This window comes from Monodon monoceros, unplaced genomic scaffold (genome assembly GCF_005190385.1).
Source record: "Monodon monoceros isolate NGI ecotype Baffin Bay Population unplaced genomic scaffold, NGI_Narwhal_1 Super_Scaffold_6, whole genome shotgun sequence".
Classification (NCBI taxonomy): Eukaryota; Metazoa; Chordata; class Mammalia; order Artiodactyla; family Monodontidae; genus Monodon; species Monodon monoceros.
In genome coordinates, this window is record NW_021703783.1 from 7,972,397 (window position 1) to 8,044,485 (window position 72,089).

The window sequence follows — 72,089 nt, forward strand, 5'->3', positions numbered from 1 at the left end:
AATCTGGAGATCAGGTGACTTTCCATGGCAAACCCGAAGAGGATGGCCACGCATTTTAATGCAATGCAAAGGACCAGAAGCACTCCAAGGTAAACAAGCTTCCAAGCCATGCTCTAGAGCTACACTGTCCAAAGGGCAGCCACAAACCTCATCTGGCTATCTAAATTTAATAAAAATTAAATAGCACTTAAAAAAAGTCTATTGGGGACTTGCCTGGTGGCACGGTGGTTAAGAATCCGCCTGCCAGTGCAGGGGACACGGGTTTGAGCCCCGGTCCAGGAAGATCTCACATGCCATGGAGCAACTAAGCCCGTGCGCCACAACTCCTGAGCCTGCACTCCAGAGCCTGCAAGCCACAACAATGAGTAGCCCCCGCTCACCGCAACCAGAGAAAGCTCGCATGCAGAAAAGACCCAAGGCAGCCAAAAATAATAAATAAATAAATTTATAAAAAAATAAAAATAAGTTTATTGACACCAATTATACTAGTTATTCCACCCATAAGTGAGAAATCAACGATATGACTTATAACAGACTTATTACAGTAAATGAAAAATGTTAATTATAGAATCTAGATTGGCATATGGGTGTACATTTTACAATTCTTTCAAGTTTTCTACGTTGGAAATTTTTCATAATAAAATGGTGGAAAATATTTTTAATTAAACAGGACTATAAATTCAGTTATATTAGCCACATCTCAAGTACTCAGTAGCCACATGTAGTATCCAGTGGCTACCCTATTGGACTGCTCAGATACAGAACATCTCTATTATCGCACAGTTTACTGGCCATAGCTGCTCAGGAGCCCCGTGAGCCTTCAGACACCAATTCTTCCACCCTAAGGCCCCTGGGCAAAGCGGATGATGACTAACAGGCCTGCATACTTTTAGAGTGAAGGTTCAGATGGAAAAGTAACAGAAATCAGGGCATTAGCTACTAACAGGAGAAGTAATCAGGTCTATCAGAAAGAGGTTGAAGGGAACTGAGAAATATGACTGGGATGTGTTCATTAGGAGTTAGGATATAAATACATACACACACACATATACACATAAGTCTAAATTTTAAATAATTTTTAGAGCTGAGAACTCATTTACTTCCCACAGATATACAAAATATATACATTGTGAAATAATGGAAACAGGGGCATAATAAAAGATGTGCCTAATTTGGGGTACCGACTTTACCTTCGTAACCTTGAGGAAATCACAGCTTATACAAAAACATTTAAATGTGAATGACCCCTGAGGGGTTTGTGACAAATGTAAAAAATCCAAAACCTTCTACAAACAACTTCTATAAGCACCAAAAAATTAAATCCCATCAGGTATGGTAGAAACAAGGGAAGATCTACAATTGCCTTTAAATGGATGGGAATCTGGCTACATGTTTCTACGTGAAAGACCCTCTGCCATAGAATGCACCTACTAGAACAATTTTTATCTTTAAAATGAATCAGAGATACAGCCTCCTGAAGGAAAAAATGCACTCTCCATCCAGGCTTTGATATGTTTTATTGGAGCAAAATTTCAATAAAGGTGGCTTTTATTTACAGAATTTAATGTGTGTGGGGACTGTCCAATCCACTTGGACCCAGGTGAAGATAATCATTAAGCCTGTTTATGTATTCTCTTATTTTCAGTTTGCATACAAAAAAAGCTGGCTTCACATTCATAAAAACCCCAATATCATAAATGGCAAACCCTCCCTCACCCATCCCTTAATTAAATATAAACACAGTTTCAAAAAACAATTTAGATTGGTTTAATCTTGAAATGTAATCCAATAAGACTAAAAACTAAACATTTCAGGTCCTGTACCAAATAGTAAAATACTCGAAGGCCTTCAGGATCCCTAAAATTTAAAAAGATAAAAGTTACTTTTTTCTTCCTAAAATGAAACAACATAATAGTACAAATTAATTCCTAAAACAAAACAAAGACCAAAAACCTATAACAATTACGTTAAAGGAATTCTGAGGAGAAAGAAAGCATTTTCTGATAACTAAAATGGATAACCTGAACAATTCCCATCTCTACCTTTTCTGTAAGAAAAAAATACATAAATTTCTTCATCAGTATTCATTTCATATTTAAAGTGTTTATTTCCTTATAAAAAATAACATTTATGCATCACAAAAATGTTTAAGCAAATAAAATTATAAAGATAGAAAAAAGAAACTCAATACTATATAATGTCATTCCTCATGGAATAATTATAAATATTTTGGTATTTCTCTAAGAATATTTTTCATAATTAAAATCATTTACTGTGGCCTTTTAAACATTACTTTTTCCATTACATTAAAAAAAGGTCACAAATAATTTTTAATTAATTTAGCAAATCTCTCCTTGTTAGCATTTGGATTTTTTTTCCAATTATCACTAAGGTTTTAATGAACATCTTTATGAATAATAAAGTTTTTTCATTATTTCAGAGTATTTCCCAGGATAGATGGATGCTCAGAAATGAAATCAGTTGGACAAAGATAAATGAAAAATATTAACAGCTTTTGATGCATATTATCAAATTGCTTTCCAAAAAACACTGTAACAATTTACAATCCCAGTAGGATACAAATGCCACATCCTCACCAACTATGGGAAAATAGATGTGATAGTTTAAAAGTATCTCGCCAGTCTTCATACATGAACATAGCCTTTTGCATCCAGTAGTTATGCATTAATTCCTTTCTCCTTTCCTCTATAGATTATAAAGCACCTATGGTGTGCCAGGCATGGCACTAACTTTGAGATATGGCAAGGTTCTCAGAGAGCTTACACTGAAGCCAGTTAAGCAAACAAATAAGTTATTACAATTTAGGGGGACAGGAAAAAGACACTATAAGAACATTTTGAGGGGAAAGAGTGGAAAGAAATAATTGGAGGCAGAGAGATTTTTCAGACAATGGTTATGTGGTACCGCACTTACAAAGCTTGGGAAGACACAGGTAGCTAAAGCCATACTTAAGCTATACTGGGGCTTTTTCCATTTCTTTCAAGTATTAAATCCAAGGAGGAGAATTATGTTATATGGGACTAATAAGGCTGATAAATCCAATAAGGACTTCTTTTAAATTTTGTGATGCTGTGTCCAGATTATTTTTGGCAATCAGTAAAATATAACGCTAACTTCTTTGATAGCAAGTCTCCACTACTATAAAAATGAGGATTACATATACATAATGAACTGATACAGGTTGCAATTAAAATAATCTTACCAAACTGGCTATAGTTCTAAAATGAGCCCCTCTAATAAATTATGTCAATTTAGTCAAAATGCTTTAACATACTCACTTTGACTGATTGACATCAATAAGAGAACCTATTTTTGATGTGGTAAAAGAAATGTGTTCATCTCCAATTACAATTTCAAGCTCCTGAAAAAAATAAAACAGAGAAATGTAGTTAATATAAAAATCCATCCCACAAGATATATGTATTCTTGCTACCAAGAAGTCCTAATTTTAGCTGCAAGTTTTCTAGCCATCATAGAGGAGGGAAAAAAAACCAAAAATGAAACGACCTGTTAGCTATAAACTATGTAAAAAACAAAACAAACAAAACAAACTATGTAAACAAAACAAAACAAACAAACAAAAAAAAAAACCTCATCAGCTCCTCAGGTGTTCCCAATATTACGATGAATCAAGAATTGCTTTCCAGGGACTTCTCTGGTGGCACGGTGGTTAAGAATCCGCCTGCCAATGCAGGGGACACAGGTTCGGGCCCTGGTCCGGGAAGAACCCACATGCCGTGGAGCAACTAAGCCCATGCACCACAACTACTGAAGCCCGCGCACCCAGAGCCCCTGCTCCGCAACAAGAGAAGCCACAGCAATGTGAAGCCCGTGAACCACAATGAAAAGTAGCCCCTGCTCGCCGCAACTAGAGAAAGCCCATGTGCAGCAATGAAGACCCAGCGCAGCCATAAATAAATAAATAGAAATAAATGCAGATGTTAAAAAAAAAGAGAAATAACGAAAAAAAAGAGAAAAAAAAAAAAGAATTGCTTTCCAGAGATCTCAAAAAGATGATGCTATCAAAGGAATGATATACTTACGAGTGACAGAGAAATGTTTCTTATGTGAGTAAAACTAGTAATATGGGTATAAGCCCATTTTTAATATAGTAAATACAAACACATTTACCCTTTCTACCAGGCTCTACAAATAAACTGCACATTAATAACAGTACTACTCAGCACCCACTGTGTGTCGGGCCTGGCCAGGGACTTTACAAACATTCTCTGTAAGCCCTAAAATTGGACTAATAAAGCCTACCCTTCTCAGGTCAGCTTTATTTGCCTAATTTTACAAATGTGAAATCCAAGACTCATAAAACAGAGGAAAAAAACTGTTGACGTAGAACCACTAGTAAGTGATGGTACTAATATTTGAATCCCGGACTTTAAGACTGAGAGATTCATACTCTTTTGACTTCACAAAACAATTAAAATTAAGAACTAGAAAAACAAATATAACATAATATAGATATTTCTAGTGTGCCAAAATTAAGTATAAATTTTTCTCCATATTTTATCTGCAAATCTAAAATGAAAAAGTAAGAGGCTATGTCTGTAGTGATTTTTCAGTTTAAATTAACAGATGACCTTAAAGACACTCCTAGCTATGTATTTGAGCAGAAAATCTAATTATGTACAGTTTATGGCACACACATAATGGAGAATTAAATAAGACTCTCAAACAATCGTAAAATCTTTGACTTAAAGATCCAATAGACAATTTCTGGAGCATGAGTAATCCTCCCCACTAACCAAAACACATGAACACATCATCAAGTGGGTAGATGAAAACACTGTTCTCTCCCTGAGTCTAAAAGAGATAATAAAAGGTTTGTTGCTATTTTTAATGCAAACGTATATATGTATAAAACAAACAGATCTAAATTTACTTCTTAAAAGTGTTTGCAGTGCATAAAATAAAACTGTTAACTATTACCTTTGCTTTCCTAAATAATATTTCTTTAAAGAGAAGTGTTAAGTTACTGCTACAGAGAGTCAGCATCTATTAGATTTCGCCACATTTTCTTCTAGTCAAAGAAGTTGTTATACAGTATAATCCTCGGGAATATACAAAAGCGAAATTAAATGTTTCTTCCTCCTGGGGTCATATCTCATTTCTCCAACAGGTGAAAAGACCCAATTCAGAAATCAAACTGGCTTTCTACAGAGTGAAATTAGGCCTTCAGAGCTCTTCAGCAGCCCATCGATTTTTCTGAAGGGAATATGAGAGGCAAAGGCAACGGTCAGTTGGAACAAAGAAACCAATCAAATCACTCTCTGGGGCATAAAGATGCAAGTAAGAACTTTCAAAGTTATAAATCTGGCGAAAGTGAATTTTACGTAGTCAATGAAAATTCTAATTCTCAAATTTAACAAACACTTGTGTTTTTTCCTACCTATTTTTATGTCCTAATAAAAGTAATTAACCAATAATAGCAATCATTCATAACACTGTGAAACATCTTAACTTTAGCTGGGGTGGCTGCAGAGAAGACTGTTCAGAAAGATGTCTAAAGTGACTCCTTTACTACTAGGCGGTAGCACAGAAAATGACGCAAAGTGAAATAAAATTATAAAGTATTTACCAGGTGCCTACTAAATGGAAAACCCAAGACTCAACGAGGAGCTATTCTAAATAAACAAGGAGAAACATAACAATTATATTAACAATTTTTAGTATTTATGCATTTAAAGAATTATTAAATACAAACCTGCCGGCCAACCCTGTCAGGGGGAGGCCACAAAGCATCATCTTCTTTTGTAATTTCACTGTCATCAATAATTCTCTTCAGTTCTTCCATTACACTCTTGTGTACATAAGCCTGAAAACAAGTTATAAAAATTTCAGTGTCTCTCTATTTCTCAACACAACTCAGAAGGCAATAATAAAAGAGTTACAAACCCTGAGTATTCAAATAGAATATTAAAGAAAAATTTAATTCTGATTCTAAAAGTACAACATGGGAAAGAATCATTCTTCCCTACGATTTTTCTTCACTCTCTTGCCCTTTCCTTTAAAACATATTTTTCCCTCTTCTCAACACCAGCCCCATCTTAAAACCATGTATTCTGCCTTTGTAACACAGGACTCAAATACCTCTGAGTGGTCAACACAAAATCTATGAGGTGAACAGTGACAAATACAAATACACATCACAGTTAGTGCTTTGAACTTTTTCTTATACCTAACTTTTGAGACTTTCATTTAAAATTCATACTGTGTTTAAAACATAATTATCAATTAGTTTTAAATAATGAATAGAGTAAAAAGACAAAGTTAATTATAAAATGAATTAAATGATACACTCGAATGTGAGACTACAACTTAATATATTCAGATTGCTTCTTTTGTTGTTATCGATGCTACAATTAGAAACCTTTTTCAATCTATACATCGGCTTCTTCTTTACAGCCTTAGATGTACTTTAAATATGTAAATAAAAACATAGACATGAGGGAAACAGGCTTAATATAAAAAATTACACATCTGTAAAAAACTTACCTCCTTTCTGATCATGACATCATTTTTATAATTGCTGTTGTTAGCATATCTAAGTTTTCCTGTGGGAAGTGGAAAAAAATTCAATCTATAACAGCAAAAACTGCTAAAATATAAAGAAATGACATCGTAAGCAATTTTGAAGGTAAAAATCATTCTATACTACTACTTTTATTAATATTTCCTCCCTCCTGGCATAAGATCAATGCTGAACATGTATTTGCTGTTAAGTTGGCTGAAGTTGAAGCCAGTCAACTTTTTAAACTCCATGCCTTCAATACAATTCCATATAATGGGAGGGTTATTTTCAAGGCCCATTTTTCTTAAGTTATGTCATGATCTAGACAGGGAATCTAAAAAACGAACTAACACTTCTTCTAAAGTTTACATTACATGTCTTATTGGTGCTGAGTTACCCAGAACATTTAATCTAATCTGTAAAACAACCCTAAAAAGTATGTTTTATTCTCTCACCTATTCATAGTTGAGAAAACAGAGTTAAGTAACTTGCCCGGGGTCACACAAGATTTAGACCTAGATCTACCTTCTTCCAATACACATGCTTTCCCCACTACTCCAAAATGTTCTTTTAATTATTTGCCTTCAAATTAATGTATTATGGCAATGATACTGTTTTAGAATTGTAATTAAGAAGCACACAAACTATAACTTCTGAATAAAAATTGACCAGTTTGTTACCTGATCTACATTTAATTTTGATGTATTCCCTAATGTCTGCTTCTCCTCATGGCTGGTCAGTTGCCCAGATACAGATATAATGTGATAATGTAACCCTGATCCTCTAAAATGACAGGTTATCCTAAGGAGGAGAAGCCCTTAGGAATCACTGTCTTTGGGACTCATCATTACTTATGGAAAGGTTGTGGAATGGTGTGCTGGCAGATGAGAACCAGTGTTCTGGAATGAAATTTCCCTGATAATCTTAGACTACTTAATTTAAGTGACTGGCTAAAAGTGATACAGACAAGCTAAAAGTTGTTCACAGGCAAAGGCCCTGAAAACAGTATCACACAAAGAAAGAACAGATGGAGAATTCAGGTAAACTTGGCTCCTTAGCTAAATTTAGAAAAGACTTGGGGAGAACCAGGGAGGGTAAGGTGATTAAGGTTTCTAAATAATTGCAGAGCCGAAGTTACCCTGACTTCTACATGAAATGTGCGACGTTCCTCCCCTTTCCTAATATGTCATCCTCCCCTAATTTTTCTTTCATGCCTTCACAGAACTTTGTCCAAAGCATGAACGACAGCCCTTAATATCTATACTGCCTTACGGTTAGTTTCATGTCTATGTCACCCACCAAGGTATAACTCCTGGAGGGGAAGTAAAGAGTCTTATGCGTTACTGTCCCTTCAATTTTTGTTTTTACATGTTGCCCAGCACATAATATGCATTCAAAAAAGAAAAGTCTATGCAGTGGGACTGTCGTTGTTACAATAAGAATTCAATATACAGTACAACCATCTAAGGAGAATCAGAGCTGTTCAAAAATGAAAAGTCTATGCAGTGGAACTGTCGTTGTTACAATAAGAATTCAATATACAGTGCAACCATCTAAGGAGAATCAGAGCTGTCCAAAGACAGAATTTGCTGCACTTTGCTTGGGCAGTAGGCAGTTTCACCTCATACGGCTCTCTGCAGTCTGACTCTTTTTTTCCCCTCAGAGACCAAGAGAAAAATCTACTCTCGTTTCAAGACTCACCTCAACTGTCACCTTCTCTAAAAAGACTGCCGACTCTTTCATGTAGAACTAACCACGCCCCTTCTTTATAGTCTTAATGCATCCTATAGGGAACAACTGTATTTAGGCACCCCAAACACGTCATTACACTCATTTTTCTACACGTGGGGCTCCCCGCTTCAGAGCAGGCCTCATTCGTTTTTCTCGACATTTTGCCTTCCATACAGCGCCTGAATGAATAAAAAAGATGAATGGGCAGTCCGAAATTTACTGCTCACCGGAAGATTTTAAGCATCCATGCGTCCACCGCGTGGTGGAGATGTTCTCACAAACGTTCAGGTGTTAGGCAGATAAACTAGAGGGCCTTTAAGGTCCCTTCCGGTGAACTGATGCTAGGATTCTGAACTTTACTATCTGGCAGTATCGGCTTTTCTTAATTAACTGACACCAATTTACTCTTTTATTCACAAAGCCAATGTACGCTTCCTATTCTCCTTAAGCTCCTCGGCCCTACTGCACACTCGCGAGCCCGCGGAGGCGCGCCCACCCACCCCAACTCCTCCGTGGCCTCTCCACGTCGCTTCCCCTTCGTTGCCGCGGCCGCTTTTCTGCTTACCGTCCGGCCGAAACTCAAATTCCAGAAACTCGTGTCCAAACTTGCCCTTGTGCCCTACATAGTAGCGCAGGTAGAAATCGCTGGCCATGGCCATCCTTGTCACCGAAAAGCCCGCCGAAGGCCCAGCCAACGCGCCGCCGGACGCCTGGCAGTGACGTCAGTCGCCCAGGATAAACGCGTCACTGCGGCATTTCCGCCTCCTGCGACCCCAGAGGAAAGCGGGCGGGCGGAGACTCGAGTGAGAGTCTTGGAGGCGCGCGGGAAGGGGCGGGCGGCAACGACCTGAACTTTCCTTTACTAGGTTGGAAGCATATTATTTTCAAAATTCAGTAGATCATATTCTATTAGGAAAGCACAGAAGTGTGAAAATATGAAAGCATTTGTTACGGGCTTGGAGCTAAGGTTTCGCAGTCGATCTGACTTGTCGGGTCTCTAATTCTCGCGGCATCCGTGAGGTGGGTGTGGCCTTATTCCCCTGATTCGTGGAGTGAGTAAAGAGAAATCCCAGGATCAGAATGGCACATCGGGAATACAAACCCTTCTCCTGCTAGATTCCTAACACGGGCCTTCCCCTTCGGACAATGATGGCTAGTTATCCGACACCTAGAAGCCAGTAGTAGAGACAAAGTAAAAAGAATTCATCAGACAGGAGGTCTGAAATTTTGAAAGGCACGTTGAAACTGAAAAATCTCTGGCAGTCATGATATAAAAGAATTCCTTTTAATAATAAAACTTATTCAGTAAGGGTTACTCTCTGGTGGCCTCTGGAGTTTTGGCACCTTGACTTAAGATCAAATGGTTCAGCCCGCGTTTCTTACCAGATAGAATTACACGGGGAAAGGGAAGGAGTGCTCATCTAGGATAGGTTTTGAAGGATGGGGAAAGGCACGGTGAGCTTTACACAAAGCCTATTGTTCAGATATTATTCATTACCTTTCTTTTACCAACACACAGAATAATCCTGCCTGTTGGATGATTTTAACCTTCAGTGGGATTTGGTAGAAAGAGTGGCGGTCAGAAGACCTGGGATTCGTTCCCATCACGTATCTCTACCTAACCGTGGTTAAGACGCTATCTCTAAGCCTGTTTATTCGTCAGCCAAACGAATAGACTACAATAAACTTTGCCAAGCTCAAAGAATTGTTGAAAAGATCAGATGAGATAATGCATGTCAAATAAGATTTAGAATTTATAAAACATTATATAATGAGTTATAACGGGCATTTCCTACATGCCAGAAATTGTTGGGCACTGGTAATTAAAAAAGAGCCCTTTGCACTTGTAGTCTAGGAAACAAACATGTAGACACATATTAGCCCAAGGAAGCAAATGCTATAAGGAAAAAAAAATTTTTTTTAATGCTGGTAATACAGCAGAGGACACAAGTCACTTTACTGGGGAAGTTGAAGAAAGGGGAAGTACCAGGGAAGGCTTGTGACAAGATGTGCTATTTGAGTTGGACCTTGTTGGGTAACTTCAGTATATGTTCAGAGGGATGGAAAAGCAAATAGCCTGAGCAAAGGTGCAGTCGTGTTACAATGCATGCCTTGGGAAAGCCAAGCATTTCAGTATAATTAGAACACAAAGTTCATGGAAGTGGAATAACCAGAAAAGCAGACTGAGCAGGTTATGTTGAGTCTGTATTAGCAATTGTATAACTGTCAATATAGAAAACTATATTAACCATTGTATAAATGTTAATATAGAAAAATTATTCAGTTCCAATATAGGCTGCCATTATGGAAAATATACAAGAAACATAAAGCACCATCCCTCATCACTAGGGTGATGAACCATTCCAGTCTGCCCAGGACCAAGGAGTTTCCTAGGATGTGGGACTTTCCGTCTTAAAACCTGGAACTTCCCAGGCAAACTGGAATACGTCAGTCACTGTACTTACCACAAAAATAATACACAGAAACTTGATCATAATATTCCATAATATCTCTGAAAATATAGGCAGTAATCCATTTGTTTTTTGTAGGGAGCCTCATGCAATCTTTGGATTTCCTAATGCATTTCCTTCCCATTTTTGGCAAATGTGCCAAGTGTTCACGCTTACCTAAGTAGAGCTACAGGTACCAGGTCTGTGACTGTGTAAATACAGCTTATGGAATGCACAGGGTTAAGATTTTTATCTGTAACCAATTACTGTCTTTATCCCCTAAAAAGACATCTGAGCTCAAGACTAATCCTCTCTAACCCTATCTGTTTTTAAGATGAAATGTGAAAATATACTTACTCAATCCTTCCTATAATTAACAAAAAAAATAAGAAAAAAAAAAGCCAAACTGTACGTCTCTTGTGTCACCGTAAAGATTGGAAAGTGATAAAGCATTTGTGTATTTTGGTCTTCTTGGATGTTATACACCAGAGCTATGGAAACTTTCTGAATGGCTATTGAGCACTTGAAATGTGGCTGGTGAGACTGAGGAACTGAATTTTTATTTTTAAATATTATTTAATTTGTGTGAACTTAATATTTAAATAGCCAGACATGTCTAGTGGCTATCATTTTGGACAATAAAGTTATATAAGAACCATTTTATATGCTTTTACATGGGCTGGAAACAGAGAAAATATTTTTGGAACATTGAGAAATCTCAATCTCAATGGCTGTAGGCTTCAAATTAGGACATACTTACTGGTAACAGCATAGTTTATTTATAAAAATAAATGTTTGGGCTGCTTAAATGAAGCCAAATGAAGAACTATTTCTGCCTTTGCTAATGCAATCTCTCTGTGGTTAGCTTCAAAAACCCTTGTGAAGTAATTAAGAAATAAACATTTCATTTTCAAACTCCAGCTGAAATGAAGGCTTAATGATTTAATCAAATACACATTATTCATTGATAAAATAATGATTTCCCATTAAAGTTTTTAAGTTTATTGCTTTCAACTTCATGATGACGAATCAAGTCAGTGGCTAGGGTCAGAGATGATTATTTCTTCTAAGTGTTAATTTCATCTTTTAAATATTCTGATGTTTCCTATGTCTAAAATTCTCTCTTCCTTTGATCTCTCATGTCTGCTCTGTCCTCACACCTCTTTTGCCTTTTGCCCCACTATTTAAAATTATCGAATCATTCCTACTTACAATTTCCGGAAATATGTTCTGGTTTTCTTGTGATAATTAGAGAAGATAGTTTTGTTCTGTTTTTTAATTTTTATTTATTTATTTGGCTGCATTGGGTCTTCGTTGCTGTGCGCAGGCTTTCTCTAGTTGCGGCGAGCAGGGGCTACTCTTCGTTGCAGTGAGCGGGCTTCTCATTGTGGTGACTTCTCTTGTTGCAGAGCACAGGCTCCAGGCGCACGGGCTTCAGTTGTTGTGGCACGTAGGCTCAGTAGTTGGGGCTCGCGGGCTTTAGAGCGCAGCCTCAGTAGTTGTGGCGCACGGGCTTAGTTGTTCCGCGGCATGTGGGATCTTCCCAGACCAGGGCTCGAACCCGTGTCCCCTGCACTGGCAGGCGGATTCTTAACCACTGCGCCACCAAGCAAGCCCAAAGATAGTTGTTGTTTTCATTTGTTTTCTTTATTTTATCAGTAGCTTTTGAATAGTTTTGATTTTGTATTTACAGACCAAAACTGTTAGGGACAGCTCATTACATTAAATGGATCAGAGTAGTAAATCAAGAATATTATATGGTCTAAAAAATTATTCTAAGGTAATTGAAATGTTTTTAAATGTCAGAATGACTATGGTCTATTTCAGTCTTCATTCCATCCACCCACCTTTCTCTCTTCCCTTCTGTAGCAGACTTCTCTGTTTTAACCATATATGTCTTTTAAACCAGTGGTCCCCAACCTTTTTGGCACCAGGGACCGGTTTTTTGGAAGACAGCTTTTGCACGGATGCGGGGTTAGGGGGATGGTCAGGCGGTAATGCGAGCAGTGCGGAGCGAGGGGGAGCGGCAGATGAAGCTTCGCTGGCTCACCTCCTGCTGTGCGGCCTGGTTCTTAACAGGAACCGCGCCCCCACTCCCCCACCCCCGCAGGGGTTGGGGACCGCTGTTTTAAACCACTCAGTGGAGTTACTTTTTTTAATGAGAAAACCACCATCATGCAGAAACACCAAAACTTCCACACCATTGTTTCTCAAATATGTTCATATATGGTGAGTGAGCACTTGAAGCTATTGCTAGATTATTACGACATGATATATTCAATTCCATTATTCAAACTAATAATTTATCGAGCATATGACAATATTATATGCTTCTAACACATAACATAACCACTGATTCTTATTTCCAATACAAGTAAAACCAGTCTGCTAAATTGAGCATAATAGGTGATTCTCCCAGTCTTCTACTGTATTTGATACACATTTATTTGTTTAAATGAGTCATGGTAGAGCAAAAATTTAACAACAGTTGTTACAGCAAGGTTAAGATTTAGAAGATTCTATTCACTAACTTTTTCTTTAGCATGGTGAAAAATATTATTATTCAATTTTAATAGAAAATACCTAAAACTAGTGTTGTGCACGAACATGATTTGAGAACTACTGGTTCAGACTATTCTAAGTTGAATTACATTGTCAAGTTTCAATGAGACGTGGTTTCCAGGTGGGCATTTGCTCAGTTCCTAGCTATTTTGCAATTTTTTTTTAACCATAAAGCATAAATTGGAAAAGCAAGACTGGGAGAGGAGGGAATCAAAACAATAAAACAAACCCTAACCTGGATTCAACTTGATTAAATGGTAAATATTTTCATTCTTTTTTCCGTTCATTAGCTTGGGAATACCTGGTATGGCTGATAAGTCAAAAATGCCAGAAATATAATTCTCCTTTGGAAAAAGCCTGGCCAAGTGAGGGAAAGACCCAGTTTCCTCTGAATAAACAATTACTGTATCCAATGTTCCAGACCTATATCCAGAAAAACAAAGTTTAAAATGGCAATTGTCTGCTTCTTTGCCTCCTACCAAAACAAACATTAACATACAATGTGAGACAACTAGCAAAATATTTTAAAAATTAGATTTATTTCAAGCAACTATACTCCAATAAAATTAAAAAATATTTCTTTATTTTACCAATTTTAATTTATATTGCATTTATTTTATACTGTGTATATTTTACATCTATATATAAATTATATAATTTTAGTAGGGTTGAGTGCTCAAAATATTTTTCCTAATAAAGATATGTAATTAAAAAACTGAGGGGAACCAATTTACTACCAAATAAGTGACTTGAAGGCTTGAGTCATTCAGGATTTGTCTTTATTTCTTCCATAGAAGCTAACTTTGAGCTTTGTGTGTGGTATACAATGAATAACTATTTGTAGAATTAACATTTTTTTCCTCTTACATATTTTAAAAGCTGCTCTTTTCCATTGAGTCTATTTTTGTACATGGTGGGGATTTTGAGAAGTATTCCCTCTTGGATCATCTGATCTATTCCCAGACTGTTGGTAGAGTTGATTTTTATTATTCCTAATTTACCCCTGATGGATGAGTGTCAAGTGCTACTTTGAATATCATTGGTAAAGGTGAATTCATTATTTCCCTTGCAAAAAAAAAAAAAATACAGCGTGAAAGAGCAATGCTCAGTTTCATCATGCACCACTCTCCTCCCACTTCACTATACCTCCCTCCCACTAGCCTCCTTGCAGTTCCTCAAACTGAGTTTTTTCTTGCCTCAGAGTTTTCACATACATAATCCTTCAACTGGAAGTCTCTTCTCCTCACTGTCAGGCTTACTCACCCATCCCTAAGGTCTCAGTCTAAATGCCATTTTTTCAGGGAGGTCCCCATTTTATACTCCCTTCTACTACCCTATACTTTTTCTTCACAGCACTTATCACAGTTGTAATTAACAAATACCCACATAAATGTGTATATAGTGTCTCTTGCTTTCTAGACTGTAAGCCAAAGCTCTCCGTTTCTTTTTATCCAACACCTAGCACAGTGTCTGGCACAGTTGTCCTTAACACTCCATTCTTTGAAAATAGTTGAATAAATAAATAAATATTTTGTAAATTTGACTTAAATGAACAGCTGAGAACAATGAGATTCCATAGGACTTCATCATTTTGTGCTGAGCCATTCTTCCTCCCTTCTCTCTATTGCTGCTTACCATGCATTTAAATTCTGTCTAGTCATTGTGGTATTCCTAGAGGTGCAAGAATCATTATTCAGTTGGGCGACTCATCATGACTCCATCAGGATTCTAACTTCTGCAAGTTTTTCAACTGCCAGTCATTTTCCTAGCAGCCTTGGATGTCCCTTCTAGAGTATCCAAGGTATTGTTTAAAATCACAGACCACGTGTTCAACTGAACTGTCATTATCATGATATTTCCAGTATTTTGAACTAGCAGGAGATGACTGTTATCATCCACACACTCACACAAAAATTACGACTTCCTCATTTTAGTCAAGTGGTATTTGTACCATCCCATCATCTTTAAGCATGTCCTCCCTTGCAGTGTGACTGACAGACCGAGGTTCTCTTCTTGGCCACCGTAGGTGTTAAATGAAAAAGATATGAAAGATTCTAGGCTAGTAAGGATGAGAGTAAGGAAATTAACATTTATTGAGCACATAGTATGTGCCAGATACGGTACAAATATATACTCTCATTCAATCCTCATGACAACCCTGTGAGGTAGGTAGTATCCCCTTTTCACGCATGAGGAATCCCTTTTCTGACAATGTAGATTGCCTCTTGAATTTTTCTGTTGTCATTAGCTTTCATTTATCTACTGTTATCCTCCCTCTTGGAGAGATTTTGGCAACTGTATAACCTGAAAAGCCTACTTTCACTCAATAAATATGAATTTAATGAAATAAGTTTCACAGTAGATCACTGGATGATTGAAAATGGGAACCTATCATCCTTCCATCTCAGGTTACATCCTTTTCTAGCCCTTTTAAAGACGTCCTTGCCTACTAAGTACTTTTGCTTGACTTCCATATTTCCCATTTATTAAATGCACAGTGTATTCATCTCGACCCAATTGACCCTCTGGGCTCAGTCTCCCTAGTCTCATAGGGGCCAGGAAGCCAGACTGTTGAAAAGTACATGTTGAATGTTCTTAATCATGAAATGACCCCTCCAGCTTCTAGTTAAAATAGTACCAACAGGGTTCACCTACCTTAGAATTAGATCAAAGGGGACCATATTTCTCCTATATACACCTTAGGGGGAGCTCAGAAGTCTTCCTTAATGGTTCTCCTTCAGCCCTGCATGAACGGACCAGGAATGAAGTCCTGTATGTCCTTCCTCCCCCTTCTCTCTGAAGGATGACCTTGGTCCTCATCTATACTCCTGAGCAAGTAGAACCTTCAATTTTCTTCTTATCAATTCCTTTATCAGCTTTCTCTTCCCTCATTTGATTCCAATTTTCTGGACCTTATAATAGTCTAGATAAAAGCATGTTTCAAAGAAAACCAGCCTGTGGTGGGAGGGACCAGCTTATCTGTGCCATGCTGCGACGAACGCTGCAGACTTGTAAAACCTCCCTTGCGTTGATGCGGTCCATCCCATCTACCCTGCATCTTCAGGACTGGGATAACAGAAATGAAACTGTACTTCTCAGTCTCGAGGGTATATGCTGTGTGCAGCCTCATCTAGCATCATTTCAGGTTTCTGGGGAAATATGTAGGGGAAGATGCAGGATCCATGTCCCATTCCTCCCTTTATGTCCCACTAGAAAGTCTTGTCTCTGTTCTTGGAGGAATTGGTTCCAAGAGTATATGATCTCCCAAAAATGTGTGCTGCCCCAGGATCTTCAAAGGATGCTATAGCTATAGGAGAGACTCTCCACGCTGACGCCTGCCACAGCTGCGTACAATTCAGGCACCACCAATTCTGGTACTTGCAACACAGCTTTGTCATTTGCAGTTCGAGCGGCAGTTTCTAGGCGTGAGTGTAGCTCTCTAAGTGAGGGGCGGCTGTCCTCACTCCAACGCCAGCAGGACTTCATGAGACCGTACCTGAAAGGAAAACAAGAGAAACAAGAGAAACTGTCTCGTCTCCTAACAAACCTTAACAAAAGAAACCTATGAGTCTTTAACCTACTTCTCACTGCTGTGTCCCACATGCTTCCCAGAGAATACTGTTCCTTCTCATCCTCCTAATGCTAAGTCTCTTAATATCATCTTCTCAACAGGACCCTTTTTATAAAAGGAATGACTAAATATTTCTTAAACTACAATCAGTATGACAGAATAGGTTTTTTTTCCATTAGATTACCAAAAACTCTTAAGTGTTTTCATCTTGCATGTTATTAATTTGCATCATTCCAAACCATTGCTATAACTTATCTACCAGTATGAGCTACGTTACAGCAAGGAAAATAAGAAGGTATGGAATAATACGATTCATACTAATTTCAGCTAATGTAATTAGATGGTTCCTTCCTTTAATCCAGGTCATTTCCCCCCTTTATTACTTAGCTTCTCCAGGAAATTGCCTTAATCGAGATAGAAGTACTTACCACCTTTAATCTGTCTTTGCTTCAATCCAGTTTCTAGAGAATTTACAACATAGCCTGTTTTCAAACACTCTTCATCAAGTCTCATTCCTGCCCAAGAACCTACAGTGATTTACCACTGCTCACCATATAAAGTCAACATCCCACCCCCTAGCTTCTTAGCATATAGTTCTTGCCTAACTGAAGCCCTCTCCTCCTGACAAGTCAGTGTCTTGCTATGCCCTAGATGTGGTTAGTAACACCCAACTCCGTCTTTGCTCGTGCTCTGCCCAATTCCTTGAATATCCTTTCCTACAGATTTAAGTCTCAATTCCTTTCCTTATAAACCTCAGCATGCACTGTGTTTCCCACACTCTTTAATGTTGTACGATGAGACTTTGTAGAAGATGCTACTTTAATAATACTGCTAATGTTTTACCAAGAACTTACTTATTATAAAAGGCATGGTAGGGGAACTTAACATGCATTATTTCATTGTAGCCTCACAATAATTTTGAGGTAGGGTTATCATTATACCTATTTTAAGATAAGTAAACAACGCACAGTAAAGTAGTAGGACTAGGACTGAACGTGTGTCTTTTTGACTCTGTGAGATGAATCTGAGCTTTTAACCATTCTACTTATTGCCTCAAACTTTATGTTGATTTTCATGTTGTTTCTGACATCCTTCTTCAAGACCAGGTACTTTATCAGTTAAATGTCTCTCCCCAGTATCAAGGACAGCCTTTTATACACATAAAGCCTATGAGAAGTATTTGTCAACAACTTCATTCTAGTATACCCAGCCAGTATCACTATACTGTGTGTATATGTGTGTATATACACATAAAAATATATATCAACAGTTATGATATTTAACATTTTTAACATGCTTGATGCTGTAACTGTTTAATGTTGGGAAACCCAGGTGCTGGAAATTTACCTTTTCAGTGCTGAAAAATTTACAAAATAGCAACAACTTTAATAGAAATGTATATTAATATATTAACTCCTGTCTTCTTAAAAATAATTTAACCTTTTCTTATGTTCTATAACAACCTTTTTTTGTCCTTTATTGGTTATGAAATTCTGAGTGTAATTTAAAATTTTTCCATTTTCTGCCTCTACGTTAGTTCACCAATTGTCCCTTTCTGCTGACAATTTGATATCCTCCTTCTCCTGCCTCATTTCTTCTCACCCCCACTTTTGGTTGGCTTCCAACATGCTTAGAACTGGGAAAACAGATAATCAATATGTTTTTAAGTTAAATATTAAATAGGAACCAGTGAGTAATTGTACTGCAATGGATTTTATGACAACTATATTAGAACTGAAGCCAGTAGTCTCTAACTGAGACTGACATTTAAATAGATAAAACACTACTGTATTTGCATTGGATTTGGTCTATTTTAAAAGCTTCCAGAAGAGCTAAGCTTTAACAACGTTAGCGAACTTAAATTTCTAATATAGTACTCAGTGGTTGCCTCAATATTTTGTGTGTGTATGTATACACACATACAGATGAAATACATATACATGTACATCGTATATGTGAGCAGATGTGTTTTACTGCAGAGGTTTGGTTTAGGGTTGTACATTAGCACATAAAGGACAGCTGAGGGTCATCTGAGCCACTTTGAAAGGAGCACGACTGATGAAGAGCAAAAAAAGATTTTAAAAACTATTTACATGGTGTGTGTGCAGCTACTGGGTCTCTTCATGATTTTCCTCCTTTGGAGATGCTGTAGGATGCTGGTAGGGGGGATTTCAGGATATGGAGGTGCCCCTGTTGGTATGGAAAGAATGAGAGAAGTAAGAGAACTTAAGGGTCCTCAGAATACAAAGTATAACTAACACTACTCTCCATCCACCTGGGCTAATTACCTGCAAAAGTATAGCCATAGAAAAAATAATAGATATAATATAATTGCTCCCTGGTGATCAAGTAAGGATATAGCTTAGAGAATTTTGGAAAAAAAGAGATGGGGGTGGGTACTGATAACTTAGCAGAACGTTGAGTCTTTAGAAAAGTAACAAAATAAAGCAAAGTGAGAAATAAGATCTGCCCTCTACTTCCCAAACATGAGAAGGTGCTATAGTTTCTCCATCAAGTGGATTAATAAATCTAAAGACAATATTTTTATGTTTATGCAAGATCATCCTTGGATTTTAAAACATCCCATGGAATTGGTAAAGTCTTGAGGGAAAGAAAGAGAAAGAAAGCAAAAGAAAGTTAAAAACAGAAGAGGGAAGGAGAGAGAGAGGGAGGGAATCAAGACATTACAAGACTATCTCAAAAATCAGGATTCTATGTCAACTCAGTTCAACCTTCAGAGATTGTACTGAAACCCCTTCTCATAGCAAATGTCATCCACCACCCAAATAAACATCCTTGTATATTTTTGTATAGGTGCACACTATTTTGGGGATCCTCCTTACCTAGAGTCACCATCTCGTAGAGCAGTATCCCAAAAGACCAGCTGTAAAAGAAACAAGGCCATGGATTTAATTTCTATTTCTGCCTTTCGTAAAGACAGCTCACTTAAGTACCAGAGGCCTTCAGTAAGAACCCCATTACAAAGGCAATGAAAGGGAATCAAGGGTGACTGATACAATAAGCAATGAGGTAGTGCCATTAGAAAGCATTTCTGTCCAATCCCCTTAGAATCTAATCTATTTGAGTACTGAATTTATGTCTCCTTTTTTCTATATTACACATTAATAGATATTTACCATTATTTGCTAAATTGTGAGTGTTTGTGCAAACATGCAAACATATTCGCCCAAACATACAGAAATTCCCCTCTGCATCTTTTTCATCCTTTCCATTTCTCCCTGCTGAAATTCTAGCCTTTATTCTTAGCTCAAGGCCAAGCAAGTTTTATCATTTATCTACTATTTCCTCAGTAGATCTAATTGCCCAAACCTAGGAAAAATATTAACATAACAAGTTTTATACATAATTGGAGTAGGCATTTGCCTAAGCAATATGATTCAAGAGATGTATATTTCACTATTCTATAATATCATCATTAAATGAGCAATATTTCCCAGTTAAGCTCTCAAAGCTCCCAGACCTCTATTCAAAAGGAGATGTCAGTGAAACAGCAATGAAATAAAAAAGCAGTCTTCTGGGGACTTCCCTGGAGGCCCAGTGGTTAAGACTCTGCACTTCCACTGCAGGGGGGCATGGGTTCTGTCCCTGGTCGGGGAACTAAGCTCCCACATGCTGCACGGCACAGCCAAAAAATAAATAAATAAAATAAAAAAGCAGTCTTTTAATTGACTCACCACATCAACTGATGTTCTAAATTTCCCCCGCAACTCATAACATTCATGGCTAGTAAGATATTCTATATTATGTTTATGTGCTCTTCCGAGCAGTTGAGTTATATGGCTACCAAAAGTCAATCGCAGTTCTTTACAATCCTGTTTATGCCAATCCTACATGTAACTGTAATTATGTAAGCAATTAAATATTATGTAAGCTGATTAAATATATATGCCCAAAGCATTAGCTCCCTGAAAACTAGATTGAATGCTTTGAAAATATTCTATAAAACCAAGCTGCTAAAAAGAAAGTGTTGTCAAATTGCGTGGGTGAGACAACTGTAGAAAACTGGGAAAAAATTAACAATAAGTGTCAAATTGCATCGCAAGTGTTTTCAAGTTTCCCACTCTATTTAGAGTCATCCCAAACTGAAACTCAAAAATAATTCATTATGGATGCTACTTATACAAGAAACACAACACGTAACTTCATTTAGCATAGCAGGTCTATCCCCTTGGCCCTCCTCCAAAAGACTGATAATTAAATATCTATTTATATGTTTTAAGTTAAAATAAATTGAGTATACACACACATATGTACTTATTTTAATAAGTCCTAGTTTAACTAAACTTTTGATTAAGCGGACCTACCTCTTTCAGATAAAACTAGATAAACGGATAAAACTCCACCAGATTAAGTCCTCAGATACTAGCACGAATAATCTATTCATTTTTTTCTCTCCTAATTAAGGTTTCTAATCTAACACAGAGGGAATACTTCAAAAGGCACTAAAAAGGATTGCAGGCAGATGCCAAGTATGAGCTCTGCCACATAACACGCATTTTTGCTTGAGAGTCTGACTTCTCAGTAGACATTTCATGTGGAGACATAATTGACAATAGACTCAGTCATGTTCATGAGCTGGAGGACACCTGGGTCAAGAAAGGAAGAAATCCATAGGGCAGGGCAGGAACAAACCATACATGTCTCCTTTGATGCCAGCTGGTCCCAGCTGAAGCCGTTCTGGGGCGAGCCACTTGAGAGGTACGATGCGAGTGGACGAGATGGCCCCTCGGGAGTGGACTTCATAAGCCAGGCCCAGTCCGCAGAGCTTAGCAGTGAGATCACACTGGATCAGGATATTCCTGGCTGCCACATCCCCATGGAACAGATGCTTATCCTGGAGAAATTCCTGTCAACATGAGATCAAAGATGGATCAGCTTTCTGAGGTCATGGCGTAGGTCACAGATAAAGAGAAACAAATCCTTGAAAAGAAAAGTATATTTTCTACTCTGAACAAGCCTCATTAATAATGACATATTGCTTCCAAGTATGTATTAATTTTTTAATTAATTTTTATTTATTTATTTTTGGCTGTGTTGGATCTTTGTTGCTACACGCGGACTTTCTCTAGTTGCAGCGAGCAGGGGCTTATTGTGGTGGCTTCTCTTGTTGCAGAGCACGGGATCTAGGCACACGGGCTTCAGTAGTTGTGGCACGCGGGCTCAGTAGTTGTGGCTCTTGTGGCATGCGGGCTTAGTTGCTCCACAGCATGTGGGATCTTCCTGGACCAGGGATGGAACCTGTGTCCCCTGCATTGGCAGGCAGATTCCTAACCACTGCGCCACCAGGGAAGTCCGGCTTCCAAGTAGTTATAATGAATCAGACATGTTTGCATTGCGTTTAAGATTAGCAAACTGATACCAATACTTCATTCCTTTTTTTAAAAAAATTAAAAGACTTTTTTTAAGGAGTTGTTTTAGGTTGACAGCAAAATTGAGTGGAAAATCCAGAGCACTCCCACATCCCTTCCCTCCCACTTCATAGTTTCCTCTATTATTAACAACTAGCATCAGTGTGATACATTTGTTACAACTGATGAACTGATACTGATACACTATTTTCAACTGAAGTCCAGAGTTTACTTCAGGGTTCACTTTTCGCATTGTACATTCTCTGGGGTTTGACAAATGATTTACACATTTTGGATACGTTGATATACCCTTATATTTTTGAAGACACATGTATTAGTAAATACACTAGCTTTGCTTTAAAACAAACAAACAAAGCTTAGCAAACAGCAAATAATCCAAATAACATTTGTACTGGGTTTGGAAATTATAATCTCCTACTCTGACCCTGACCCTGGCCTGATTTTCCTCTCAGATAGGACCCAGCTAGACAAGGGGAAGGAGAGTAGGTTTCAAGTTTCTAGCAGCAGTCTCCCAAACAGGGTAATATATACATAGCAAAATTGAGTGTCATAATAATAAATTTATATACAGTTTTACATCATCTCATTTTGTCCCTAAAATAACTAGATGAGGTGAGTTAGGGAAGTAACTTACAGATAAATCTAAATGATTATATAAGGTCACACTGGTACTAAGTGGTAGTGACCAGAACCCAGTATTCTAATTCATAGGAAGTACTACAAATTCTACTAATACTTTTCAGGCCAGGCTGCAAATCAGAATTGCCTGGGAGATTTATAAATTCATAAGGTTTTCTCTCCAGATTTACTTAACCAAAATCTAGGAAGAGGGACCTGATAATCTATCTTTTTAAGAAGTATCAAAATGATTATAGCACAGCCAAGAAGACATTTGAGAACCACTGCACCTGAATGACACTGATGTATTGAAATCATTTCCCCCAACATCAAGGTGTTCAAGGCATACAGAGATGCTGAAAAACTATACATGACTGAAGCGCTAGAGACTGAGGTCTATGATTACCAAACAAGAATGGTGTGAAAAAATAAAAGGTGAAGGTGGTAATTTCCAGTCATTGATGGTGAAGCAAACAGTGACTAGCAGGGATTTTTTTGTTTTTTTAGTTTTTTGTCTCAGGTGAGGCCTCAGAACAAAGATATTATACTCTAATGAGAAGAACTGAAGAATGTACTGATCTTGAGGTTGTTAAAAGTTAGAAAAAATAGTGTGATATTGCCTTATAACTGGTAACCTTGGGCTCTCAGGAATGCTCCAGTGTGATCACTGCATCTCTATGGGGCACCCCTGCAATTATGGTTCAGAATACAAGATAAGCTCTGTCCTGATACCCTAACTTTTTATTGAAGTATAGTTGATTTACAGTGTTGTGTTAGTTTCAGATGTACAGCAAAGTGATTCAGATATATACGTATATATATATATATATATGTATATATATATACACATACACATATATAAATATATATTCTTTTTCAGATTCTTTTCCATTATAGGTTATTACAAGATATTGAATATAGTCCCCTGTGGTATACAGTAGGTCCTTGTTGTTTATCTGTTTTATATATGGTAGTGTGTATCTGTTAATCCCAAACTCCTCACTTATCCCTCCTCTTCCCTTTCCCTTCTGGTAATCATAAGTTTGTTTTCAATGCTGTGAGTCTATTTCTGTTTTTTAAATAGTTCATTTGTCCTGATACCCTAACTTTTTTTTTTTTTTTTTTTTTTTGCGGTATGCAGACCTCTCACTGCTGTGGCCTCTCCCGTTGCGGAGCACAGGCTCCAGACGCGCAGGCTCAGCAGCCATGGCTCACGGGCCCAGCCGCTCCGCGGCATGTGGGATCCTCCCAGACCGGGGCACGAACCCGTGTCCCCTGCATCGGCAGGCGGACTCTCAACCACTGCGCCACCAGGGAAGCCCCTGATACCCTAATTTTATCAAGGAAATATACCAACTAGGCCATCCAAACACCATAGTTAACATTTATTTGTATGATGTGCTCTCTCCCTCGCTCCATGAGAACTTCAACTAACTTTTTCTCACTGCATCACCTCTTTTTTCCTAAGCTTTCTCTGATTCTTTTTATATCCCTTGTATATTTCATACCTCAAGGTGGCAAGATATATCAAATACTAAAATAGTAGCTTCACAGAGCCCTGATTTTCCGTAACTAATTTTAAACACAATTATCTAAATAATTTCATAGGAATAGTCATCTAAATTTCCTGAGTAATTCTGGTAAAGGTAACTTTTTTTTTCTTAAACCTTGAGTTCTTTCTCTTCCCTGTTTATTTAGGTTAGTTTAACATAAAGAAATGCTCTCACCTCTGCCCCTTCTTTTTTATTACTCCTCTTCCACTTGTTCCTTGTTCTTTTTAAAGTATCTGTAACTCCTATCACATTCAGTATCGAAGCAAATCTACAACCTAACATGTTCTGAACTAGTATTTCTTGTTTTACAGGTATAAATTATAAGCTTCCTTCTGGTTCTGTAGCCTTTCACCCTTTCAGTTTCTATTCCCATTTCTTCTCCCAACTTGCTTCCCCTTTCCCCTTTTACATCTGTTAACATTAGTATATATCTGGAAGTATGTGGACATACAGCTCTTGGCCCTGGTTTTTTACCCTTAAGACTGAGAAACCTTTTAAAACCCTTCCTGTTCCTTCTTTTTTTTAAAAATAAATAATAAATTTATTTATTTTTGGCTGCGTTGGGTCTTCATTGTTGCACCTGGGCTTTCTCTAGCTGCTGCAAGCAGGGGCTACTCTTCATTGTGATGCACAGGCCTCTCATCGCGGTGGTGTCTCCTGTTGGGGAGCACACGCTTGAGGCGCAAGGGCTTCAGTAGTTGTGGCATGCAGGCTCAGTAGATGTGGCTCATGGGCTCTAGAGCACAGGCTCAGTAATTGTGGCGCACGGGCTTAGTTGCTCCATGGCATGTGGGATCTTCCCAGGGCTCGAACCTGTGTCCCTTGCATTGGCAAGCGGATTCCCAACCACTGCGCCACCAGGGAAGCCCCCCTGTTCCTTCTAAAAACCCTAAATTGGGACTTCCCTGGTGGCACAGTGGTTGAGACTCTGTGCTCCCAATGCAGGGGGCCTGGGTTTGATCCCTAGTCCGGGAACTAGATCCCACGTGCATGCTGCAACTAAGAGTTCGCATGCCATAACTAAGGAGCTGGCGAGCTGCAATTAAGGAGCCCGCCTGCTGCAATGAAGAAGCCCAGGGCTTCCCTGGTGGCGCAGTGGTTGAGAATCTGCCTGCTAATGCAGGGGATACGGGTTCGAGCCCTGGTCTGGGAGGATCCCACATGCCGTGGAGCAACTAGGCCCGTGAGCCACAACTACTGAGCCTGCGCGTCTGGAGCCTGTGCTCTGCAACAAGAAAGGCCGCAATAGTGAGAGGCCCCCACACCACGATGAAGAGTGGCCCCCGCTTGCCACAACTAGAGAAAGCCCTCGCACAGAAACGAAGACGCAACACAGCAAAAATAAATTAATAAACTCCTACCCCCAACATCTTCTTTAAAAAAAAAAAAAAAAAAGAAGCCCACGTAACACAACTAAGAAGCCAGTGAGCTACGACTAAGGAGCCCGCCTGCCACAACTAAGACCCGATGCAACCAAATAAATAAATATTAAAAAAACACTTTAAACTGACTACTTTCTTCCTAGAATTACCAATCCTGAATTATATTATCTAAATAATTTCATGAAAGAATTGAAAACAATTTATTGGTGCTTGAGTTTCCGTCCCCTAACTTCCATCTGATTTCCTTTATAATATATACCCCATTTGAGAGCATAACTGAGAAATATGACATTAAATACCAAGCTAACAAGAAAAATCACTGCCATCTGTTGTCATTTCTCCAAGCCTTACCACAGCCAAAAGGACCTGCTTCCCTATGTGATATATTTGTTTTTCTGTGAGGTCATACGGAAGGCCATCCATGGTCATCACATCCTAAATAGAGAAAAAAACAGTATGTCAAAATGACATGAACAGATCTGAAAGAAAAGCTAGGGGTAGAGATATTCTTAAATGCAGTTATCAAAGCTAAGGAAAATACACAAAAATATAAGGACTATAAGATTCAAGGACAGATGATATGAGAGATTCTCAGATATGCAGAGAAGTACCATGATTTATTGGACCAGGAAAACAGTAAAGAATGTAGATGAATAGCAGAATGAAGAACAGAATAGCAGGTAAGAAAGACAAGTATATATAAGACTATCCATTGGATAAAGCAGCAATTTTCCTAAGGCAGAACATGTGTGTGTGTGTGTGTGTGAGAGAGAGAGAGAGACAGAGAGAGACAGAGAGAGAGACAGAGAGAGAGACAGAGAGAGAGAGATTAATTAAGCACATTAACTCAACACATCTTGACTGAATGCCTACTATGTGCCAGATTCCATCTTAGGACCTCAGAATACAAAAGTGAGCAAAATAAATATGTCTACGCCTTCTGGAGCTTATACTGTGGCAAACACATGTGAATCAAAATAAAATAATCATACATAAATACATGGTTACATATGTATAAGTGCCATGAAAGAAATGTAAAAGAGATCATATGATGGTGGAGGAAAGAGAGCTCATTCAGTTGGAGAAGCAAGGAAAGCTCTTGACGAGATCCGAAGAGTGAGCGGCCACTGACCCTACAAAGAAGGGAAAGGGAGAGAAGTCTGGTGTAATGAGAAAAGCATGTGAAAACAATCTGAAATAGAGAGGCATGCAGTCTGAAAAATAAAAAGAAACAAGTGAGGTTAGGGCACAGACCAAGTGACAGATGGTCTTAAAAAGTTTAAAATCTCATGATGTGCACATTGTCCTATTTGCATCACTGGATGGAAGAAGTCAAAAAGGTCTCTTTTTCATACACACTTAGTAATAAAATGATCAGCCTACCTAGGAGGCTTGATTAATATTGAACTTTGCTCATCAGCAAGTGACGAGCTAACTAGGAAAACACGGAGCACTTCAAAAAGAGGAGTGGACGGAGAAGTGGTGAGATTGTAAGGAATAGGGCTTGCACTTTAGCCTGGAAATTTCTGAACATTTAAATTTTTCAAAATATGAACTGGAGATATACAGACTTGCAGGCTGAAATTTCCTTAACTCAGCCTCGGCACACTAGGGTGATGTTACAGAATGGAAAGTATACTTGACACTAACAACAAAATTATTACTAACAGTAGTTAGGTTGTTATGCAATTATCATTAAAACAGCTACCATTCTGAGTGCTTAATATGTTCCAATCACGATGTTTTTCCAGACATAATTTCCTTGAATTTTAATAAGTATTATTCCTCCCACTTTACAGATTCCGAAAACTCAGACTCAGAGAGGTGATTTGCCCAAAGTCACATAGCTTGTAGGAGATGGAGCCCAAGGTCCATTCTCTAAATCTGCACCGCCCAATATGGTAGCCATTACCCACATATGCCTATTTAAACATATATTATTTAAAATTAAATAAATTTGAAAATTCAGTTTCTTAATCATATCAGCCTCATTTCAAGGGTTCTGTAGCCACATGTGATTAGTGGCCACCATATTGGACAGAGCAGATATTCCATCATCACTAAAAATTCTATTGGTTGGTGATAATCACTCTGTTATGGTATTGTAATGTCTCTCTAATTTGTCATTTGTCAGGCTAATTGACATGTGAAGAGCTAATAAGCCAGGTCATGCCTTTCCTTCCCAACACCTCTACCCTACCACTTACCCGGCGACAGGTCCAGAGAAAGCTGAGCAGGTCGCCCTGGGCCACATCCTCCAACACCATATAGAGTGGCAGCCCTTCTGTGCAGCAGCCTTCCAGCTGTACCAGGTTCTTGTGCTTCCCCAGGTACTGATAGAACTGGATTTGCCCTAAGAACTCCTGCACCTCTTGGAGCCCAGCTGCTTCTGTGGAGGACAGAAGAACCATGGGGAGTGAGCAGTCAGAGTATCACCAATAAAATGGGGGTTCAAGTCAGGAAGCAACCTCAGATGATAAATTTCAAGGCTCCAAAGGGGAGTGAGTGTAGACAAAAGATAAAAAGAAAGAGAATCAATTAGAAGATGATCTTCAATGTCACTGATCTTTTGTCAAAGGTAACATAGAACCGTAGGTCTTTAGAACTGGATGGGCTTTCCTCTGCCTAATAGACAAGTGTTCTGTTCACATTAAAATATTATCACACGTTAACATATTACCACTTCTAGACCTTTGGATTAATATTCTTGCTAATCCTATCTTTGTTCTGTTTCATGTATCCATCATTACTGGTCCATATCAATGAGTATCAGCAAAAAGAAGAAAAATGCAGTAACTGGAAAAGATATCAAAACAGTGAAGAAAAATGAAGAAACAACCACAAAATCCTCATTCAAGTAATATCTATATGGAAAAATCAGTTTTAACAGCCTTGATAGGCAAGGTTGAGCTAGGGAAAGACCCAAAGAAGAACCTTTCTGTTTCAGAGTTTTTACTTTCTATTCCCTTCTTATTCTGTGCCCAACTGTGACCACAACTGTTGATTAACATCTTAATGTCTGCAAAGCCTGTTAGCATTCACTGTTGAGGGCTCACAGTAAAAACAAGTTAAAAGAGGAAAGGAAGTCCAACACTTCTCCTTTTACCTTTTAAAGCCTTGAGGACGACACTCTTGGGCTCATCAGTGTCCCCAGTATATATCTTGGTTCGGTAGATGGTCCCAAAACTACCATTGTGGATTTGCTCCAGAACTTCAGAGAAGTGCTCCCGGGGCACCTGCAGCTTAGCCAGGGCATGTGTGGAAGTTCGTAGAAGGCTTTCCACCGATGTTTCCTTAAGTGGTACAAACACACTTCCTTCAGGTCTTGCTGCTTCCCAGCTTAGGCCCCTAGATGGAGGCACGTGGGCAACACCTAAAACAAAGAGGTGGCACCAACAAGCTTTTTCCTAGCCTAGGGACTCCAAGAAAGCAGAACCTAGAACAAACCATCAAGGAGTCCCTTCAGCAATTTTCTCTCTGGCCAATGTGAGGATACCTTCTGATGCTTCTCTATGAACCAGCATCAATACAAACCTTGTAGAATTTATGTAATAATCCCATTACTTCTAAGACAACTGGAGATGGACCTCTGAAAATGGGTAATGACATTTCATTTCAGTCTTCCTCAGGATTACAGTTCAGTATGAGTATAGTATGAAGACAATTAAGGAAGTTACTGAATAGGTATTCAAACCACAGACACCTAAATGTGGTGGTAACTGCCATGGAGACTATCATTAAAGTCAATCAAACAGCTTCCCAAGGTGGAGGGTAGGTATGGATAACTACTCAACTCTGAGTGAAAGTTATTCCTCCCTCAAGTTGTCCCCAAAATCAAATTATTCCATATTTCCAAGAGTCTCAATCAAAACATTCTTTTGGTACTTTCCCCCTTTCTAAACCAGCTTTTCTCCATTAGAGAAGAGAGATTCATTCTTTTTATTAAACTTTATTCATTCATTAATTCATCCATTTATTCAACAAGTATCACCTCCTCTGTGCCAGGCACTCTTCTAGGTGATAGGGAGAGGCAAAGTCCAGATTCTCATGAAGATTACCATCTAGTGGTAGGAGAGAGGAAGCAGATAATAATATACTAGGTAAGGAGTGTTATGGAGGAAAAGAGGGGAAGAAGGAGCATCAGTTATGCAATTTTATGTTTGAAGGTCAGGAAAGGTCTTTCTGAGAAGATGACTTTTGAGAAATAGAAGCAATTTGAGAGCAAACCATACTGGTAGCAGGAAGAAGTGCAGAGGTTGAGGAAGGAGCATTTTTGACATATTTGAGGAAGAGTAATGAAATCAGTGCCCCTGGAACCAAGGGGAAAACTGGAGGGTTACAGGAGATGAGGCCAGAGAGGGCCCAGATCATGTAAGACCATTAAAAGAAATTTGTCTTGTACTTCCCTGGTGGCACAGTGGCTAAGAATCCGCCTGCCCATGCAGGGCACACAGGTTCGAGCCCTGGTCCAAGAAGATCCCATATGCCGCGGAGCAACTAACCCCATGCACCACAACTACTGAGCCTGTGCTATAGAGCCCACAAGCCACAACTACTGAAGCCCGTGCGCCTAGAGCCCATGCTCCGCAACAAGAGAAGCCACTGCAATGAGAAGTCCGCGCACCGCAACGAAGAGTAGCCCCAGCTTACCACAACTAGAGAAAGCCCACGTGCAGCAACAAAGACCCAACACAGCCCCAAAAATTAATTAATTAATTATTTTAAAAAAGAATTTTGTATTTTTTCATTCTAAGTTGAGAAGCAACTGGGGGTTTCATGCAGAGAATTGACAGGATTGACTTATGCCTTAAAAGAATCATTCTGCTGCTCTGGGGCAATAGAGCATAAAAGGATACAGGCAGAAGCGGGGAAACCACTTAAGTATTACAATTATCTATGAGAGGTGAGGGTGGCTTGAGTCTATTTTGAAGACATAGTTAACAGGATTTGCTAATGGACTAGAGACGGAGTGTGACAGAAAGAGGGGTCAAGGACATCTTCAAGATTTTAGACTGAACATAAAGGGAGCTGGGCTTGCCATTTACTAAGATACGGAAGGCTGTTGGGAGAGGACATTGTGAGGGAATTTCAGGACCTTTGTTTTACACACATTACGTATTAGATGTGTACTAGGTCCAAACTGCAAAGTAGGTGGTTAAGTATAAAAATCTGAGTTCAAGGGGACTATAGTCAGAAATGAGAAAATAATTGAATCCATAAGACTGAAAATGAGATCATTTACAAAGTGACTGTAGATTTAAAAGGAAAGAAAGAAGTGTTTCAAGAAGAAGGAAGTGCAAAATAGTGTCAAATGCTTTTGACAGGTCAAGTAGGATGAAAACCCAACAGAGCTGACACTGGTGATCTTGGAAAGAGTTCTTTTGGTGGATTGGGGTGGGGGGGAAAGCCTTGTTTTAGTATGCTCAGAAGAGAATGTGACAAGTAGAAGTAGTGAGAGTGAGTTTAGATAAGTTCTTTGAGAAGTTTTTTGTAAGAGTGAATTATAAGAGACTTGGGATACAGTTTAGAGAAGGATTAGGGGTCAGCCACTGTAGAGTTTCATTTACTGTCAGGATATTTTTTTCCTTCTTTTTTCTCTGAGTTTCCTGTATGAGCTGATTCTCTTCCATTATATGCTCAGTGGTACCCCAGAATAGCACATTATCACCTCCTACCTAATGCTTCAAGGACTATTATGAAGGCTACCCCTTTACATCCTAAATTCCAGAAGCACAGGGTAGGGCTGTAATGCATTGTAGAGTAAAATGTCATCCTTCCAAACTGGTTACAAAGCCCTGGGCTTTACCCAAGCCTTGCTCCCCAGTCCTTAGAGACTCACATGGCCAAAGATTTGATAGTGCAATAGGATGAAGAAGACAGAAACAGGTTACAGGAGGCCTCTCTTGCCTACTCTTCTTTCAGCTAACAAGCATACATTACATTTCCTTGAGAAGAGCTCACCCCCCTCTCAACTACACAGGAGGGGACCCATACCCACTATCTCATTGCAGGGTCCTCTAGACTTGGGCCTATTGAGGCTTGTGCCTCATTTTCTACAATCTTCGTCTTCCCCGAGCCACTGCCCAGCCCCAGTTTGAACTTTACCTCGTAGTCCAGGAGACTGCTGTTGCTCTCTTTGTTCTCTGATGAAAAGCCACAGGATGACCCCAAGGAGAATGAGGAAGATCCCAACCAGAAGGGTTGGAATGATGATGATTTCATACTGCTGCTCCTGGACAACTAGGTAGGAAATCAAGGAGGTAGAGAAGAGATTGAAGAAGCAGCCTAACCTGACTTCCCCTACCCATCAGTCTTCAGCTCACCCCACACGATCATCTCTTCCTCCTGATCCCTCTCACAATCGGGATCAACTCCCTGCTCTGAAATCCCAACGTCCCTGTCTCTTAGCCCATGAAGTATGCTATGCACCTCGTCTCTCATTTTTCCTACTGAGTTGGAGGATGCAGCACATCTGGATCTATGATTGCCACTCTCCCCCCTCCGCCCAAAGCCACTAGTGCCAATTCAGTTCTCACCATTGCTTCATTTCTATTAGAAATCAAATGATCTTCCTTCCAGAATCTATTCAGATCTTAGGGCAGATCTCTATATCATCTGTACTTACTACACAACTTGTCACTGAGACTGCATTCCAACAGCATCCGCGTCATGCGCCTCTCATCTCCCATTGCCACACAGCATCCAGTTCAGCGCCTGACCCCCAGAGGATGCAAAGAGCACTAGAGAATAATCCCCAAGGATTGAGTTGTTCTGAAAAACTAAAATAAAATGGAGCACACAGAGAATTTTAAAACACCTCTCCAAATAACTAGTTATTAAGTACACAGGTACCTGGAACGCTCCAAGCCACCAATTCATCTCTATCCAACTATCTGACATTCAAACTGGAAGAACGTTTTTTGGTTTTTTTTTTTGCGGTACGCGGGCCCTTCACTGTTGTGGTCTCTCCCATTGCAGAGCACAGGCTCCGGACGCGCAGGCTCAGCGGCCATGGCTCACGGGCCCAGCCGCTCTGCGGCATGTGGGATTCTCCCGGACCGGGGCACGAACCCGTGTCCCCTGCATCGGCAGGCAGACTCTCAACCACTGCGCCACCAGGGAAGCCCAAGATCTAGCTCTCTCTTACAGTCCTTAAGAAGGTCTAATTTTCTTTTTCTGTGTATCCCCTAATTTTTAAACAAAACACTTAATTTCATTTTTATATAAAACTAATTCAGACAATGAATCCATAGTTGGCAGATTTCAAGAGAGATGAGTTATGCATTTGCTTTCCTTCTCTGAAACATCCCTCTACCGCATTCTCGCTACCAGTGAGCAGATAGCAGTTATCAATAAAACTATTTAATTCTGCAACTCTCGGAGCTTTCCCTGCCCATCATATACAGATAGACACAGACACTCATTCTTACCAATACGTGGATGAAAGCAAGTGTCAGGACTAAGCCATCTTCTCTTCCTCTCTCTTTTTTTTAACAAAAAAGAAATATGTTCATATGATCCAAAAATAAAAATATAAAATGGTATACCATGAAAATCTTTTCCCCACCCCATCCTTCTCCATCTGTCCAGTTCCCAATTCTCCTCCAAGTAGACTATAGTTGTGAGTTTCTTGCTTACCTGACCAGAGATCCTTTACATGATTATATTCTATATCATCAGCATATATTTCTATAGAATTCTATATAATCAGCACATATTTCCAAAAACCCAATTCTTCCTTTCTGAAGAGAACTGGTGGTCACCGCTCTTCCATGTATATAAAAACTTTATTTTGCCCTTGGTTAACTTGATTCCATGGCCATGAGTTTGTCTGAGGGGATGAGAGTTAAACAATCCCCTTACAGCTCAGAAGAGATACAGGTGTGTGGCTGGTTGACAGAAACCTAAGTAAACAGAGGAGTAGCCAGGAGAAGGAACATCACAGAGAGAAAGTGAAATTCTTATCTGTGGGCTTTCGCATAGGGAGGGATCTATGAAGGCAATGAATGGTAAGATAGTAAAGTCCATCTTATCAAGTTTGCAAGCCAAAAAGGCAAGGTGAAAGTTCCCACAATTCCACAAGACTGCATGAAAAGGAAAACACTCATAAAAGGGCAAGAAACAGAGAGCCTTGAGAGGGCGGAGCGAAGAAGGTCCTAAAAATAAAACATTAGCTCAGCCGGGAGAATTCAAACATAATTTGCAAATGTCATTCTAATTCTTATTTTCCTTTCCTCTTACTTCCTTTTCGGTGCATTATCAGATGTAATTATTTTCGTTCAGGGAGCAGCCAGTTAAACGAGTTTGGCTCTCTGGGGAGTCGGTTCTGGGAGCATAATCTCTCTTACCACAGTACAAGAGGAAAAAAGGGTCAGGCAGCAGCCAGCTCCAACTCGTGAGCTCCGCCCAGAAACCAAACTACACACGTGCTGACGCACACTTGAGCACGAAATGTAAAGCCCTGTGCATGTGTCCCCACGTAGAGCTGCTCAGGTGGCCGCCCATGATGACAGCACATGGCCAAACATACCTGTGGCCAAGACCCCAAGTCCATGCCTATACCCTTTCACCTGGGTATCACACTTACTACAGAGCACCCACCTTGGGATACAACGTGACCTTCTATTGCATTTCCTGAGCAAGGTTCTCACCATGAGTTGTAATTGTGCTTAGACAGTTTATAGAGACTGGGCTTAACAACATGTAGCGGCCCAACGAAACTGGATGCTGAAGCAAGGAAATAAACCTATAATGTGGCGAGGCCCACTCAATAAATTGCTTTCCAGATGTTTGTATAATAAGCCCTTTCCGAAGATTACGCTTTGGCTAGAGGCATCTATAATATACCAAATGAGTGTAGAATTTTTAAGGAATACGCGCCAGGTATACCCCTATATCCATGGACGCCTACAGAGGAAACTTACCCCACAGAGCCCTCCAAAGCACTTAGGTCACAAAGTTCTTATAATCACTTGTAAGAACAATATTTCTCTCCACATCATTTTTCTCTCTGCAGTTAGTTGAATACGAACATTCAATTACCACATGACTTGGCCTGCCCACTCTGTGTCAAGCTAAGAAAAGCCATGGCTAGATGAAAAAACCTTCTGGGATGGCCGTTCTTATGCATTTGATTCTAACCCATCTGATTATTAGAAGAACGTATCTGACCAGCATTTCTGTACAATATGAGCAATACTCTGTCCCCTTCAACTATATCTCACTGGGTTAAAAGAAAAAAATATGTTTGCTACTGCTTCGTCCCTTAATTGGAGTGTAAAGTCCTTAAGTATGTAAAACACAACCCTATATGCCTTATCCTTTCATGCCATTGTTTCTCAAATTATTTTTAAAGGCTCCCCTCCCACCCGAGACCCCTGCTCTAGGGCTCAAGTAGATGTTCACAGCACCTGTCTGAACAATTGTGGTCCGTGGGTTATGTGGGAAAAGTCTACCTCCCCTACGGTCGTTAAGCAGGTCTAATTTTCTCTGTGTCTCACTTATTTTCTAAACAAAACATTTAATTTCATTTTTATACAAAGCTAATTCAGACAGTGAATAAAGAGTTGGCAGATTTCAAGTTCTCTCTTTAGTGCCATGTATTACTACACGCAGGGCATTGGAATCAAGGGTCGAGTGAGGTTGTGAAATTGTTAATTCTGATAACTATATGTGACAGTGGAAAATATGTACATAGCTTGCCTAAAGTTTACACATACGTATGGTGCCAAATCTCTCAGGCAGGGCTCTAATTAAAACAATATTATTGCCTCATTTGTGGTTATCCTTCCTTATTTTTTCTCTTTTCATTTGCTCCTGACTCTGTTAGCATATTAAAAGATTTAGTTCCGGGCTTCCCTGGTGGTGCAGTGGTTGAGAGTCTGCCTGCCATGCAGGGGACGCGGGTTCCTGCCCCGGTCTGGGAGGATCCCGTGTGACGCGGAGCGGCTGGGCCTGTGGGCCATGGCCGCTGGGTCTGCGCGTCCGGAGCCTGTGCTCCGCGGCGGGAGACACCGCAGCAGTGAGAGGCCCGCGTACTGCAAAGAAAAAAAAAAAAAGATTTAGTTCCCCCGCCCCCCCAAATCGAGAATCTAGAGGGACACAGAGCAGTATGAAGGAGATACAAATAGGAAGAGAATGAGAATAAAATGGGAAGCAAAATCCACCCCAAATTTTTTCAAGACTGCAGTCTAGAGACCATAGAAGTGAATGATCATGACCCAGCAATCCCACTACTGGGCATATACCCTGAGAAAACCATAATTCAAAAAGAGCCATGTACCAAAATGTTCATTGCAGCTCTATTTACAATAGCCCGGAGATGGAAACAACCTAAGTGCCCATTATCGGATGAATGGATAAAGAAGATGTGGCACATATATACAATGGAATATTACTCAGCCATAAAAAGAAACGAAATTGAGCTATTTGTAATGAGGTGGATAGACCTAGAGTCTGTCCTACAGAGTGAAGTAAGTCAGAAAGAGAGAGACAAATACCGTATGCTAACACATATATATGGAATTTAAGAAAAAAAAATGTCATGAAGAACCTAGGGGTAAGACAGGAATAAAGACACAGACCTACTAGAGAATGGACTTGAGGATATGGGGAGGGGGAAGGGTAAGCTGTGACAAAGCGAGAGAGAGGCATGGACATATATACACTACCAAACGTAAGGTAGATAGCTAGTGGGAAGCAGCCGCATAGCACAAGGAGATCAGCTCGGTGCTTTGTGACCACCTAGAGGGGTGGGATAGGTAGGGTGGGAGGGAGATGCAAGAGGGAGGGGATATGGGGACATATGTATACGTATAGCTGATTCACTTTGTTATAAAGCAGAAACTAACACACCATTGTAAAGCAATTATACTCCAATAAAGATGTAAAAAAAAAAAAAAAAGAAGTGAATGATCACAACTGGAATTGAACTAAGTATTCATATTAGCCCTCCAAATTCTTACACATATTTCCAGTGTAAGTACAATGCACACTGCATCTTTGCATCTGTTTTATTACACACAAAGAAAGACAGTTCTGTTTGCAATAATAACACAACTCTGATGAGTGACATTTCTGTTCAGTTAGCATAATAATGTCCCGGACATAAACAGCGATTTACTTGTGAGTGTCCAGAAGAAAGTCTTCTTATCAAAATTCATCTACAAATAGAACTTTAAAAATTAGATGCAGGGACTTCCCTGGTGGTCCAGTGGTTAAGACTCCAAGCTTCCACTGCAGGGGGCAGGGGTTTCATCCCTGGTCCGGGAACTAAGATCGTGCATGCCACAGGTTGAGGCCAAAAAAATTTAGATGCATTCTCCTGTACTCTGTCTGCCTATGTGTTGTGAGAAATTCCTCGAAAGACTGTATGACACATGGTCCCATCCCCATAAGGTGTGAGTAAATCTGTTTTGCCTGCCTCACCCTCAATCTTACCACCTGCATCTCTGCGCAAGTGGATCTGCCAGCCATATTATCTTCATACAGACAAGTGCCTCGCTGCCTAGCTGGGCACTGCACTGGGTCAAGGGGCTTATTAGCTGTGGGCTATGGGGCAGAGGACACAAAGACCCAAAGTGAGGAAGATAAAATATGTGGAGATGGCACCCCGAGACAAGAGACCATCTGCCTCCTGGCTCTGTCACTCAGCCTTCCCTTCTCTTCCCCCATCATCCTTACCCCTGAGCTGTCTAGCCAAAAACTTCACTTAATGGAGTGACAATGTTAAGTTGGAAGCACGATAGAAAAGAACTGCTCAGATCTAGAGGATTCCAGAATTACTTATCTCCAACATTCTGAAAACCGAGCTGTCCTTCCTGTTTTCAGATCCAATAAACATATATTGATGAGCTACAGTGTGCATGTATCATGCTAGGCTAGCCACTTTCACACACAGGAGGAAACTGAGGCTCAGAGAGATTAAGTTCTGAATTAGGGTTTTAAAAAAAACAAAAGGCAAGTAAATAAATGTCAGAGAAAGGTTTCATACCCCAGACTTTTTTCTTTCTTTTGGCCGTGCAGTTTGCGGGATCTTAATTTCCCGACCAGGGGTTGACCCTGCACCCTCAGCTGTGAAAGCGCAGAGTCCTAACCACTGGAGCACCAGGGAATTTCCCATACCTCAGTCTTTTAACTACAAACCCAATGTTCTTTAAACTACTTCATTGGGACTTCCCTGGTGACGCAGTGGTTAAGAATCCACCTGCCAATGCAGGGGACACGGGTTCGAGCCCTGGTCCGGGAAGATCCCACATGCCGCGGAGCAACTAAGCTCATGAGCCACAACTACTGAAGCCCGCGGGCCTAGAGCGCATTCAACAAGAGAAGCCACCGCAATGAGAAGTCCGTGCACCGCAATGAAGTGTAGCCTCCGCTCGCGGCAACTAGAGAAAGCCCGCGCGCGGCAATGAAAACCCAATGCAGCCCAATAAATAAATAATAAACTACTTCATTACGTGTATGTCCTTGCCATTCAAATGGACAAGACACATAGTGTCAAGAAGGAATTGTGTCAGAATGCAAAACAATCATGGAAACCACAAGGCTGAAACTAAATTTCACCAACAAATAGACCATAAATTGGAAAGAACAGGTGAGAAGAATCTGTGCGTTCTCCGAGGTCACCTAGGGGCACGTCTGCATGTCTGTCTTCAAAATGCTTTCTGAATATGAGTGTTGAATCAGAAATGGTTTCCAGTACTCACCAGGTGATGGAATCCAGGATCATTTTCTTTGTCTGTTCATTTTCCTGGATCTGAGCCCAAGCCTATATCTATCTATCTTCCATTTTGGGGAAAAGGGCCTGGTTTCCAGCACTAGCGATCTTCCACTGTGAGCCCGGGGCTCAGGAAAGGGCCAGAGCCCCCAGCGGACAGACTGGCCTAATCATTAGAGCTGCCCTGCCGAGCGCCTCAGGCTCTACCTTTCTCCTGCAGCACACTCGTGCGAGGACAAGTAGATGAAAGGGCTTGCTCTTTAAACCCTGGGAATCAGACTGACAGAGATAACTCACCTTATGCCCAGGGATATCTCCTGGTGCAGATAAGGCGGAGAGGAGAGGTGGTAGCCAGAGAGAACCCCTCGTCCTCCCGTACTTCTCAGATATGGAAGGATTGTGACTGGGCTGATCTCCACCCTCTTCCACCTTCCTAGAGACCTAAGGCTTGAAATGCACTTTGAACCATAAAAAAAGAGGCCCTGCCATGCTGCCTGGGAGTCCTGACCATGTTTAAACAAAATCTTTTGACGACAGGACAGAGCGTTATCAGCTCTTCTTGCTTATTTTTACCTGTCAGGAGTTTTTACCTCTTTGAGAATTCCTGAAATATACGTGATACGCAGTAGAGATGAGGAAGCCTAAATTGTATCTTGGCTTCTCCTGAAAAGCTTGCTCCGTAGGGGAGGACATGGAATGCAAGATACGCAGCCCCAGGATTCCTAGGCACGAGGTGCAGTGCTCACGTCACAAACAGCATCAGATTTTAAATATCATTACAGACATGAACACATTTTATGTCCTTTGAGGTGTTATACAAATTCGAGACATTTTGTTTTTATTATAATGATCATTTTACTTATCACATTCCCGATTCCATAACCCTGCATCCACCACGTGCAAACCTCCAAAGTCCGGAAATAATATATATATAATTATATTCTCTCTTGGTGGCTATTTTCTCTTCCTGGGATTACTAACCAACAGCAATTTCCCAAGCCCATGATAAAGATTATTGATAGGAAGGAAAGGCCAATGGCTTTTTAGCTCCTTTGCTGCCTCCCAACGTCAACTCCCTGCAAAGTGCTGTCCACTCCCTTATTCATTGATTGAATATCAGTGACACGCTGGGCACTGCGGGTTATTACAAACAAAAAAGAAAACAGGAAAGGCCAAGAACATACAATCACCACCTGCTCTGAAAACAGAGTTGCCTCTGATCCATTTATTTTCTCCTACCTGATGGACACACCAAAGATGCCTGTATGTGCTGCTTGGGGCTTGTTTCAAATACTTTGTTTTTACTGTTGTCAGTCACACTGCATTTCCAGGGACCAGTCCCCATCTTTGTGATTCACCCCACTTGGCTTTTCCTTCTAAGGGGGAGCTTCTGGTACTTTAAAAATCTTTTGACCGTTTCCGTTTCCCCTATAAGTGAGGAGATCTATTTTGTTGTCCTGCCACGCCTCCAGCCTTTTCTAACACACAGCCCTCTGCAGAGAGGAGGGCAGAAAGAAGACAGTCTGATTAATTGCTGAACATGCCTACATTTAACTACTTTATCTTCTTATTAGAGAAAAACTGAAGATGTTTCTGTTCACTGGACAAACACCTTATACCACATCGAAAGAAATTATGCAATGAGAAAATGTGTATTTGTAGAGGTTGTGGAATATGTTTATAAGCTTGCCAATCAGGAAATGCTAATAGGACAAACAGTTCACAGTTTAAAAAAAAAAAGAAAGAAGGAAGACAGTCTCCAAAAGATTGTGGGAAACACACACACACACACACACACACACACACACACACACAAGCACACTTTCTCATTCTCTGATAAATGAGTCCCAGATGCAGGCAGGCAGAGAGACAGATAGGAGACTCCACAATCAGGAAATCAGCTCAGCTGCCGATCACCTCAGTGCTTTGTCACACAGGGTGTGCCCTTGTAAGTGCTCTATACACAGAAGGTAATTCCAGGTAAACAATAGCAAAGGCCTGGCAAGATGAAAAAGGCACCTGTGGGAACACATCACCACCTCATTCTGCACCGTCAGGAGCAAACAGTAGATTCCCCGCCTCAGGAGTGGGCCAGCGTGCTTCTGAGCTGAGCGGTCTGGAGTCCGGGGAAGTAGCATCAGCGCTGACCTGGTGCTAGGATTACAGAGCAGAGGTTTGAAGTTCTAGTTCTGGGTTGGTAGGTGATTCACTGAGCATATCACTTGACCTTGTCATCCCTTCTCTTCCTAATTTCGGGACCAAGACACCTGCTTCTCTCCTGAGGGTAGTAAAGAACTACAGAGAGCTGCAGGAAATGAATGACACCAGAAAAGGGGCAGGCCAGCCAAGAAGTCCCCACGACCAGTAATCCCCCCTCGCCTCTCTCAAATTCTGAAGGCTCCCTTGGACCTGCATCTTCCTACCCACATCATGGCAGCCCCAGAACCTCGCAAGTTTTCATTCCTATCCCTCCCCTGCCTGTAATTTCCTTTGCGGTAATAGTAAGAGAAGGAGCTCTGGAGTAGGGCTTCTATTTGAATCTCAGTTCTACTATTCACCATGACTGTGTATAAGTTATCCTAACTTTCTGAGCCTCTGTTTTTCCACCTGTAAAGTGGAGACAATAATATCTACCTTCCAAGGCTGTTGAAAATTATATGGGATAATTTATGTAAAATACCTGGTGTCGTGCCAGGTCCATTACAGGCAATCCATATACAGTATATTAGTCTCTCCCTTCTTCACCTGTTTTCCAGGTTGGGAGGTAGTCACACAGCTGTACCAATCAGGTAAGCATATATAACTACAAATAAAAAAACAAAACAAAAAAAACCATTATCAAAATATTTATAATATTTGTGGATCTAAGTATATGTAGTCCTGTGCTTGAAGAGCGAGTTAAAGTAATCACAAATTAATGTAGGTTTTAAAAATCTGCATACAGGGACTTCCCTGGTGGTGAAGTGGATAAGGCTCCACGCTCCCAATGCAGGGCACCCGGGTTCGATCCCTGCTCAGGGAACTAGATCCTACATGTATGCCTCAGCTAAGAGTTCCCATGCCACAACTAAGGAGCCTGTGAGCCACAACTAAGGAGCCCACCTGCCGCAACTAAGACCCACTGCAACCAAATAAATAAATATTTTTTAAAAATCTGCATACACCTGATTTGACAGCCTAAGTATTACACCTGCTAGGAGGCATCTGAATTTAGCAATCATGTCGGGCTTCCCTGGTGGCACAGTGGTTACGAATCCGCCTGCCAGTGCAGGGGACACAGGTTTGAGCCCTGGTCTGGGAAGATCCCACATGCCGCGGAGCAACTAAGCCCGTGCGCAACAACTACTGAGCCTGCGCTCTAGAGCCCGCAAGCCACAACTACCGAAGCCTGCACGCCTAGAGCCCGTGCTCCACAACAAGAGAAGTTACTGCAGTGGGAAGCCCGCGCACCACAACCAGAGAAAACCCACACACCGGACAGAAGAGTAGCCCCCGCTCACCGCAACCAGAGAAAGCCAGTGTGCAGCAACAAAGACCCAACACAGCCAAAAATAAATAAAATAAATAAATTTTTAGAAAAAGAAAAAACAATCATGTCGAGGAAGGGAGATTTAGACGTGGTGGATCAAAGAGCATAATGCTGTGAATAAAGGTACAAAAACAGATAGAATGCTATAATAAATAGTGATATAATTAATTAGTTAATTAATTAACCTCTGTTTCTAAATTCCTCAACTCCTTCTAGCTGGTTCCATTGATACCACCTATCTGCTGGCTCAGTCTTCACCCAGGTCCTGAACCCATCTTGACAGAGGCAGTAAGGAGATCAGTAGTGATCAATAGTCTCAGTTCCCCTCTCCCCTTCCTCTCACCATCCTCCCCAGTTTGAGAGGACAAAACCTCGATCCATTTTCACAAGGCATGTCTGGTTACCCGTGCTATGGATCCAAGCACTCTCAAATCTGGGGTCCCATCCTGAATCCATCCTCACGGGTGGATAGGATCTTACTGTTCTCTCTGCCTAAATCAATCCTCCTTCATGAGATTAGAACTTTGCTCTATACTCTGGTTACTGAGGTTCTGCTACAAATGGGAAGACATCTCCCCCCAGGTAAACACCCCTGCCGGCCTAGAGCCTGAATCACAGCCATCACCCCATCCCTGCTCTATTTCATGTCTACCCACACACCCCGGGACCTCTTGCCCGTGTGCTCTGTTCACGCCACCAAAAACCCAAGTTGCTTATTCTTGCCTGCATTTGACTCTATAACCGAACTGTCCATCTTTACCTACCGTCTACCTCTGCAACCTAGTTAATCTCACATCTCTTGCTCAGACAATTGGTCGTAAAGCTGATGAAAATTACGAGAAAAAAGTCACCAGTGGATAAAGGCAACATGGAGATCACTCTTGGCCATAGAAAGAGTAGTGTCAGGGCAGCAGCAGAGCCAGAAAGTGGTGTGGTTCAGGGAATAAATAGAAAGTGAGGATGTGGAGAAAATGTGTTTAGGTAGCTTTTCTAAGATGTTTAGCTAAGAATGAGAAGACTAAGATAAGGAGTTCAGGGAGAGCTCTTTTTTTTTTTTTGCGGTACGCGGGCCTCTCACTGTTGTGGCCTCTCCCGTTGCGGAGCACAGGCTCCGGACGCGCAGGCTCAGCGGCCATCACGGGCCCAGCCGCTCCGCGGCATGTGGGATCTTCCCGGACTGGGGCACGAACCCGCGTCCCCTGAATCGGCAGGCGGACTCTCAACCACTGCGCCACCAGGGAAGCCCCCAGGGAAGCCCCCAGGGAGAGCTCTTATAGGTGGTTTGTTTGGAAACTTAGGGCTCCAGCAAGATGAGGGAGGGAACCAGCAACATCCCAGCATGAGGTAATCTTTTATTCTAAAAACAAAACAAATCAAACTTTGAGCCCGAGAGGCATGTTCTAAGCCTGAATATATGACAAAGCCTAATACACACACACACACACACCTACCCAGACACACTCACACACAATGACACTGAAAAATAGAGAGAAAGGTTAATAGAACACGTAAATATCCTATAAATAAAACATATATTTAGGAATTTAATATAAAGAAGTCAGCATGAAAAAAACAAGCAGATTCTCAAACTTGGTCTGTACATTAGAATTTTTAGTGAGCTTCTAAAAAAATACTCGTACTATAGTGCTGGAGCTCACCCCCCACCCTGGAAGACACCATGATGATTATGAATCCAATAGATTATGCTTTCACCTACCAGCACTGAGAAAAGGAAGAGTGTCTCCATGCTTCCCAGGAGATACTAAACTATACCTGATATTGAGAAGTACTGAGATAGATTACGCATTACATGAATTACGCATAATATGCATATTATGGGTTACTCATTTGGCAAAAATACTTTAGATCCTTGCTTCATCCCTATGTAAAAATAAATTTTAGTTGGAAAAATGACTGTATGTTTTAAGAAACATAAAAAATAACAGTATAAGTTATATTGGATTGGCAAGGACTTGCTAAATTTTAAAGAAAAGATTCTTTCCAATAGAAAAAAAAAAAGAGATCAACCAATGAACAAATAAAAGCATAGAAATTTTACAGCAATAAATAAGAAAATTATTAAGATGCCAATAAATAAATGGCCATGGAAAATGAAAAACTGAAGAAAACAAATTCATCAAACCAAAATGTTTAACAAATATAGAACCACGGGGGAGTAAGATTAAAGATATTCAATTTAACTAGTAATTAAATAATACACATTAAAATAAAAACAAGACGCAATTTTTTTTTTTTTTTGCTTATCCGCTTAAGAAAAAAATGAAAGAAAGAACTTTGATGCACTGAAGAGCCTTATTAAAAAGCTCACTCTTTTTTAGTGTTTTAAGGAACCTCCATACTGTTCTCCATAGTGGCTGCACCAATTTACATTCCCACTAACAGTGCAAGAGTGTTTAAAAAAAAAAAAAGGTCTCTCTTTTTTTTTTGACAGGTTATCAAAATTTCAACATTTATGGAAACAAATTTGGCAATATGTAAATGAAGAGCCTTAATGACATTTATAATTTTGACCCAATAATTTCTCTCCTAGGAATCAATTATAAGAAGGTCTTTTTTATTTTTTATTTTTAAATATTTATTTATTTATTTTTGGGTCTCCGTTGCTGCATGTGGACTTTCTCTAGTTGGGTGAGCAGGGGCTACTGTTCGTTGCCGTGTGCGGGCTTCTTATTGCGGTGGCTTCTCTTGTTGCAGAGCACGGGCTCTAGGCATGCAGGCTTCAGTAGTTGTGGCTCGTGGGCTCTAGAGCATGGGCTCGGTAGTTGTGGCACACAGACTTAGTTGCTCCGCGGCGTGTGGGATCTTTCTGGACCAGGGCTCGAACCCATGTCTCCTGCATTGGCAGGCGGATTCTTAACCACTGCACCACCAGGGAAGTCCCAGAAGATCTTTTTTAAATGGAAGATGTTTCTGAACACAGACAAACATTTTTATTGTACTGTCATCTATTTCTCTTGAAAGCAAAAATATACATTTACTTCAAAATAATCCCAGGACTTGAAGGAGAGTGGGTGGAGATGTAAAAAAACAAGATTGACCATGTGTTTAAAAGTGTTGAATTTGGGTGATTAATACATCAGTAGCCATCTTCCCATCCTACCTACTTTTTTCTGTTTTTGTATAGATTTGAAATTTTCTACAATAAAAAAAGATAAAAATATAAACAAATTGTCATCAAAAAGAGTGTAACGGTTAATTTTTGTGTCAACTTGGCTAGGCCATGCTACCAAGATATTTGGTCAAACATTATTCTAAATGTTTCTGTGAAGGAATTTTTTAAATGAGATTAACATTTAACTCAGTGAACTTTGAGTAAAACAGATTACCGTCCATAATGTGGGTGGGCTTCATCAAATCAGCTGAAAGTCTTAATAGAAAATGACTGACCTGCCCAGAAGAAGAGGGAATTCTGCCAGCAGACTACCTTTGGATTCAAATGGCAACTCTTCCCTGGGTCTTCACCTACCCTGAAGATTTTGAACTTGCCAAGTATCCATGGATTTCATATATCTTGATAGGTTGGATAGGTAGATAGATTGATGACTGATAGATAGTGAGATAAATACACACACACACACACACACACACACACACACACACACACATACTTCTTGCTGATTCTATTTCTCTGGAGAACCCTAAGTAATACAAGGAGGGATGTTAAATTTTTATATAGCTATAGAGTGGAATACTGTAAATACATTAACTTTATGTTCATGAAAATTTTTAATAAATGGGGAATTTTAACTGGTAGCACATTAGATGATAAAAGCATATTTTAAAAATATACATATATAAGCGAAGACCACACCAGTACTGGTTAGGGGGAAACACCCATGCAGGGGAACCCAAAAGAGAAATATATCAGAATGTTACAGCAACAATGGTGACAGTAAGATTGATTTTTTTCCTCCATTTTTTATTTTTCAGATAGTCTGAATTAAGCCTTCATTATTTTATAATAAAAAAATGAAAAGGAAGAAAGTCTGGAACCCAGAAAAAGTTGAAAGCAGAGACATCAAAAGAAAACTGGCTGAGGGTGACAGAAAAGACAGAAGAAAAACTCTTCTTTAAAATCTTCTTCTTAACTAGTGATCAGAATTAAAGATAAGGTAGAATCAGTAAGTCAAGATTTATGGCTTCAAAGAGGGCTCTCTTGGCCTAAAGTCAAGGTGAAGCTCTAAAGTTTAGCAAGTCCTTTCTTATTGCTTGCTGGAGGCATTATCTTTCCTATCTGGGAAACAGCCAAGTTGGAACTTTCGGGAACAAAGTTAATATATCATCTTCATCAAACTGTGGTATAGTTGAAAGAACACAGGCATCAGAGATGGAGATGCAGAATGGACTTATCTCAACCTTGTAAAGCCTTGGTTTTCTAATTTTTACAACTGAGATCATCATGACCACTTAGCTCAGAGGATTCTAGTGAGAATTAATAAGATTGTAAAAGTGTTCTTCAATGGTAGTAGTTATAAGTTCCTCTTCTAACAAGAATTCATGTGTGTAGCATAGTTACTTTTCAGACCAAGGGGTCCAACGTACCGTTCCTGAATAATATACTCTACTTGATGGTCTCTAACTCTGATTACTACTGGTCCACCAAGATGAGCTCAAGAGAGTGTGGCTTTCCTTCAAAGCACTGGCATAACTGTGGATAAAATCCCTTTCTCCTTGACACAGGCACAACATAATGAAAGTGCCAAAAGACTTGCTAAATGTTAAAGGAGAATAGTTGGAAAATAAATTCAGTGAGCAAAAAAATGCAGAACCACTGCATGTGCGGACGCGAATATGGCAAATGTGGGTGTGGGTGAGTAGGGTGTGTAGGCATGTATTTTCTTAAATAGAAGTGAGAGATTCTTCTATAGCTGGCCCGTTGTCTTAATATAGCCCCAGTGCAGCCCAACAGCTGGCCGCATCTCAGCCATCTGTCTTTGTCCGTTTCTTCCCTGCTCTGAACTTATATGTATGAGGAAGATGCTTTGTTTTTAGACGCTTCTTTCCTTGAGGTCTTTTATATCTTCCACAACAAAGGCCAGAAAGGCACACTCCCAGGCTTCCGCTACCTTTCAGTTTTTATTACAGGTCTCAGAAGTATAGCCCAATGCATTTCTGAAACCCAATACACCCATTTCTGCTACTAATTAGCTGTGTACTCGCGAGCAAATTACTTAATTTCTCTTAAATCTCATTTTTTTCATCTGTTAAACTGGGTTCACAGTATTATCTAGCTCCAAGAGTCGCTGTAAGAATTAAATGATCCTTAGAACAATATATAGCACATAGCAACCAGTAGCTATTATTAATTATTCCTATAATAATTATAGAAATAAAAATATTCCTATAATAATAACTATTATTATTCAAATTATGATATCTTCAAATGACCTATCCTTTTGTATGAGATTTCATACCAATATCATGACATAATAACACAATTAGAATACTCATATGTCTGTGTATCATAGGAATAAGAAAATTATTTCCTGAAATCTAAATTTAATGTATTCTTAGAGTAAATATTACCAGGCTTCTACTACAATTTTCTCACCTTCCTTCTGTGAAGTACCTGATTTTTTTAAATCTTAAATTTTCTACTTTCGTGTTCTTTTTTATAAATTGCTTCATAGTTTTCAAATTTAAAACATCACATACTTACAATAAAAGTGGATAAAACTGATTGGATTCCCTTAGCCCGGCTCTAACCCCTTCCCAGAGTTAAACCAGTGTGGCTGAAGTAGCTTTTTAAAAGTTTCAACGCCCGAGATGCATCGATTAAGTCAGAATCAGAGTCTCTGGGAATGGGAACAAAGTACTGGGATCTGCTAAAGCTCTGAAGGTTAATTCCAGTATGCAACCAAGTTTGGGAACTCTGCCTTAAACCAGCATTACCTTCCTTTCTTACTTAATACAGAGGAAATTCATCAGGCTCTAATTTAATAGATAAGGTTCTGGGACTTCCCTGGTGGCGCAGTGGTTAAGAATCCGCCTGCCAGTGCAGGGCACACAGGTTCGAGCCCTGGTCCGGGAAGACCCCACATGCGGTGGAGCAACTAAGCCCGTGTGCCACAACTACTGAGCTTGCGCTCTAGAGCCCTCAAGCCACAACTACTGAAGCCCGCACGCCTAGAGCCCGTGCTCCACAACAAGAGAAGCCACCGCAATGAGTAGCCCGCGCATCGCAAGTAGAGAAAGCTCGTGTGCAGCAACGAAGACCCAACGCAGCCAAAAATGAAAAATATATATTTATTTCTAAAAATATATAAGGTTCTTTCAATTTTTTCATCTTTATTGGAGTATAATTGCTTTACAATGTTGTATTAGCTTCTGCTGTACAACAAAGTGAATCAGCTATATGTATACATATATCCCAATATCCCTTCCCTCGTGAACCTCCCTCCCACCTTCCCTATCCAACCACTCTAGGTCATCACAGAGCACCGAGCTGATCACCCTGAATAGATAAGGCTCTAAATTGGCAACTATGTTTTAGTACTCTCTCTTTCTCTCTCTTTGGCCAAATATTATCATTCCCCTGTGTGTTTTTTTGTTTGTTTGTTTTGTTTTTTGTTTTTTTTGCGGTACGCGGGCCTCTCACTGCTGTGGCCTCTCCCGTTGCGGAGCACAGGCTCCGGACGCGCAGGCTCAGCGGCCATGGCTCACGGGCCCAGCCGCTCCGCGGCATGTGGGATCTTCCCAGACCGGGGCACGAACCCTCGTCCCCTGCGTCGGCAGGTGGGCTCTCAACCACTGCGCCACCAGGGAAGCCCTCCCTTGTGTTTTAATTCCTAATCTATAACATAATATATTGTCATCCTTACCTAACCAAAGACATTCTGACAAATGACATAAAACATATGAGAGGACACTTAAAGTTTTAGAATAAAAGGATTTCAGAATCATGTTCCACCCTCCCACACCCAACACACACACACACACACACACACACACACACACACACACACACACCCCACAGGTAAAGCTTTCCTACAGTAATAACTTGGGGATCCGTTAAGCTTTGTTAAGGTATTCCAGAGAACTTCAAGCCAACTCTGCTCACTGCCCTATCATTTATTAGTCATACTTTTTCTCATATATCACTACTAATAATCTTTAGGGAGACAAAGGTTAATGCATCTTTAAAAAGGTGATATGAGATTCACCTAGGAGAAAAATCTGATATCGAATGAATTTTAAATAACGCTATATCTGTACCAGCGTGGATGCCAGTATAATGAGGCCCTGGCATTAATCTTCAGGATTCGGCTGCCTTCTGCCCTGGAATTCACCATATTTTCCTCACCCAGGTTATTTCTCAATAGAAAGTTCTAGGAGAAACGTACAGTAAAAGGGAAGAAACCTCTCCTAATACAGGCAAAGGAGTCACGAGATCTAAGTAATGATTCTGGGTCAGCAAGTTCTTGTGTGTGACCTTAAACAAGTCAATTAACATCTCTTTGTCAAAGGGTTGTATGTAAAGCACCAAGAAATAATATGTAAAGAGTAAAAATACAAAGCATTATAATTATTTATTGATATCCAATGGAGAATATTCAAGAAAGCAGAACTATGATGAAACCAAGTATGTATAAAATATATTTACATAGTAGAAGAGAATACAGAAGTGTAAAACCAGAGAAAGGTAGACAACAGGGTTTTTCTCTATCCTTCTAAGTAGGGAATTTAATACCTTATATCATTCCCTCAAAATGGGTATGCAATCCAGTCCTTCTGCTAGAATCTCTATTTGGTGTCTGTCAACAGATTGAGATCCACAGAAAAATCAATAACTGTAAATGCACCCCTACAAAGATGCAGAAAGCAGTTTAAAGCAGAGGGATGCAAATATTGCCTGAAATGCCCGCCACCCTCCTGGGTTCTTGATTTGTCCTGGGAATAAAAATGTGGCAGGGACATGAACTTTAAAGGTCTGCTTGATCTTACATTTTGAAATGAAAGAGCAAAAAAGATCCCAACAAAGACAGGACAAGAGAACACAGATCATGAGGTTAGCGTCTAAATTCCAGAGGAAAACCCTCAGAGTTGTTGCCTAACACATTCAACTGAACAACAAAAATATATGAAGTACTGTTCACCATCCCTTGCTCTGGTTTTTTCTCTATATATCTCTCCTAACATATTTTGGACCTTTTTCCAGGACCCAGGTAGCAAGGTTAAATTCAGGTATTGTATCCTTGGACCCACAGTATCTTTCCCTCCTTTTCCACTAAACCCAGGCTCTTTTCACGAGTGAGCAAGGAGCAGAGTTCAAACAATAAAGCAAGTGAAGCAACCTGCTGTGGACGCCACCACCCTTAACTGATATTTGTGCTCAGCACCACTTCCTCGATACTGGTGTTTGCTTCCCGATACTGCCTAGTACATTTTATGGCATATAGTTAAAATGACAAACACTTATACAGTGCTCACCATGTGTTTGGTACTGTTCTAAGCACTTTACATATCAAGAAACTGTGTCACAGAGAGGTTAAGTAACTTGCTCTAGATCACACAGCTAGTAAGCAGGGATTTGGAACCTCAACCCAGGTTGTGTGGTTTTAGAATCTGTGTTTTTACATTATACTATATACTGCTTCCATAGCAGATTCTCAAAAAACTTTTTTTTTTTAAATTAAAATTACCTTTAGGGATTTCCCTGGTGGCGCAGTGGTTAAGAATCCGCCTGCCAATGCAGGGGACACGGGTTCAAGCCCTGGTCCGGGAAGATCCCACCTGCCGCGGAGCAACTAAGCCTGTGCCACAACGACTGAGTCTGTGCTGTAGAGCCCTGAGCCACAACTACTGAGCCTGCACGCTACAACTACTGAAGCTCGCGCGCCTAGAGCCCATGCTTTGCAACAAGAGAAGCCACCGCAATGAGAAGCCCGCGCACCGCAACGAAGAGTAGCCCCGCTCGCTGCAAGTAGAGAAAGCCTGCATGCAGCAACGAAGACCCAATGCAGCCAAAAATAAATAAGTTTATATTTTTAAAAAGGACCTTTAATATTGCTTTGGGTTTTTTTAAAAAATTGAGATATAATTCACATACCATAAAATTCACCCTTTTAAAGTGTACCATTCAGTGCTTTTTAGCATTTTCAGAAGGTTGTGCAACCACACTGCTAGACTATTTTAATCCCCCACCCCAAAAAAACAACCCTGTACCGGTAGCAGTCACTCCCCAATGCCCACCTCCCCGCTCCAAGTCCCTAGGCAATCACTAATCTATTTTCCGTCTTTAAAGGTTCGCCTATTTGGGATATTTCATATAAATTGAATCATACAATTTGAGACCTTCTTTCACTTAGCAAGTTTTCAAGTTTCATCCATTGTATTAGTGAGGGTTCTCTGAGAAACAGAACCAACAGCATATATAGAGAAAGACATACATAAGAGGAGATTTATTATAGGAATTGGCTCACAAGGCTATGGAGGCCAAGACGTCCCACAGTCTGCCATCTGCAAGCTGGGGAACCAGGAAATCTGGGGCTATAATTCAATCCGAGGCTGGAGGCCTGAAAACAGGGGTCCCAGAGTCTGAAGTCCATATTTCTCCTTATGCCAATAACGCATGTCTTAATTACTGCAGCTGTGTAGTACGTTTAAAAATGATTAAGTCTGGAGAATTCCCTGGCGGTCCAGTGGTTAGGATTCAGCGCTTTCACTTCTGAGGACCTGGGTTCAATTCAATCCCTGGTCGAGGAACTAAGATCCCACAAGCCGTGCAGCGTGGCCAAAAAAAAAAAAAAAAAAAATTAAAATTATGAAGTCTGAGTCCTACTACTTTGTTCACTTTTTGAAGATTGTTTGGGATACCCAAAGTCCCTTGTGTTCCCTCTTATATGAATTTTAGAATCAGCTTGACCATTTCTGAACAAAAAATCTGGAATTTCGGCAGAGACTGCATTGACTGTGTCCATCAACTTGGGAGGACTGTTGTCTTAACAATATTAAGTCTTCCTACTCCTACAGGATGTCTTTCTGCTGATTCAGTTCTTTCATTTCTTTCAATGACATTTTGTAGTTTTCAGTATACAAGTCTCATTTATTGTTAGCATTTGCAGGTCCATGGCCTCTAAAGGTTAAATCAGAATTTGTGTATGGCTTGGTGATAACACAGAATGTTCTGTGTCTGAGAAAATCAGTTCTAAAACAGGTTGCACAGTACATGTCTCCTAGAAGCTGACCAGACATGCCTTATATAAGATAATAGAAGGCCACTGCTTATCTTTCTCATATCTGGGTAAGTACACAGACTATAGAGCGCCACATTCTGTAGCTCTCAGTGTCAGAAACCAGTTTCTTTTCTTTGACCTCCTGAGTTGGTCTCAGTTTCTTAGGTTGCCATGAATTGGCGGGACTAGAGAATGTAACAAAAGAGTCACGTCTCTAAATTGTTAGCAACATAAATGTTTCTATAAACCTAACCTACAAAAAAATCTGTTCCCTGGGTGCCCAAAATTTGTTTGATTAAGGTTGAAATAAAAGCCACAGAGGTGCAGCCTCCAATATAGCTGTTAAACTCAGGTATGAAGATATGGGGATTTCCATCTAGCACAGAGTTCTATCCCAAGGTTCAGTGAACTTTGTCTGAGCGATTGATCTCACACACTATCTAGCTCTCTGTAAGCCCACAACCTGTGGTCTTGCTGATACTATCAAGTTTATATTGCCCATCTGTTTGTAGATAACCTAAGCTCATACTTTTATTTGTAAGTCTGTTTGCCTCTAGTTCCCAGTGCATTAACTCAGTGAATTAAAAATAATCAATTTTAATATCAGCCCAAGAAAAGCAGACCTAGAAAGATAAAGGTGGTGGTGATGAAGGGGAGGTGCTTTACAGATAATTGCAAAATAGCGTTTGGTTAATCTACATTTCTTTTTTTCCCAATCCTAAAAACTTGGAGTGTTCTTCAAAGTTATTTATTTATTTATTTTTGGTCATGCAGCATGTAGGATCTTAGTTCCCTGACCAGGGATTGAACCCGTGCCCCTTGCAGTGGAAGCATGGAATTTTAACCACTGGACCGCCAGGGAAGTCCCTTAAGTTATCTTCATTTTTATGATAGCAAGCCATTCAGAATAATCCATGGCTGTTTTAAGAACTTCATACTGCATGTGGAAACTAAGATCCAAGTGAAAAGGTGACTCGCCTAGGGTCAGAAAATAAATCAGAGATCTAATCAGATGTGGGACCTTCTGATCATGAATCCATTTTTAGACCATCTTAAGAGTGGAACATGGGTGAGGACAAGAAAGACAGGGCATGAAATCGAGGTCACTCGGTGTTAAGGGAGCTATTTGGGCTTCAAGAAGGGACGCAAACACAGCAGGTTCAACTTTCAGTGTCAAAAAGCCATTCTACTCCCATACCATAAACCACCACTGTATCTCCTGTGCCACTACAGACACAGCTCCCTGCTAAAGAAACTATAAAAATAGAAACCCTGCCTTCCATTTCTTATCCTGCTTTACAGGTACACTGTGAGATGCAACATGAACTCCACAAATGCATTCTGAACACGTACAACAAGAAGAGCCCTTTGAAAGCAACCAAAAAAGCCCTAACCTCCATAAGTAGCTGATGAGGAAACTGAGGCACAGGATTTAGGTGTCTTCCAACAGCTAATTAGAACTTAAGCTAAGACTAGCCTTGTGTGCCTTGAATGTCCATCTGGTGTTCTTTTACTGTAATTTTCCACCCTTCCAAAGGCTGACTGGACATTTGATCTCTTCTTTAAGTTAAGTTTTGTACAGATGAGGATAAGGAGGAAGATCCTAGCTCTTAGAATTCATAACGTGCCTATAGTTTCATAGTTTCTTCTGCCTGCCAGGTCTTTGAGTTGTGTATGTATCTGGATTAACCTCTGGAAATCTACCCCATACGTTTCCAAGGTTTGAGAGACTTTACATTCCAGTTGTATTTTCCTTGCTGGCACTGCAGGGCTTTAAGAATATTCTTGTGAATATTCTGCTTATTTATCCCTCCCCCCAAACTCATTTTGATTCATACTAAGATATCAGCCCCAAGGAACACTCAAGGGGTGAGGCATTGGGACCTACCGGGAAAGACCACGGAGGTAGGAGGCAGGGCAGCTTTAGACCAGACTGGTTGGATTTGTGGAATCTGCTTATAAATCCCGTAGAAAACAAGGCAGTCAAGACAGATTTTCAGCATTCCCTCAGCTCCCCTCCCCCTTCCTTGAACCACAAGCCAAGCTTGTCACTTCTACTCAGATAAACAAATCCTTTCCTGCTGCTGTAGCCTCTAACTAGCCAGAGGCAGCACTGACTTTGGGTCTCAGCTGGAGGGGCATCGTACAGCATGTAGGCAAGGGTCAGCAGGCGACTTCCTTGTCTGGGCTAAGCTAACCCCATCTGACTTAAAAGGGACTTTGGAGAAGTTGATCCTAATGACACAAACTAGGGGTGGCTGGGTCTACAATTGGTCTTGAAAACTGATTATTGTCAGAAAAAAAATGTTTACGATCATCTTCTCTAAGCTCCAAATTATCATCTTTGGCAAATATTTTTCATCATTCAGGTGATAGCATAATATGGATATAACATAAATGGTATCTCCCAGAGTTGTTCAACCCAACACCCCACATTTATCCAACAAAACAGTACATTTGGCTAAATCATTCAAAACGATGATCAGATGAAAACTAATAATTTTGAAGTCTTCTCCAGGAAGCTAACTGGCTTAACATATGAGTCTTATATATGTATTATTGAGATTTTTCTATGGCTACAACGTACACTTGGAAACACATTTTTTTCTTAAACTTTAGCATCTGCTACAATTTGTTCTTAGTAGAATTCTAACATAGCCTAGAATTATATACATATAATAATTTTAATTTAGATCAATGTTCTAGAAATAGCGCCATATTTCTATGTATTTTGTCACCTGACAATTTTAAGAACCACTGTTAACTATACAAAGATGGGGCAGTTTACTATGACGGAAGGTATAAGATGTTAACAGCTGTACAAGAAAAAAACTGAAGCAGATTTCCCTTTCATTTATCATTCTTGCCAGTAATTTAGTCCATGAAAGTATAAAAGTGTAGGTCCAAAAAATTCAATCACTATCTTCAAGTTGCTATGATCATGCAGTTGTCAAGAATTGGTTTTATTGAGGTGGAGTGGTCAAGAGGATGGAGTAAAAGACCCTGAGCTCGCCTCTGCTCACCAGCACACCAAAATTACAACTATTTACAGAGCAACTATAGATGAAAATGACCTGATGACTAGAAGAGAGGATTTTTCACAATCAAAGATACAGAGAAGGAACCACAATGAGATGAGTAGGAGGTGAAGAGAATGAGGAGAATGGTCTAGTCAAGCCCCATACCTGCAGCTGGGTGACCCACAGACTGGAGGTTAATAACAGCTGCAGAGGTTCTCACCAACGAGTGAGGTTCTGAGTCCCACATTGGGCTCCCAAGCCTGGGGTTCCTGCACCAGGAAGTTGAGCCCCTAGAATGCCTGGCTTTGCAGGTCAGTAGGGCTTGCATAGGGCGAGTTGCATAGGGAGAGCTGTCTTGGAAAAAGAGACTCACTCTTAAAGGGCTCACACAAAATCTCACATGCTCCAAGACCCAGTGAAGAGGCAGTAATTTTAAAGGAGCTTGGGTTAAGCTCATGTGCTGATCTTGGGGAGCCTCCCAGAGAGGCAGGAAGCAACTGGGGTTCCCTCTGGGGACATAGATGCTGACAGAAGCCATTTTGGGAACTCATTCTACTACAAGAACACTGGTGCTGGTGAAACCTAGTGGGGCAGGCACGGAGGCCTCCTTTTGTCCACCACTTCTTATAAGCAAGACTCCAGCCTCCATGACCTTCCCTGAGTTCCAAAGGGCAGATTTGAACAGTTGCTAATCTAGGGAGGAGCAGCCACGAAACCACCTGAGGAAAGGTTAAAGGGACCAGAGAAGCTCATCAAGATTAGGAGACCTGAGATGAGATTAAGGGAGAGAAGCCCTGCTCACACCCTAATCTTGTCAGAGACCCCACCTTTGAACCACTGCTGTAAAACCCTTCATCAAATCCTCTGGGGTTGAGACACACAGTTTTTCAAGGCAGAAGCCCAGTGTGTCTCCCTTTGCCTGGCAGAGTATTGAATAATAAAGCTATCCTTTTCTACTTCACCCAACACTCTGTCTCCAGGATTTGATTCGGCACCCGTGTACAGAGAGGCCGAGCTTTCGGTAACACTGGCAAGCACCGTTTTGGAATCGTTCCTCTAGCCTATTAGCACCAGGGGCTTACCTGCCCACCAGCCAGTAGGCACCAGTCCTAGGACCCCACAGGCCAAGAAACCAGCCACATGGGGGGAACCAGCCCTGGGAACCCCCCCAACTCAAGCCCCACAAGCAGTCACCCAAGGACCCAGTTCTACCCTCCAGTGGGCCAGCATCCTTCACATGAGGCAGGGCCTGAGAGCCACTGGCTGGGGGCAAGCCCCACCTACCAGCACACCTACAGTAGTCAGCTCACCACAACAGAAGGGTCCATGCAGTCCACATAGGGGGTACCCTTAGAGCATATGGCTCTGGTGGCCAGAGGAGAGTGTGATGATGGGCCCTATAGGATGTCTCCTACATAAGCCACTTCTCCAAGATCGGGATGTATAACCAACCATATATATATATATATATATAGAGAGAGAGAGAGAGAGAGAGAGAGAGAATTAGGCAAAATGAGGTGACAGAGGAATACACTCCAAATAAAGGAACAAGGTAAAACCCCAGAAGAAGAATTAAGTTAAGTGGAGATAAGCAATATACCCAATAAAGAGTTTAGGGTAATAATCATAAAGATGCTCAATGAACTAAGGAGAAGAATGGATGAACACAGTGAGAAGTTTAACAAACAGAAAATTAAAAGAAGATCCAAAAAGAACTGAAAAATACAATAACAAAAATTAAAAATATACACTAGAAAGAATAATAGGAGATTAGATTATACAGGGAACGGATCAGCGAACTAGAAGACAGAGTAGTGGAAATCACCCAAGCCGAACAGAAAAAGGAAAAAATAATTCTTCAAAATGAGGATAATTTAAGAGGCCTTCTGGACAACTTCAAGTGTACTAACATTCACATTTTATGGGTCCCAGAAAGAGAAAAGAAGGTAAGAGGCAGAGAAGTTATTTGAAGAAAAAAAAGCTGAAAACTTCTGTAATATGGGAAAAAAAAGGCATCCAGGTCCAGGAATCACAGAGCATCCTAAACAAAACGAACCCATAGAGTTTCACACCATGATACATTGTAATGAAGATGGTAATACTTAAAGATAAAGAGATAATCTTAAAAGAAGCAAAGGAAAAGCAACTACTATGTACAAGGGAACTCTGATGAGACTATCAGCTAACTTTTCAGCAGAAACTTTGCAGGTCAGATGGGAGTGGCAACATATATTTAAAGTGATGAAAGAAAATAATCTACAACCAAGAATACTCTTCCTGACAAGACTATCATTCAGATCTGAAAAGGAGATAAAGAGGTTTACAGACAAACAAAATCTAAAAGAGTTCAGCACCACTAAACCAGCTTTTCAAGAAATGTTAAAGGGACTTCTCTAAGCAGAAAAGAAAAAACCACAACTAGAAATATAAAAATTATGAAAGGAAAATTCTCATTGGTAAAGGCAAATATACAGTAAAGATAGTAGATCAACCACTTACAAACCTAGTAGAAAGCTTAAAAGATGAAATTAGTAAAAGCATCTATATCCACAAAAATAGTTAAGGAATATACAAAACAAAAAGATGTAAAATATGGTGTAAATAACATGCAGTGTGTGTGTGGGGAGGGTGTTAAATGCAGGATTGTTAGAATACATTTGAACTTGAGATCATCAACTTAAATAATCATGTAAATATTTAGGTTGCTGTATTTAAACTTTATGGTAACCACAAATCAAAAATCTAAAATAGATAGACACACACACACAAAAGAAAGAAATCCAAATACAGCACTAAAGATAGTCATCAAATCACAAGGGAAGAGAGCAAATGAAGAAGAAAGGAACAAAAAAGGACAAAAACAATCCAAAAACAATTAACAAAATGGCAAAAAGTACATACCTATCGATAATTACTTTAAATGTAAATGGACTAAATGGTCCAATCAAAAGACAACGAGTGGCTGAATGGATTAAAAAGAAAACAAGACCAATATATATGCTGTCTACGAGAGACTCACTTCAGATCTAGAGACACATACAGACTGAAAGCAAGGGGATGGAAAAAGGAATTCCATGAAAATTAAAACCAAAAGAAAGCTGGGGTAGCAATACTTATATCAGACAAAATAGACTTTAAAACAAAGACTGTAACAAGAGACAAAGAAGGAAATTACATAATGATCAAGAGATCAATCCAACAAGAATATATAACAGTTGTATATATAGATGCACCTAACATAGGAGCACCTAAATGCACAAAGCAAATGTTAACAATCATAAAGGGAGAAGTTGACAATAACACAATAATAGTAGGGGAAATTTAACACCCTGCTTACATCAATGGATAGATCATCCAGACAGAAAATCAATAAGGAAACACTGGCTTAAATGATAGATTGCATCAGATAGATTTTATATATACAGAACATTCCATTCAAAAGCAGCAGAATATACATTCTTTTCAAGTGCATGTGGAACACTCTCCAGGATAGATCACATGGCAGGATAAAAAACAAGTCTCAATAAATGTTTGAAGATTGAATCATATCAAGCATCTTTTCCAACTACAACAGTATGAGACTATAAGTCAACTACAAGAAAAAAACTGCACAAACCACAACACATGGAGGCTACAAAACATGCTATTAAACAACCAATGGGTCACTGAGGAAATCAAAGAGGAAATCAAAAAATACCTGAGAATAAATTAAAATGGAAACACAATGATCCAAAATCAATGGGAAACAGAAAAAATAGTTCTATGAGGGAAGTTTATAGCAATATAAGCCTACCTCAGGAAACAAGAAAAATCTCAAATAAACATCCTAACCTTGCAACTAATGGAACTAGAAAAGAAAGAACAAACAAAAATCCAAAGTTAGTAGAAGGAAAAAATTATAAAGATCAAAAAGGAGATAAAGTGGGACTTCCCTGTGGTCTGGTGGTTAAGACTCCACTCTTCCACTGCAGAGGGTGTGGGTTTGATCCCTGGTCAGAGAACTAAGATCCCACATGCTGCATGGCATGGCAATAAAGAAAGAAAGAAAGAAAATAGAGACAAAAAGGGAAAAGAGCAATGAAACTAAGAGCTGGTTCTTTGAAAAAAATAGACAAAATTCATAAACCTTCACCCAGACTCATCAAGAAACAAAGAGAGGGCCAAAATAAATAAGATAAAAAATGAAAGGGGAGAAGTAACAACCAAAAGCACAGAGATACAAAGGGTCATAAGACACTACTATGAACAATTATACACCAATGAAATGTAAAATCTAGAAGAAATGAATAAATTTCTAAAAACATATAGAGTCCCAAGAATGAACCAGGAAGAATTAGAAAATATGAGCAGACCAATTACCGGTAATGAAATTGAATCAGTAATCAAAAAACTCCCCAAAAAAGAAAGTCTAGGATCAGACAGATTTACAGGTGAATTCTACCAAACATTTAATGAAGAATTAATGCTGTCCTTACCAAACTATTCCAAAAAATGAAGATAAAGGAATGTTTCCAAACCCATTCTACAAAGCAGGCATTACCCTAATATCAAAACCAAGCAAAGACACCACAAAAAAAGAAAACCAGAGGCCAGTATCACTAATGAACATAGATGCAAAAATCCTCAACAAAATATTAGCAAACCAAATTTAACAATATGTTAAAAGGATCATATACCATGAACAAGTAGGATTAATCGCAAGGATACAAGGATGGTTCAATATCCTCAAATCAATGTGATACACCACATTAACAAATTGAAGGATAAAAATTATATGATCATCTCAATAGATGCAGAAAAATCTTTCAACAAAACTCAACATCCACTTATGACAAAAACTCTCAACAAAGTATATATAGAGGGAACATACCTCAACATAATAAAGGCCATATATGTAAGTCCACAGCTAACATCTTACTCAAAAGTGAAAAGCTGAAAGCATTTCCTCTAAGATCAGGAACAGGACAAGAATGCCCATCCTCACCACTTTTATTCAACATAGTATTGGAATTCCTGGCCATGGCAATCAAGCAAGAAAAAGAAAAAACGGAATCCAAATTTAAAAGGAAGAAGTAAAACTCTGTTTGCAGATGATGTAATATTATACAGAAAATCCTAAAGAAACCACCACAAAAACTATCAGAACCAACAAATAAAGTTTAGGATACAAAATTAAAATATAGAAATAAGTTCTGTTTCTACACACTAACAGTGAACTATCAGAAAAATAAATTAAGAAAACAATCCTATTTACAATTGCATCAACAGAATACAACACCTCAGAATAAATCTAGCCAAGGAGGTAAAAGACCTATACTCAGAAAACTATAAGTCACTGATGAAAGAAATTGAAAAGGAAACAAACAGATGAAAATATATACAATGTTCATGGATTGGAAGAATTAACACTATTAAAATGAACATACTCTTCAAGGCAATCTACAGATTCAATGTAATCCCTATCAAAATACCAATAGTATTTTTCACAGAACAAGAACAAATAATTCTAAATTTGTATGGAAGCACAAAAGACCTCAAATAGCCAAAACTATCTTGAGAAAGAACAAAGGTGGAAGTATCACACTCCCTGATTTCCATCTATACTCTAAAGCTACAGTAATCAAAACATATGGTACTGGCACAAACACAATAGGTTACTGGAACAGAATAGAGAGCCCAGAAATGAACCCATGCTTATACAGTCAATTAATCCATGATAAAGGAGGAAAAAATATACAGTGGGGAAAAGACTGCCTTTTCAATAAATGTTGTTGAGAAAACTGGACAGCACTATGCAAAAGAATCAAACTGGACTCCTTTCTTACACCATATACAAAAAAAATTCAAACTGGATTAAAGACTTAACTGTAAGAACTGAAACCATAAATTCCTAGAATAAAACATAGGTAATATATACATTTTGACATAGAAATATTTTTTGAATATGTCTCCTCAGGCAAGGGAAACAAAAGCAAAAAAGAAAACAAAACAAATGGGGCTATATCAAACTAAAAAATTTTTGCACAGTGAAGGAAACTCTTAACAAAATGAAAAGGCCACCTACTAAATTGAAGAAGATATTTGCAAATGATATATCTGACAAGGGCTTAATATCCAAAATATATAAAAAACACACACTCATCAAAAAAAAATTAATAAATGGGCAGAGAACCTGAATAGAATTTTTCCAAAGAAGACATACAGGTGGCCAACATACACATGAAAAGATGCTCTTCACTAATCATCATGGAAATGTAAATCAAAACCACAGTGAGATATCAACTCACACCTATCAGAATGGCTATTCTCAAAATAACAACAAATAAACAAGTGTTGGCACAGATGTGGAGAAAAGGGAACCCTAATATACTGTTGATGAGAATGTGAGGTACAGCCGCTATGGAGAAAAGTATGGAGGTTCCTCAAAAAATTAAAACAGAACTAACATACGAGCCAGCAATTACTCTTCAGGATATTTTTCTGAAGAAAAAAATACTAATTCAAAAAGATATATGCTCATTGCCCTATCATTCATTGGTCATATTTTTTCTCCTCTCATATATCACTAATAATAATCTTTAGGGAGACAAAGGGTAATGCATGTAAAAAGAGGTGATATGAATACTGAGTGAAATAAGTCAGACAGAGAAAGACAAATATCATATGATATCACTTATACGTGGAATCCATGTATATGTGGAATCTGGTACAACTGAACTTATTTACAAAACAGAAATAGAGTCACAGATGTAGAAAACAAGCTTATGGTTGCCAAGGGGGAAAGGGGAGGAAGGATAAATTGGGAGATTGGGACTGACATATACACAAAACCATATATAAAATAGATAACTAATAAAGACCTACTGAACTCTACTCAATACTCTGTAATGACCTATGTGGGAAAGGAATCTAAAAAAGTGTGGATATATGTATATGTATAACTGATTCACTTTGCTGTATAGAAGAAACTAACACAACATTGTAGATCAATTATACTCCAATAAAAAATACTAAAAAAAGATATATGCATCCCCATATTCATTGCAGCATTATTCATAAGAGCAAATGTATGGAAGTAACCTAACTGTCCATCAATAGATGAATGGATAAAGAATATGTGAGATAGATAGATAGATATACAATGGAATATTACACAGTCATAAAAAAGAATGATATCTTGCCATTTTTGACATTAATGGACCTAGAGGGCATTATGCTAAGTGAAATAAGTCAGACAGAGAAAGACAAATATCGTATGATCTCACTTATATGCGAGATCTAAAAAAACAAAGCAAATGAACAAACACAGCAAAAGAGAAATAGACTCATAGATACAGACAACAAACAGGTGGCAGCCATAGGGGAGGAGGGGGGGACAACCAGTGAAGTAGGTGAGGGAGATTAAGAGGTACAAACTTCTAGTTACAAAATAAATGAGTCACTTGGATGAAATATACAACCTGGGGAAGGTAGTCAATAACACTGTAATAACTTTGTATGGTAACAGATGGTAACTAGACTTATTGTGTTGATCATTTTGTAATGTAAAGAGATACTGAATTACTATTTTGTCCACCTGGAACTAACAAAGTGTCGTAAGCCAATTACTCTTTAATTAAAAAGAAAAAGAATCGGCTGTACTGGCAATTGGCTACATCAAGGCCAAGAACGATTATCATTATAAGTAAGAAAGCATATTAAGTGCAGGGGCAGACAATGCTTAAAAGCTGAGATAGAACCTAGACTGATGAGGGTTAAAGAAAGCATGAGCATCAGGAAATCCTTCTGTTCCCTGAAATCTCTCGCTTAGAAAGGGGCCTTCACGGCGTTATATAGCTGGAGTCTACACCGCCCAGTTCAGCTAGCGTTGTAGGCAGGGGAACGTTGTGGAGAAGCCCACCTGAGCTGAGGGGGGTAAGACTAACTTTAGGAAGTGAGGCTGAAGCTAAGGCATGGATAGGAACCCTTTCACTTCATCCCCATTTTCCTTTCCTTATCCAGAGTTGACTGTCTCCTCAGCTAAATTCTAACCTATCTCCTCATGATCATTCTGGTTAGGAAACTGAGAGAAATTATGAGAAATTCCACAATAAAAGACCCAGTTTTTTAATGTGGAAGAATTCCCAAGATTTGCCAGTCTACCTCAACCCTTTATTTTCTAAGACAGAAAAAAATAAATAAATAAAACAACTAAGCACACTGAGGTAAGTACCTTGTTCTTTGCTCACAAAAAGTACCAGAGTTTAAAACAGATTTCAGATCCTTGGACTCAGGACAGGACTCTTTCCACTTTACACTATGTATATAATATCACCTTTTTCTTTGTGTACATTTATTCCCTTCTACTTGTACTTTCCCCAGTTACAAACTGTATCCAAGAAATGATATGCTAATATAGAGCATTGAATACCCAACTTACTTATTCAGTACTTAATCAGTTTGCCTATGATTATCTGTTTCTTTCTAACCAGATAGTAATTTCCTTGAGGGCATACTCAGTTTCTTTACGTCCTTTTATTAGCACAGCCGAGAAGTAGACACAGAGCAGTAGCCTGGTGGGGAGTTAGAAGAGAAAGCATGAAAGCCTTCACGAGAACAAGAATTTGGGGACTTTGGCTATTTTCTTCCTGGCTGTACCCCTAGCACTTGGTAACAGGGCTTTTTCCGGGTGCTTTTCAGTGTGGGTGTGTTACACATTACAGTAGCTTAATGCCTTTATCACCATAACTACCGATGGCTGCAAGTAAGTAGTGGGAAGAAAGCTTGGTCTGAAATGTAGAACAACTCAGATGGGAAGAGGATTCATATCAGAAGGAGTCCACAATCACAGAAATAACAGGGAAAGATAGGAGACAACATGGGAATGAGGTTGAGGGATTGATAGAAAGGAAAAACAAATGAAGAAAAAGAGAAGACAGAGATGGGATCAATCAAGATGGTGGCGTAGGAGGAGGCGGAGCTCACTTCTCCCCCACGAACACATCAAAAATACATCTATATATGGAAGAATTCTCACTGAAAACTAACTAGAGTCTGGCAGAAAGACTCCTGTACAAACAAGGCTATAGGAAAGATCCACACATAACTGGATAAGAAGGGAAGAGAAGTGATCAGGTTAGGACCTGTGCCCCTGGAAGGGGACTCAGGGGAAAAGGAAGATTACACAGGTGAAGACCCATGTTGGGGAGTGAGCAGTTCAAGCCACATATTGGGCATCCCCCTACACAGGGGAGATGAGCTCCCTTGGCTTGTGGGAAGACCACTGGGGCTAACAGGAGAGCTGTGGGGAGCCTGGACTCACTCATGAGGAGCGCACATGTGCTGGCTTGCCCCCGAGGCAAAGTGGAGAGGACGGAGTGAGGACTACTCCAGTGGCTGCCAGCTTTCCCGAGACAGCCTCGGCATGTGCCCCAGCCCAAGCAGAGAGAACTCTCCAGCCCCACTTACTCTGGGTCTTAGTGTGACACTGGATCTGGGGTGGCCACAGCCAGGAAGAAAGCTCAGCTGTTCAATGCAGAGGTGACCTGGGTGGGGCAGTGATCAGCTGTAAGGGGCAAAAGGGACTTGGACCCAAGGCTACTTCTGAGCAGAGCAAGGGAAACAATTGCAGGCATCTGCGCGTGCAGCATATCAGAGACAATTCAGACAAGGGTCCCGGAACAGAGGGAGGGGAAAACACACGCTTAAAGGAAACAGAGCCAGCTTGGCCCAACCCTCAGGGCTTCTGCTCCAGCAACTTGGGGTCATACCCCACCCCCAATAGGGCAGCGATGGCCACTGAGAAGAGGGGAAGTCCCGCCTCACACCAGCTCCAGCTCCAGCCCCTCCATGTCCAGCCCCACCTCCTACCAAAATGATAGCTGCCAGCACACCCTGAGGAAAGACATGATTGCATACACAGTAAATCCAGCTCTCCCACCAAAGGCACTGGGCACACATAGTCTGTATAGGGATGCTCCCACACAAGAACACCCCTTCAAGACTGCAAGAGGTAACTGTTCATAGAGTCAATACAGAGAAAGTTAAGCCAAAAAAAAATAATAAATGCTGAAAAAATAAATAACAAACAGAAATAAACAATTACCAGGTAAAGAATTCAAAGCATTAGTAATAAGGATGTTAACTAAATTAAGGAAAAGAATAGATGAACACCATGGGAATTTTAACAAAGAACTAGAATATATTTTTAAAAACGCAATCAAAAATGACGAACACAATAGCAAATAAAAAACACACTAGAAAGAATGAATAGCAGACTAAGTGATACAGAAGAACACGTACGCAATCTGGAAGATAGAATAATGGAAATCACCCAATCATAACAGCAAAAAGAAAAGCAAATTTTGGGCTTCCCTGATGGCACAGTGGTTGAGAGTCTGCCTGCCGATGCAGGGGACACGGGTTCGTGCCCCGGTCTGGGAAGATCCCACATGCCACGGAGCGGCTGGGCCCGTGAGCCATGGCCGCTGAGCCTGCGCGTCCGGAGCCTGTGCTCCGCAACGGGAGAGGCCACAACAGTGAGAGGCGCGCGTACCACAAAAAAAAAAAAAAAAAAAAGAAAAGCAAATTTTAATAAATGAAATCAATCTAAGAGATCTCTGGGATAACATTAAGTGCACCAATATTTTCATTAAAGGGGTTATCAAAGGAGAAGACAGAGGGAAGGGGATCAAAACTCATTTATAATCACTTCAAAAAGAATAAAATACCTAGGAATAAACCTACCTAAGGAGGCAGAAGAACTGTACTCTGAAAACTATAAGACACTGAAAGAAACTGAAGATGACACAGACAGATGGAGAGATATATCCTGTTCCTGGATTGGAAGAATTAATATTGTTAAAATGACTGTGCTACCCAAGGCAACCTACAGATTCAATGCAATCTGTATTAAAATATCAATGGTATTTTTCACAGAACCAGAACAAATACTTAAGAAAGTTGTATGGAAACACAAAAGACTCCAAATAACCAAAACAATCTTGAGAAAGAAGAGCACAGCTAGAGGAATCACTCTCCCTGACTTCAGACTAGACTACAAAGCTACAGTAATCAAAATAGCACAGTACTGGCATAAAACCATACACATAGATCAATAGAACAGAATAGAAAGCAGAAATAAACCCACGCATTTATGGTCAATTAATCTACAACAGAGGAAGCAAGAATATGCAACAGAGAAAAGACAGTCTCTTCAACAAGTGGTGCTGGGAAAACTGGACAGCTACATAAAACAATGAGATTAGAACATTTCTTTACACCTATGCAAGAATAAACTCAAAATGGTTAAAGGACCTAAATGTAAGATCTAAAACCATAAAATTCCTAAAAAAAGAACATAGGCAGAACACTCTTTCACATAAATCATAGCAATATTTTCTTGGATCAGTCTCCTAAGGCAAAAGAAATAAAAGCAAAAGTAACCAAATGGGATCTAATTAAACTTAAATGCTTTTGCACAGCAAAGGAAACCACCAACAAAACAAAAAGACAACCTATGGAATAGGAGAAAGTGTTGGCAAATGACACAACCAACAAGGGCTTAATATACAAAATATACAAAAGGCTCATCCAATTCAATATTAAAAAAAACCAAACAACCCAATCAAAAAAATGGTCAGAAGACCTGAATAGACATTTTTCCAAAGAAGACATACAGATGGCTAACAGGCAAATGAAAAGTTGCTCAACATCACTAAATCAGCAAGGAAATGCAAATCAAAACCACAATGAGATATCACCTCACACCTGTGAGAATAGCTTTAAATAACAAATGTTGGAAGGGATGTAGAGATCAGGGAACTCTCGTACACTAATGGTGAGAATGTAAATTGGTGCAGTTGCTATGGAAAACAGGATGGATGTTCCTCAAAAAATTAAACATAGGATTACCATGACCCAGCAAATCCACCCCTGGGTATATATCCGGAAACATGAAAACACTTATTTGAAAAGATACATGCACACCAATGTTCAAAACAGCATTATTTATAATAGCCAAAATATGGAAGCAACCCAAGTGGCCATCAACAGACAAATGGATAAAAAAAGACATATATACATATGTATATATAATGGAATATTACTCAGCCATAAAAAAGAATGAAATTCTGCCATTTGCAGCAACATGGATGGACCTAGAGAACAGCATGCATAGTAAAATAAGTCAGACAGAGAAAGACAAATACTGTATTCACACTTACTTGTGGAATATAAAAAATAAAACAAATGAATGTATATAGCAAAACAGAACAGACCCACAGATATAGAGAACAAAGTAGTAGTTACCAGTGGGGAGAGGGAAGGAGGAAGGAGCAAGATAGGGGTATGGGATTAAGAGATACAAACTACTTTGTATAAAATACATAAGCAACAAGGATATATTGCACAGCACAGGGGATAATAGCCATTATTTTGTAATAACTTTTAACAGAGTAAAATCTATAAAAATACTGAATCACTATGCTGTACACCTGAAACTAATAATATTGTAAATCAACTACACTTCAATAAAAAAGAAAAAGAAGACAAATTAAGAAGGAAACTGAAATTCGGTAAACGAAGAACAGCATTATCAGACGGCACGATTTTTAAGCGTGATTACAGATATTATCTCATCTCATTTAAACATCACAACAACCCCGTGAGGTAATTACGTTCTTCATTATGCATAAGAGATGAGGAACTGAAGCTGACAGCAGGGAGCCCAAGGCGGCACGTCTGAACGACTGTATTGTCCTGTGACAAGTACTGTAATTCCTGTACCTGCTTGTTTCCATATATCTCTCCTCTCCTGATGGCCTCCTCTCCAGTAATACACAGAGACCCCTCATCACTTCGCTTTCTGGCTGCCTCTGTCCTTGCCAAAATTGCTGAGGCAAGTTTAGCCTCTCCTTAAAAAAAGACAGAAGCCAAAACCCACGAGATGCTTGTTCCAAAGAAATACAGATTCATTCACCTGGTGATCGCTGTTCACATAAAATAGAAACAGGCACTCGCAACCACCCCACTTTCGGCCGCCTCCCTTTTTTTCTTCCCAAACATCAAAGTCCACCCAGAGCTGCATCACTGCCATCCCCCTCTCACCCTTAGTACCCCCAAACCCTTTTTACTACCGTGTCCTTCCTCCGGTCACTCTGTATTTCAGATGAAACGGGCCCAGCCAGGAAAAAAAAAAAAAGACTGTTTTGGGTAGGGCAAGCTGTGCCGTCCTCAAGGAAATGCTTTTCAGTCCCTCCTTCCCACTGTGGGGCGTGGCTGCCAGCAAAGGATGGAGTTTGGGCGGGGTTCCCACAAAGGAAAGTCTGCGGGCACTGAGGTTTCCGGGACTCACCACACACGAACCAGCAGGAAACCTCTGCCGAAACTGTAAAAGCTGGACTTGTCGCTGATCAACTTATTCAATTCCTTCACTAGCGATTGCTAGACCGGTATAAAGGAGACGCCTGTCCAGGTGAAATTATAGTCATGATAAAGCGCAACAGCGCCACCTCCTGTGCGACCCAATAACAGCTGCCTTCATTGGTGCTCAGAATGGTCAGGATTTGACTTTAGCTCCAGGGACAATCGCAGCCCCAAGTCTTTACTGGGGGCACCAGATTATATTGACCACTGCTATGACATGAGGCAATAGATATGGGACAAGTGAAAATAAAGATTCCAGGAGTAGGTAATCAATCATTCACAAATGCTTTTTACATAATCTGTGTGTTCGGTTCTCCTCTAGGGATATAGTGATGAACAACTAGTTAGGTTACTGGCCCATGTGGAATTTATGTTAACTTTTTAAAAAACTTATTTATTTATCTATCTATCTATTTATTTATGGCTGCGTTGGGTCTTTGTTGCTGCGCCTGGGCTTTCTCTAGTTGCAGCGAGCGGGGGCTGTTCTTCGTTTCCGTGCGCGAGCTTCTCATTGTAGTGGCCTCTCTTGCTGCAGAGCACAGGCTCTAGGCACACGGGCTCCAGTACTATTTGTGGAATGCGGGCTCAGTAGTTGTGGCCCATGGGCTTAGTTGCTCTGCGGCATGTGGGATCTTTCCAGGTCTCGAACCCGTGTCCCCTGCATTGGCAGGCGGATTCTTAACCATTGCGCCACCAGGGAAGTCCCCCCACATGGATTTTACAATCATAGGAGACACTGAAGAAAATACACAGCTGGGAGAATTCCAAATTAGATACTAACACCTAATACACGTTCTATTCAAGAAATATAGGTCATAGATTGAATAGATGACCAGTTTGCTCAGCATTGTTAACCAACTAAGCAGAAATTGGGCATCGTTAGAACAGAAAGAATTTGGGTGCAATGTGACGTGACACATTTAGAGACTGAGGTACTTCAGTTCTCTAGTCTTTGCTATTGACAGTTTTATTTCCTTCAGATCTCTTTTAAAATAGGATGAACTGTACTGAATGCCACTGATAAGAATGGTTGATGGTTAATTCTGGTATGGGAATTTTACCTCAATTTTAAAAAAGAATGCATGAAGTCTCATCACTCAAATTTTCTTCCCATCCTTTATGTCATAATTGATGAATAAAAGACACATGAACTCATCTGAGCTTTATATTATGTAATCTCCTACTCTACTTCCCCAAGAACCCTGATCTCCTTGAAGGCAGAGACCATGGCTTACTCATTTTTGTAATTCCTGCAGCATCCAACATACTGCTAGATACCCATTCTAATACACAGAATTGTGTTTAAAAATCTAGTTTTTGTAAAGGACCCACTACAGTCACAGAAGTAATAACCTCTAGGACCTAGAAATTTTAAAAATATATATACAGATAGAACAAAGGGGGATTCAAAAGTTTATTCTCCAATTTTAATAAACAATTCAAATAAATTATGAATTTTTAAAATTTCTGAGATAGGGAAAACTCTGGAAATAACTGCACAGACACAGAAACACCTACATACCTGCTAGATAGAGAATCTTAAACAGAAGATGTAAACAGGAGGCATATATGTATCACTGGTCCCACACATATATGCATGAATAAGGTGTCTAGATATCCCTTATTTCTCTTTTCTCTCCAAGTGTTCATTCCCTTATAATTTCAATTATTACCTCTGTCCCTCCTACTCATTTTCAGCAACGCTTCAGTCCATCCTTCCCTGCCAGACGGCTATTTCTGCCTCGCCATTCGTTCAATCAGCATTTACTGAATGCCCATTTTCCGCTCTGCCAATGTTAAGTACTGAACAGCAAGAGGTCACTCTGAAATATATACTGGGGACCTCTTCATTCTGCAGTTTAGTCCATACACACCTCTACCAGATCCTCTAAATTCCTACAACAACACTCGTTCCTGTGTTATTTAGTGTATTCTGTTGGGTTCTACAAATGTGAGGAGGAATTCCAGCTTGAAGACTGGTGGGGTGGACCCTCCTGAAATCTGTTTACGTGAGGCATGGAGAAAGCCCTAGAAAATTGTTAATTATAAGGAAAGAGTCGGAGCGAGAAGGCTTTGCCCAATGACAAGAATAGAATGATGTTCAGCGTTGTGTCTGTCTCTTAAAGTCCTTTGTCCTAGACCCTATAACATAACTGAGCCTCAGGAAAGGCGACCGTAAGTACAACTGGGAGAGTTATTTCACAAAACAGAAAAACAAAACAAAGCCAAAAAACTATGATAGGGCTTCCCTGGTGGCGCAGTGGTTGAGAGTCCGACTGCCGATGTAGGGGACACGGGTTCGTGCCCCGGTGTGGGAAGATCCCACATGCCGTGGAGCACCTGGGCCCGTGAGCCATGGCCGCTGAGCCTGCGCATCCAGAGCCTGTGCTCCGCAACGGGAGAGGCCACAACAGTGAGAGGCCCGCGTACCGAAAAAAAAAAAAAAAAAACACCAAAACTGTGATAGACTGGGTAGCATTGCTTTGGAACTGTTTCAAAGGAAGTTAACACAAAAGCCAGGCAAATGGATTCTTCCAACTTTATCTGAAAACAATCCAACTTCACCATAGGAGGGCAGCAGGGGACCATACACAGCTTCACAGGCCCCGAGGCTTACAAAGAAGGTTTGCATGGCACATGGAAACGGAACAATGATGCAAGCTGTAAACAGAGTCAGCAATAGACTCGCTGCAGCAATGCCCCCCACCTAAATGGGGCGTCTCAGGAGTTGAAAGAACAGTAGATATTGCCAACTAAAAATTGTCACTCGCCGTCTGGTTCTACAAGGCTGAAGTCGCTAGCCACAGCAATCCCTGACCTTCAACACACCTTAAAAGGGGTTCAGGGTAGAGATCAGGAATGAGGCACTCTGTGCTCTGGGAAAAACTGGCAGAACAGGCCTTCAGATGGTTAGATATTTTCAGGAGGAGAGTTTATGAGCCCAATTTCTTGCATCTTCTGATATGTGGAAAAGCACTCAAATCACTCACGGAGGCATCTGTTCCTTGTGACCAGCAGTAACCCTCTGCCAAAATGTGAGCTTGACTGCACGTGCCCCCTTCACTAATATCTTCTATATACCGACATTTCCCCCTACCTCTTCAGAGCAGTGGGGACCATAGCCCAGGAGACATCTTCTCATTTGCCCATCTACTGGCTGCATGACAGCAGGACAAGCTGAAACGATGTATTAAAGACAACAGACCCATAGCATGGAAAGAGATTTTATTCCTAAGAAGCCACTGGGAGGAAAAGTGCCCATGGGAACCACTCAACCAAAAGCGTCCATAAGAAAAAACTGTATTATAGTAAGCCACTGAAATTTATGATGGTTTGTTACAGCAGCTAGAATTAATTACCCTGAGAAATGCAGGCATACCACTTGTTCAGAGCCACTGTTCTCCACATAAATAAAAGGGAA

General features: G+C 40.0%; 2 protein-coding genes across 3 annotated transcripts; both read right to left on the reverse strand.

Annotated features, from left to right (window-relative positions):
* Window positions 1–1,500: 1,500 nt before the first annotated feature.
* Window positions 1,501–9,005, reverse strand: MAGOHB (mago homolog B, exon junction complex subunit). Its single transcript, XM_029204135.1, has 5 exons — window positions 8,841–9,005; window positions 6,529–6,587; window positions 5,738–5,848; window positions 3,300–3,382; window positions 1,501–1,857 (listed from the first exon to the last, which is right to left on the reverse strand). The coding sequence occupies exons 1-5, from the start codon at window positions 8,932–8,934 to the stop codon at window positions 1,758–1,760; spliced, it is 447 nt and encodes a 148-aa protein (XP_029059968.1). The 5' UTR covers window positions 8,935–9,005; the 3' UTR covers window positions 1,501–1,757.
* A 4,934-nt stretch (window positions 9,006–13,939) lies between these two features.
* On the reverse strand, window positions 13,940–40,656 carry STYK1 (serine/threonine/tyrosine kinase 1). Of its 2 annotated transcripts, XM_029204157.1 has the most exons (10): window positions 40,539–40,656; window positions 32,427–32,580; window positions 31,907–32,041; window positions 28,908–29,174; window positions 28,009–28,190; window positions 26,153–26,236; window positions 21,517–21,725; window positions 19,702–19,742; window positions 18,952–19,048; window positions 13,940–16,783 (listed from the first exon to the last, which is right to left on the reverse strand). In XM_029204157.1, exons 2-10 carry the CDS (start codon window positions 32,488–32,490, stop codon window positions 16,579–16,581), a joined length of 1,284 nt encoding a protein of 427 aa, XP_029059990.1. In that variant the 5' UTR covers window positions 32,491–32,580; window positions 40,539–40,656; the 3' UTR covers window positions 13,940–16,578. The 2 variants fall into 2 exon arrangements, with proteins under 2 accessions (XP_029059990.1, XP_029059989.1); XM_029204156.1 differs by lacking the exon at window positions 40,539–40,656 and having other exon boundaries at window positions 32,427–32,934.
* Between the last annotated feature and the right edge of the window lie 31,433 nt (window positions 40,657–72,089).

Excerpts from the sequence above, each read along its gene's own strand:
- MAGOHB (XM_029204135.1), bottom strand. The coding sequence starts at position 8,934 with ATGGCCATGGCCAGCGATTTCTACCTGCGCTACTATGTAGGGCACAAG. Across the intron at positions 5,849-6,528 it reads ATGTCATGATCAGAAAGGAG|GCTTATGTACACAAGAGTGT; the intron begins GTAAGTTTTTTA and ends ACTTGTTTTCAG. Across the intron at positions 3,383-5,737 it reads CTGACAGGGTTGGCCGGCAG|GAGCTTGAAATTGTAATTGG; the intron begins GTTTGTATTTAA and ends TATTTTTTTCAG.
- STYK1 (XM_029204157.1), bottom strand. The coding sequence starts at position 32,490 with ATGGGAGATGAGAGGCGCATGACGCGGATGCTGTTGGAATGCAGTCTC. Across the intron at positions 21,726-26,152 it reads AGCAGGTCCTTTTGGCTGTG|GAATTTCTCCAGGATAAGCA; the intron begins GTAAGGCTTGGA and ends TCATGTTGACAG. Across the intron at positions 19,049-19,701 it reads CTACGAGATGGTGACTCTAG|GGGCACCTCCATATCCTGAA; the intron begins GTAAGGAGGATC and ends CCATACCAACAG.